The sequence below is a fragment of the Juglans microcarpa x Juglans regia genome, chromosome 3D (assembly GCF_004785595.1).
Source record: "Juglans microcarpa x Juglans regia isolate MS1-56 chromosome 3D, Jm3101_v1.0, whole genome shotgun sequence".
Lineage (NCBI taxonomy): Eukaryota > Viridiplantae > Streptophyta > Magnoliopsida > Fagales > Juglandaceae > Juglans > Juglans microcarpa x Juglans regia.
Genome location: NC_054598.1, coordinates 19,402,358 through 19,474,446, shown reverse-complemented (window position 1 = coordinate 19,474,446; position 72,089 = coordinate 19,402,358). Strand labels below are relative to the sequence as shown.

Genomic DNA, 72,089 nt, shown 5'->3' with positions numbered 1-72,089 from the left:
AATGGGTAATCTGTCCTAAGCAATAGTTACACGATACTTAAGCCTCAGAGTTGCCTTAGAGCCGTGTGACTTGTATGGATGAGAATGAGGATTAGTATGGGCTAAGATGCATGGAGATAGTGATGAGTGTACTGTCTAAGGAAGGGATGCGTGACTTAGTTGGTCTGAGTCATGCATCAAGATGAGTTCAATAAGGAGAATAAGACGAATGTCTTAGTGTCTTAATCCTAAGGTGAATCATGGGTTTACTTTAGTGAATGAGCACTCGAGGCAAGACGTTGAGTTGGAAGATGCGGTGACCACAATGGGTCCCCGAAGGTTTTAACGTAGTAAAGGGCACGTAAGTGCATGAGATAGAAGGAGAGTGTTCCAAGTATAACGTAGTTCTATTTATAGTTAAGTTGCTTATGCACTAGATAGAGAATGACGTTAAGGTTATGTATGCATGTAGGTTGCCAGCTGACACGTGCATGAATGGACTGCATGGTGTGAAAGTAGCATGGAGTCCAGGTAAGTATTACGTTCATGCCCTTCTGGAGTTTTCTAGAAATCACGAAAAGAAAACAAAAAGCTTTCTCTTTAAGGAAATGTTCACGAAAGAAGATGCCATGCTTTCAAACGTATAAGTACGTACGACCCCTCCATGAAAGCCCCTTTTTATGCACCCAAAGTTATTAATTATACGCATGCGAATGGATGACTATAAGATGTATCTATTGTACGTATTTTCAAAGAAAATGAACTGATGTAAATGCACGAAAGATGAGCTTGAGCCGACGCCTTCGTGGATCCTACAGACCGACGTCGTCGAGAGCGCCGTAAGAGGTGATGCTTGCAGACGCCGCGAAGGCCGACGTTCAAGGTGATGCTTACGGATGCCGTGAAAGGCGAAGTTTGAGCCCGTGCTTTATGTTTTATGGACGGTGCGAACCGATACTTTTGTGAATGCCACGAGGTGATGCTCGTGGACGTCATGAAAGAGGACGTTCGAGCCCATGCTCACGAAATGATGTTTTCTCACGAAAAGAAATGTTTTCTCATGTTAAATGAAAGAAAAAACTGAATGAAAGCTCCAGCTCTTCAGAGCTGGCATGAATGAATGAATGAAAGAATGAATGAAAGCATGAAATGTATGAAGATACGTAACGGCCACATGAATGAATGAAAGCGTACCAATGAATGGGCAGATTGCAATGCCAGGTAAGTAATACTGGTAGTGCACCCAGTGCTGCCCCCTATGAAAAGGGATTCCTAACCTATGGCCACGGGCAGAATCCAGGTCAAAGGGCCGCTAACCCTAACACAAGGGGCGTAACAGTGTGTACCGGCCTATGAAAGTGAAAAGAAAGAATGTATGTATGTACGTATGAACGCATGCACGAACGCACTTTAAGAAATGAAGGCACTGACGGGTGACACGTTTTACGAAAAGAAAGGAAAACCCCGTCCAGTGACGCTTTCAAATGAAAGCACGTATGCACACATGCATGTATGTATAGTATGTATGAATGATGAATGCATGAATGAAAACCTACGTTGTTATATTTTAACTGCATGAAGTAATGCTTACGAGTCTTCGACTCATTTTAGTTTTTTATGCATGTCCCTCCCCCCACAGGGAAGGAAATGAAGTACGCTTCAGGACAGACACGGCCCATGGGGAAGAGCACGGAAGTCTAGGCACGAGGTTTAAATGTAAGAGATGCATTTTTATTATTAAAATTGATGTTTTCAGCTGTAAACCTCTTTTATTGCAAAATCACATTTTTATTTTATAAACGTAGAGTCTTGCACCCTGGGAAGAAGCAAAAAGTTTTAAATCGGACAGTAATTCACGTCGTCCTTTCTCAAAATATTTTATAAAAAGACCCACCACAAGGACGGGCGTTACAGATTTTTACAACAAGAAGGCCTTGAGAGTTTTCAAGTCAATAATCTGCAGAACAAATAAACTACAAAAATTTGTCCTCAGTTTTCTTATTTGTTTTGTGCTAAGCAGTGAAGAGCTCCAAGCGCTGAGAGATAGGTAGAAGATGTGCTCAACCACGTTAGGTGTGGGCGTGAAGCTCAGCTTGGGCAGGAGATGTACTCGACTGCATTAGTTGTAAGCATGTAGCTCGACTTGGGTGAGAGATATACTCGACCGTGTTTGGTGCAAGCGCAAAGCTTGACTTGGGCTGGATAGGTACTCGACCGCATTAGGTGTGAGCATATAGCTCAACTTGGGCGGGAGATGTACTCGTGGCGAGCGTGGAGCTCGGCTTTGGTGGGAGATGTAGTCGACCACGTTAATGGTGAGCATGGAGCTTGGCTTCGAGTTTGTTTGTGTGAACGTTTGCCTGATTGGTTGCATAAGACTGTTTATTGCCAGTAAAGAGAGTTCATTTTAGTGATCGTTTTTGCTATTATTGGTAGTAGTGGACTTTTTGCCCTTTGTGTAAATTGCCGTTTGATGTTCCCATTTTGGGGTTAATGTTAGAGTTTGTTTGTAATAGCCTGCACTTAAGTGGTCAGGAAGCTCGTCGACTCCTTGGGTCCATCTTAGGTGGTTGCCTAGCCCGTCGACTCATTCCTGAAGGAAACTCGCGCCAGGCCATTGTGGAGCTCAGAGCTTGTTCCTGAAGGTATCCAGCTGGCGGCAATTGGGGCGATAGCGTTGTCACTCGACATTTTTCTAGAGAAGGCGTTGTGCGAGGGTCACATAGTATTTTTGACCTACGCGCCCATTTTTCTCACCACGAGTCTTTGGACTTGTCTTTGGTGGTCGAGGGGCGTGTGGTCTTTCGACCTGCGCGCCAGCTTTCCTCACCGCGAGCCTTTGGACTCATATTTGGTGGTCAAAGGTCGCGAGTCTTTTGACCTACGTATCCATTTTCCTCACTGCGAGTCTTTGGTGGTCGAGGGTCGTAGGGTCTTTTGACCTGCGTGCCCTTTTTGATGGTCTAGGGTTGCAGAGTCTTTTGACCTGCGTACCCTTTTTGATGATCGAGAGTCATGGGATCTTTTGACCTGCGCGCGATTTTTAATGGTAAAGGGTCGCGGGGTCTTTTGGCATGCGCGCCCTTTTTGATGATCGAGGGTCGTGTGGTCTTTTGACCTACGCGTCCGTTTTCCTTACCGCGAGTCTAGGGTCTTAACTTTGGTGATGGGATGCTCGACTGCACTGTTGTGGTGGGAGGCTAAGTTCGACTACGCTGTTATGGCGTGAGGCGGAGTTCGCTCTTCTTGAGAGGTTTTCACCAAAAACCAAATAGGTAAGTGTAATACAAATTACAAGTTTGAGGTTTGTAAACCTAAGCCATTTTACTAGAGCGTGATGAAGGTCTGGGGTGCCTGTGATACTGAGCGGTCTATTATGATGCAAACATATTAAGAAGCTTGTGCAATGCCAGAGAAGGGCTTCTTAGTTGGTGTTCCACACCACGCGAGCAATTTCCCATGAAGTATATTCCCAGAGCGTGTGGCCACTGGGATTCTTGTGAAACCCTGAAGAGTTTTGTGGGGGAAAACTAGGCCGGGTTAGCCGTTGCTTTCAACTCTTCCTTGTTTGAGGTTGTTTCTGCTGAATGATTTTTGCATGGAGGACTTGCCTGCCTTTGACCACTTTTGTAGCGATGTAGATTGTCTGTCCCTAGGTAATTTTCTGTTTGTTCACTCTCTTGGAGGCTCGTACAATTTTGAGTCAAGTAGCCTAATTTTTTTTTATTCGACTATCGAACTGTATCGTCTAGGGAAATTCACCATTCACATATCCTTCGAATTAATTTCCTTGGGATCTTGCTGAATACGGTCGACTAACTTTTATGGTCACTTTTGAGGTGGGATTGGTGGGCCCTTGGGGCATGACTGTTGATCAAGTCTAGTTGCACTTACAATGGGCCTCATGTCCGTGCGTGCCTTCCAGTGGCTTACTGGGTGAATGCCCGCCAACCTCATGATCTGGTTGCTTGTTGCATGGATGTCATGCATTGTATTGCGGTTTGAAAAGCAGCTATTGCAAGCAAAGCTTATGTGCAAACTCCTACTGGCGAGTAACATATGTATGTACGGTGCTACGCCGCGAGAGTTTTTTTATTGGTTGCAGGTGCTTGCATAGGGAGGTGCTGGGCTGACAGTGGCCGCGTCTGACCTGCTGGGTTGGTGTGTTCTTGGCTCTCAGTTTGTTCAGGTTGTTTATGGCCATTGGTGTCCTCTTGTATTAATTCTGTCCACGTCCATTGTTATGTAGGTGCATGTTGTGACGTGGTTACTAAGTTGGTGGTGGTCTCTTATGCTACCGTGTGAGGCTTAAGTTGGTGGTCGTGACGTAGTGACCAAGTCGGTGGTGGTCTCTTATGCTGCCATGTGAAGCTCAAGTTGGTGGTCGTCACTTGGTGATCAAGTTTCTGGTGGTCTCTTGCCTGGTGTTGTGGGCTCATTGCTCGCCCAAGGATGGCTGCCCGTGGTGGATCATTACTAGCCACAAGTTTTCCGCCATTCCCCTTGTGTTGCTTGCTACAGGGAGTGGCGAGTTACTGCCCGATGTGAGACTGGTGAGATGTTTGTTGCCATGAAGGTGGTGAGTTGCGGTGAGCAAGCGTTCAACGTGTTGCTCGAGTAGGCTTGTGGTGGTCCGTTGCCCACCATAGGGGTGGCAAGCTGGATACGTTCAGTGTTCACTGCCACAAAGCTTCTTGCCCGCCTGGGGTAGTGGTGAGCATTCCCGTTGTGTGAGGCTCCTACTGACGTGCACCCTTTATGTTCATTATACACAATGGGGTTGAGTTTGCCAGATTCTTGGTCGAGGAGTGCCATTGAGGTGGTACAAAACACCGACAATCTAGATGGCTGGCACTAGTGGCTTCACTAGGTCGTGGGCGAGGAAGTTCTCCTTGGGCAAGAAAATTCTTCGTGGTCCAATGGTGTCTTCGCGGTGGCAGGTGATTGTCTTCCAGCGGTGTCTTCATGGTGGTAGGCTGTGGTATTCCAGTGATGTCTTCAAGGTGGCTGGCAATCTCCTGTATGTAGCGAACAAGCTTTAACGGGTGTAGGGCTAGGCGAGGTGTGCCATGGTAGCGAGGAGTGCGACGGTGTGGTAAACAATGTCGTTGGCGGTTTTTTAGCACCCTATTGGTGGGCTCTTCACCTTTGACGTTACCAGTACACTTACAGGGGCTAGTGGCGTGGAGTGAACTTGGCACAGGCTTGATCGTTGGGTGCGATGTGTTCAAGCACTATGTGGGGCTAGGGACGCCATGGTGTCCGCGAAAAAAGTTGGCAGGTCGAAGCCGTGCATGTTGATCACCTTGCGATGCCGTGGGGGTGCATACAGCCGAGCTGAGGTTCATGGCAGGAGGCGTACTTGCAGCAGTGGAGAGGCATTGAGCAACTCCCGTGTCGAACGTTGGTGGTGGTGGCGAGGAACGACCGTAAACAAAGCCTCCACAGTCGGGGACCATATCGTCGGTGACATAAAGCACCGGTAGCTATGTGGTGGCCGCCGGCAGCTTCACTTAGCTCACAGATTGCTAGCGGGGACTTTCCAGGTTGTTTCTGAGCTTGCAGCAACGAGAAGCAAGAGGGAAAGCTCCCATCTCTTCCATCTGGTTCTTTGACTAGGCGGCTAACCTTGCCCGTCACAGGGCAGAGGAGGTGTTGGGCCCTTTGTGACAAACCGATCATTTTTCTCTTGATTGGTCACAAGTCTCTTCTATGTGTTTTAAACCTCAAAGTGGTGTTTTAAATTTAGCATATGATTTTTAAATGGAGCCAAGTATTTTAAAGCCTTCGAAACATTTTAAATGTCCAAAATTATTTTTAAGAGGGGTATTTTTGGTATTATTGAACTAAACTTAATTTTCAAGTAAGCCTCTTTATATTGTGAAGTCTTGAAAATAATATAGTTTTAGCAAATTATTTTATTCAAGTGATTTTAGTTCTTTATGAATATTATTGAATATTCATTATTTTAGATTACGTTAAAAACTCTACTTATTTAGATGAAGTTATTTCTCTTAAAAATGTTTAGTAAACTTCATCATTTTATTTTATGATGAAAGATTAAATTTTTAGAATTTAAAGTTGATTTTTAGATTAGTCTTATTGTATTTCTAGTTTAATTCATATTTTTAGTTAGTTTATTTTCAGTGTTTAAATCTTCACCGTTAGATCAATTTGGAGACTCCTAGATGAAGGGATGAGATTAAAACCCCAAAGAAAACCCTAATCCCCCTCACCTTTTCCCTTCCCTCTCTCTCTTCCCCTCTTTCCAGCCGATGCCTCCCTCCTCCCTAATTCACTCTCACCCACTCGGCTTCCCAACCGCTGCAGCCAGCCCAAACCGTCGTCTCTCGTCGATGACATCACCCCCACCACCGTACACGGCCAAGCCAGCCACGGACCACCCATGTCCACCTCCTGCCGCCACCACGAAGGCCCACCAAACCCCAAACAACCCGTGTTTTAAGGTCATGGCAGTGACCACTATGCCTCAACTGGCCCTTCATCACATGTGCGTAGCCGCCACTATAACAGTCCGCTAGAAATTCAAGAGTGTAATTTCTATAGGATTTAGGAACCTCGTGAAAATATTGTAATTTTTCGTGATTCGATCAATCACGTAGGTTTTAATCTGTTAGCATAGTCAGAGCTATCACTCACTATGGTGCCAGAAGCGTAATTTTATTTATTTGAGGTAGTTAGAAATTTGAATTTGAAATATGGTTTGCGCCATTAGACTCAGTTGATTATTTAGGATTTTACAGCGCAATAATCTTATTTTCAATTTTCAAATGATACGCTTGTTCAAAAATACGTTTTGCTTATTTCGAAACACTTCAGGGTAGAATTTTAATAAACGAATTGCACAGTTAGATTTATATGAATATTTAGGATTTTACAGTATAAAGTTTATTTTTCACTTTCCCGGAGTGAATAGTAACCTCAATAATAGCATCCAGTGCAGTGTTTTCAGAATCACAGTATCAAATGTCCAAATTAGGTTAGAGAAGTTTTATTTGGACACTTGGAAAGACTTTAGCCACTTGGCAAATTGTATTAGACACTTGACAATATGAGGAACTATTAGATGGATTTGTGAAGGAAATCAAAGTGTGAAATCATGCTACCTAAACAAAACCCTATTTTCCATCTGATCAACCAAATTGTGCCAAACCAAAGAGGGTTTCAAATGTAGTGAAACCCTAAAATCTTGATTCAAACTGAAACCCTAAACGGTTTCCCCAAACCCTAAAGTTGGCCCCCAAACTATTTTTTATCCGATTTCTAGTATTGTGTTTAATCATTTGATTAAATCACTTTCACATGCTATTAATTCACCAAATTCTTGTTATGAAATCATTATCCAACCTATTAAACCTTGGAATTTGATTGGGCCAAGAAAAAAATTGGATTTGGGCTTGTTAGCATTCCGAACCCTAACCAAACCCCCTTTAAACCCTAAATTAAAGCCTACTTTTTTAAAGCTCACGAATTTGGTCACCTTGGTTAAACTTCTTGAGGAAGTTTCCTCCCCCACATGGCAGGCTATCCTCTACCCTTGACAGCATCCAAATGGTGCCTTGATGTGAGAGGGAAGTCCACCTCACCACCCTCTATACCTCACGACAATAGCAACTGTCCTTCTCCCTCACTATTCTTCACTTTTTGTGACATAGGCACCTCCAATCAAAGGGTCATTCAAGCCCATACCTCCCCCCTCTAGAAGTTTAGAATTGTGACCTTTCATTTCATTTCGTCACTTTTACACCCCGTTCTTAGAGAGAAACCCAAAAGAGTTCTCTCGGATAGATTCTTGAGTAATTTTGTGTGGTGATTTTCGACCCATTGTAAGTATTTTCTCGCTATGACTGTTATATCTCAGATTTTTGCCAAGTCTTCATTCATATTTTTATTAACAATTTATGTATACTTATTGGGCCATGTAAGGGGATAGAGGATGCCTAGGGATATTTTTATATTTTTAGATATTGGAGCATTAGGCATGGAAGCCCACAAAAGAAAAAAAAAACAAAAAAAAAAGAAGAAAAGGCCCATAGGAATTCGGCCCATTAAGGACTTTGATTTTGGAAGTCTCAAGTTCACCCTCTAGGCAAGGAGATGGCGTCACTTGGCTTCAAGGAGTTTTTGGTCATTTTAGAAAAAGCACCCCTCATTTGGAACTTCGGAAAAATGCAAGGATGACACTCATGAAGCATGCATTGGAATTCTAGAAGAAAAAGTAAAAAAAGTAAGGGAGCATTAGATTTCTAGAAGAGCTGGCCAAGTGTCATTCATGCAAATGGAAGGTGAAGAGTTTTGTCTTAGGAAAGTGTAAAATCTTGCTTAGGAAGAGAAGAATCTACACGCCTATGAGGATTCTAGAAGAATCTTGTGAAGGGCACACTTGAGGTGGACGGCTAGGGTAAAAGGGGATTTGTGCATTTTGCCACCCACACTGACCAATCACACAATATCCAAGACATTGGTAGAAGGAAGATCTTCTTGGGAAGAGATGAGCTTTTTGGCCAACCCACCCATACACCTACACCATTCCACTTGGCATGAGTTTGAAGTTCCAAGATAGATTGCATAGGGAAGTGAAACCTAGGGAAGAAGCACATAGGTTAGCACATTGGTGCCACTTGGCAAACATGCTTGAAGGTTTCTAGAAGAAGCTAAGGAGATAGAGGAGAATGTAGGGTTCGACACACACCTAGGGCACACACTCATTTCACCTACCCACATGCCACATGTCTCACATGCACACCTCACATCAAGGTACTTTGAACATGGACATGAAAATGGAAGAAGGGGGAGAGAGAGAAAAGGGTTTCAGACTAAGAGCCACACGCCACCCACAAGATTTTTGTGAATTCTAAGGAGTTGTGCACGCCACTCACCCTCCCAAGCACCTCCACCTCACACCACTTGTCCTTAGTGAGGAGTTTTGATAAGTGTTATTTTTATGTAATTTTTATCACTCTTTTATTTATGAAAAATGTCATTTAGCCTTCAATACTATTAATTTTATTTTATTTCTATATATTTTTATTTATTTTCTTAGATTTGAAGGAATGTGAAGATTTAGTGCAAAATAAGAGCATTTTGGTACAAAGAAAAGACTAAAAATCCAGACCGATGAAAGGCAGCGAGATCTGAAGAGAGCCGATGAGATTTGGGCGAAGAACCTTGTCTCATGGGTAGCAAAGAGATTCCTTTCGCCCAAATGCGAGAAGACTTAACTCTCGGTAGGCGAGGAGACCCAAGGGCAATCAGTTTGGGCGATGAAAGTTAAGCCTAAATGACTACGACCAGTCTAAACGACCAACTTAAAAAACCAACTTAAACGATATCATGGGCAACAATTAGAAAAGGCAAGAATCTTGGTAGGGAGTATTTCTACTCGATAGGCGAGGAGAGGGCTGTGTGGTCTTTTTGACCTCCACGCCCGTTCATTTGTGACCTCTACGCCAATTATATTCAGCGCACATGGCATATACTCGGTGGGATAATTCCTCCTGACCGGGATCAATATGTTGCTGACCACCAAATGCGAGTTCCAAAATCAATCTATTAGCAACCAAATCTTCCTGAACTCCGCAATTCAAGCCGCATATCACTGAATCTTCTAATTTAGATAATCCCGTTATTCTTGGGATAATTTCCTTTTATGTTAACATCTATTTTTAGAAATTATTTTCCAGATTTTTAGGTTAGATTGTACCCACAGTTATCTTGTTTCCAAATTTGAATTTCGACATCTATTTAATCTCAACTTGTGGGATGAATAGGAGGTTCAAGTTCTGAATCAGAGTTGAGAGTTTTTATATTTTAGTGTCTGAGTCTGAGTTTAGAGTTCCCAGTTTTTATTCTTGAAGTGTTCTTTCGAGAAGGCGGAACTGGAGGGCAGATGCGAGATCCAAATGCTTCATCAACCGATTTCAACAAAGAACACCATTTTTATTCTTTTTCTTTTTAGTTTCATTATGAGCTAATTTTATTTTATAGAACTTTGATGCAGCCTAGCATTGAACACACAGTTTATATTCCAAGTTATTTTATTTCTAATATTTTCATGATTAAGTATTTATTCCTTATTCTTAATGCTTACAATTTTGTAACTAGCTATTGTTCAATCTTTTGGATTGCAATGAGACCGAGATGTGATTTGTGATTAAAGTTCTAGGATTAAAATTCGTTAGTTGAGCGAAAGCAGAGATGCTTTACCGCGACTAGTGTGATTTTCAAGAAAATTTCAAAAAACTTAATGAGGCTCCAATTAGTTAAATTCACATAGAGATATGGAGTTATTAGTTGAAGATATTTTTGGTGTTGTTCGAGAGAAAATATTGAATAGTTAAGGGATTTTTATCATCAACTTGAGATGATTGAAATTTTATAACAAGGAAGAATGAGTTGTATGAGATTTGCTAGGTGAAGTCAAATGCTCTAGATCTATTCTTATTATTTTTAAAATCTTAATTTTAATGTTCTTTTCTTCAGTTTAATTTAGATAAACCATTCTTCAAATTTTGGTTTTCTAAATAGTAATTAATTTAGTTAATTTCAATACTCAATAGCATAATTATTCCATGTGGGTTCAATAACCATTTTCTTTAAAATACTTTACTATTTATTACGGTTATGTGCACGTGCAGATATATTTTTATGCAAACAAGTTCCAAGAAGATTTTGCATGGGGAAGACAAATGTGAGATGTTCTAAAGGTTTACATTGAAGCACCAAGAGACATTCGGATCTCTAAGCCAAACGCCCACTCAAGTTTATTTTCTTACGTTATGCCATTGTCATTCATGCATTAGTAGAGGAAAGGTCCTAGAAGGGGACGGAATAGACAATGCACGAAAATTACCCTTGTTCCTCTAGGGTTTCGGCCATCACATTGCCACATGTCATGTTTTGAGTTCTTGAAAAACATAAGGAAGTGGGAGAGTCACCTAGGGAACATGCATAGGAGAAAGAAGCTTCTACCTTAGGGAAGAGTAAAGAAAAGACACGTGGAAAAAGGAAAAGACACATGGGAAGAGGGAAGGGCGCATGGGGAACACACACCCACATCCTGCACACCACTTGCCACTTGGCAAGCATGCATAAGTCTACAAGGCTCAAGCCTAGGGTTAAGATTTATCAAATGGTAATTTTGCCCTAGAGGTACATTGAATCTGGACCATATGGAGGAGCATGCCCAAGGAGCCTCTTAGGATTTCGAATTTTGACAAGGAACCACGCCACTTGGTAAGATTATTCTTTTCAATAATACTTTTGTGTTCTCTATAGCCTAACCTAAGGCACAACTTGTCCCACATGCATTAGCAAAGGCACCACTTGTCCCACATGCATCATCAAATGCACCACTCATCCCATATGCATCAGCAAAGGCACCATTTGTCCTACATGCATCAGCAAAGGCACCACTTATCCCACGTGCATCAGCAAAGGCACCACTTGTCCTACATGCATCAGCAAAGGCATCACTTGTCCCACATGCATAAGCTATGCCACGTTTCCAACATGCAAACCCTCCATATGCCACTTGTACAACATGCAATAGCAAAAAATCTAATGCCATCCACTTGGCAATAAAGCTGAAGTAAGAAAAAAGGAAGTTTGGGCTATTTTTAGTATAAAAACACCCATTTATCTTTTGATTTGAGGGTTTACACAAAATTCTCATACTATTCTCTTCTTTTGCTCTCTATTCAAGTACACACCCAAAGTTCTAGCTACACTACATTCGAATCAAGAGCCTAACACACTACAATGATGAAAATCGAGAGCTATTGGTTAGAACAGTGCAAACCGAGCTTCCTCTTCAAGATTTTCGACTTGGTGAGTAATTTTTCTCTGTATATTTTCTTAATAGATGTTAGAAGGTTATGTTAGTGTTCTATTGGAACCTTTTTCTAAAGAGAAAGAAGTCAATTTATAGTGTCTTTGGTGACCATGGGTCTCGAATGACAAAAAGGCATTTGGTGTTGTTACACGAGTTTAAGCTTGACAAAAAGTTGGATTTTTATCATTTCCATGGTGTTTATAATTATTGTATAAGCTTGAACTAATGTTGTTGGTTGGATGAAGTTCTTGTACAGAATTTGAGGTATTAGGGTTTATAATGTCATCTAGAGTCAACAATACATGTCTTGGTTAGTGTCTTGATGATTGAATATGGATCTAAAGTCGGCCTCCTAATAATCAAATTTTTATGGATAATGTGATACTTAAGGACTTAGAATAGGCTTGGAAATGATTTGCTTGGTTTTGATCTATGAGGAAATCAAGATGTAAGAATTTCATAAGTTCAAAATTGTCAAAATGCATGTCTCGAGTTTTCTCTCTAAAGGTATGTCGGTTTATGTGGAGTCGATATCCTAGGATGTGATCTTGATCATAACCATGTTTAGGAAAACTTTAGACACTTTGATGTTTTAAGAGTCACAAGTACAACGGAAGCAAGATACCTTAAATAATGTCTTGGTTCTTAAGGTTTGATGACCCAAAACATGTGTTGGATGGTGATCTCTCTTAGATCTGGTCATATGTCGAGTGAAAAGGATGAAGACACTTTGGAGTTTTGTCCTAGAGCTAGATCAAATATTTAATTTCGGGTAAAGTGATTTCAAGTGTGACATTAGGCCAAGTGCAGTGAATGATTTTAGGTTTCTTCTAATGACATGCTTTCTATGGTAAGATGATTGAGAAAACATATTTTTGAGGTCGAAAATGGGTCTAGGATGGATACTAAATGAAGTTGTTAAGCTTGGAGAAATTAGGTATTTGAAGGCGATGTTGAAGGTTTAGAACTTATTGCTCAATATTTTAGGGTCAAGGGGTTAAAAATGAAACTCTTGTTAGATTTTATAAGTTCATGTTTCAATTAAAGATCTCTCTAATGTTAATACGCTACTATTTCAGCCCATGAAGATTATACTCTTTGTAAGTAAGGAAAAGTTTGTAAGTAGACCCTCAACTTACGTCGGTTAATATTTTTATATGATTGTGTAAACTTTGCATCTTGGTTGCTATTGTATATACTTGTTATTCCATGAGTAAATGTATATGGTGTTTCGGTTTTGCTTAAGGTTATGTTGGTATTTCATGTATCATGATGATTCGGTTATAGCATAGTTATATGTTTCAGATCTTTGTGTTATTATCCTAATTTTATGCTTTGATTCGTTTTGCTATGTTTCTAATTCAATGTGCTTCAAGATTGGAACGTGTTAGAGTGAAATTCTCCATGATTATATGCTTATATGTTTCGGCCAAGGCATGTTCTTTTAAGTTCATGCATTTGTTTTTATGTGTTCTATGCTATCATGTCATGATTTGAACATGTTACACTTGATTATCTCATGCGCAAGATCTCAAGTGTCTCATGCCAAGTGTAAGAAGGTGTATGTCTTAAATCTCATATCACATGCATTTGGGAATAAAAGGTTTTTCAAAGAAAAGTATTTGTAAATATTTTATCATGACCCCAAAAGCTAGGAAGGGGGAATGTCCTAGTGGAACTCCTTTGTCCACTCTGGAGTGCTTAATAATAGAGTGGTAACCCTTGGGTTGACAAAGAACCGTCGGCGTGCCTTGAATGGATCTTTTTGGAAAGGATGCCGGAGCGAGGTAGCACCTAACGCTAGTGGGTGCCATGACTAAGGCAAGTAACTTGACGAAGTACTGTCATGTTATTATGATATGAATATGATTAAGACGTATTCACCATAGTGTATGGACTGTTGGTGGTGCGGTAACTAGTAGGAACACACGATGCATAAGGGAGCCGTGATGTGTCCACGTGTTATAAGAATAAGGCAATGAGCCTATATGATATGAATCACATGATATGAATCATGTGATATGATATGATATGCTCTGGATCACGAGATTAACAAGATATGAAATGATGACAAAAGAATGTTTTTTCGAAAAGTCCAAAGGATCTCTGTTTCATGTCTTTCTTAAAAATGTGAAGTTGCATATGTCAAGTACATGTCCATGCATTCATCTCATGGTTTACCATTGTATGCTTATGTTATCTATTGTATGTTGTTTGTTTACTTATTGAGATTTCTTAAAATCTCACCGTGATTGTTTCCACTACCATTCCCAACCCGGAATGGTAGAATCTTTAGCACGACCTAGAGTAGCGAGTAAGGATGATGATGAAGGATAAGGATGAGCTTAATCCAGAGGAAAGAACGAATTTAGTCATGACCTACTTGGAGATAGTTGAGTTTATAAAGATGCTTTAATGATTCATTTTTTAAGGCCTTTTTAGACAATACTTGTTATATTAAAGTGTAAACAAAGAATGTGATACTCTATTGCTAAGAAGTGTGTTTTAAAGCAATGAATGAAGAAGTTGGGATATTAGTTTATTTTGGTACAACATTTAAATGACTAAGTCCACTGCGATATATTGCGTACTGCTAGTATACATAGGCGCATTGCATCTTATCTGTTATGTACGAGGGATATGTAACCTTGTGTTGCATGTCTCGGCATTTCAGTTACCGTCAAATCCCAAGCAAGGGCTGGGGGCACCTCCTCGCACGTGTGTAGCTGCCACCACGAGACTATGCCGGGCAGTAAGCAACGCGATGTCTCAGCCCTGATGCATGGTCTAATTCCTTCTCTTTTCCCTCGATAGTTTATTTATTGTGAAGATGGATGTTGTTGTGGACTGTGCTGTTATTTGTGAAGTGTGTTTTGTGTTGTGAAGTGTGGGATGGTTGCGTAGTTGTGGAGTAGTTTGTGATATGACCGTGTAGTTTGAAGTGATGGGGTGTTGCATCATGTGATGTAGTTGGTGATGTGGCAGTCTGCTATGAAGTGATGGGACTAGGTGTGGAGTTGTGATGTGATGGTGTTGTGTGCAGTGATGTGATCACTACGTAGTTTGCATAATGGTAAGATTCCATGTGAGGTGACGTGAAGGGGATGTGTAGTTGTGAATGGGTTGCAAGAAGTGTCGTGTTGGTTGGGAATTATGTAAAGTGATTGGATGCGGTGTAACCATGACGTGGTCGTATGTCATGTGGGATGAGTGAAGTGTAGGGACAAACTAAGTAGTTGGATGGGTTGTATGAAGTGTCATGTTGTATGGGTTTGAGTTGGAGGTTAGTATTAGAGTATGGAGCTTGTTTACACAAGCGGGCATTAGTGGATTATATGTTGATCTTAGGTGATAAAAGGGATAGGGCACATGTGTAAAATGGTTGGACACATGTGCCAAGCAGATTTACCATATGTAATGGATAATCTGTCTTAAGCATGAGTACACGTTATTTAAGCCTCAAGATTGGCTTAACGTTGTGTATTATGTATGGTTACGATTACGGTGAAGTGTTGGTTAGGTTGTACATGAATGAAGGAAGGAATGTATGTGTTGGATAAGGTTGAGATGTGTAACTGGGTTGGTCCAAGTTATGCATCAAGTAGATGGTTTGGTAGAAAGAGCATGATGAAGGTGACTGTGTATCTTAGTCTTTAAGGTGAATCAATGAGATTCACCTTGAAGGATAAAAATGTGAAGTATGAGGCTCTGTGTTTGAAACATGACCTCAAGTGAGTCACAAGTTATGACTCTGAGATTGAGGAAACGTCATAAAAGAAAGTGTAAAAGATAGACTTAGATGATAGAGTGTGTCTAAGTGAAGGAAGTCCTAGTGAAGAGAAGTTTATATATTTTCTAAGTTTAGTTACTTATGCACTTGAGAAGGGAATAACGTTAAAGTTATGTATGCATGTAGGTTGCCATCTGGTATGCATATGAATGGACTACATGAAATGAAAATAGCATGGAGTCCAGGTAAAAATTATATTCATACTTTTATAGAGTTTTTTAAATGATATGAAATGAAAATGAAATGTTTTCTTTATGATGCTTTATGAAGTGAAATGAATGTGTTTTATGAAAATATGTTATGTATATGAATGTTTAAAGGTATATGTATATATGGCCTTCCTTGGAAGCCCCTATTTATGTACCCAAAAGTAATAGGTTTATGCGTGTGAATGAATGTTATATGTAGTAGCTATTGATCTTATTTACATGAAATGAAATGTTGAGGTTTATGCTTGATGATTTGAATGATATTTTAAATGACGCGATGAAAATGTTTTTAAATGACTCTATGAACTGGTATTTAAATGAGGTTATGAAATTGATTTTTAAATGATGATATGAAAGGATGTTTAAAGAATGCTATGAAATGATGTTTATTGATGATGTTTACGCTTATACTTTTAAATAATGTTTATGAAATGAAATGGACTATTGAATGAAAAGAAATGAAAAGGAAATGACTGAAATGACTGAATGTTTTAATGTATGAAAATACTTAACGGTCATGACTGAATGAATGATGGTACCAAAGGACTGGTCAGATTGCAATGTTAAGTAAATAGTACTGGTAGTGCACTCAGTACGACCCCTAACTAAAAGGGATTCCCAGCTTGTGGCCACGGGTGGAATTTGGGGCCAAAAGACCGCTAACCCCAACACACAGGGCGTAACAGTGTGTACTAGCCAGAGGAAAAGTGAAAAGAGTTAAGTCGAATGTTGTGTAATCATTTAGCTCTTTGTGAAGGATGTACAAGGTGTGAGAAATATTTTAAGAAATAAAAATATTTTCAAGGAAAAACTCCACTTTGTAATGTTCTCAAATGAAATAAATGTTTTACGTAAAATATGTAGATGAATGTGAATGCATGACTGAAAACCTATATTAGTATAGTTTTACAGTATGAAATAATACTTACTGAGTATTCGACTCACTTTATTTTTATGTATGTCCCTCCCCCTCTCAAGGATAAAATGAGGACGTAACGTCAGGACAAACATGGCCCGAAGTGTGACCGAAGCCTAGGCATTTTTATGCAATGTATGAAAGTAAGTTTTGTAAAAGGACTTTTAAGTTTAACTTAGGCTGCGTTTGGATGTTGAGTTCAGTTCAGTTCTTTTTTAATAATAATGAGTTGAGCAGTGGATGGAATTATGTGGGACCTATCCAAACTGAGTTTAAAGGGTTTTTGGATGTTAAGATGAGTTTAGTATTTTTTATGGGAAGTTGAAAAAGGTTGTGGGTCCCACATATAAAGATGTGTTAAGTTAAAAAATATTGTGGGTCCCATGTATAAGGAGGTTTTGAGTTGAGATGAGTTTACAAATTTGAGAGCTGTGTATTTGGATATTAGACTCAGTTTAAAATTAGACTAAACTCAGCTGAGTTTTGCCAGCTGAGTCTTGCAACCAAACACAACCTTAATGATTTTCACTGCAAAACTCTCATATTTATAGAGTAGATTTTAGTTTTAAACTTAGAATCTTTTATATCCTGGGAAAGAAAGGAAAAAAGTTTTGAAAGGGTCAGTAATTCCCGTATCTTTTTCTTAAAAACTATTTTCTAAAGTACAACCACAAAGACGGGTGTTACAGGGTGATATCGAAGCAAAACCCAGGTTATGAAAAATTCTATAAACTTTTCAAAACAAAAGAGAGAATATTTTTTTATGAAAACTTTTGAAAGAGAACTGAAAGTGAAGGAAAAACCTAGACTGAAGTCTTCCCAAGACTCGTCTTGCAGTGAGTATATGCAAGGTATATGTTTTAATATTATGATATTTTAAAGTATGACATAGTCAATGCATGCATGTCAGAATGGCACCTACTAGGAGAGGTTATGTTAAGTGCATGAGATAAAGGAAGTGATAAAGAATGAAGGTAGTTAGAGGAGAAGGAATGAATGATGGAATGCTAGGACTGCATAGAAGTAGTTACATGTTTAGGCGAAGAATAGATTAGAAACGATAGGTAGACTGCGATAGTTATCAAGTGCATAGATAACCACGAGTTAAGTTCGAAACAAGATGGAGGATGAGATGGTAGCTTCAAGCTTTTCAGTGAGGATTGTAGTATGGAAGGTACAAGTGATATGCGACCAACATGATTAAAGAATTAAAGACTGCAAGTATGTCAATGGAGAATTGAGCAGACGTGAGGATGAAGATGCTACGCAAGGAGTAATTGAATCAGTGAATGTGCATGGAGACATGAAGATGAAGTGGGGACCAGCATCAGTGGGTTCGTATTGAGTGTGAGCAAATTCCGAGGATGAAACTTTTTGAAGGAGGGGAGATTGTGACGACTCGATCTTTTTTCTCTTGATTCGTCCCGAGTCTCTTCTATGTGTTTTAAATCTCGAAGTGGTGTTTTAAATTTAGTAGATGATTTTTAAACGGAGCCCAGTGTTTTAAAGCCTTTGAAAAATTTTAAATGTCCAAAATTATTTTTAAGAGGGCTATTTTTGGTATTATTTAACCAAGCCTAATTTTCAAGTAAGGCTCTTTATATTGTTAAGCACCAAAAATAATATAGTTTTAGCAAGTTATTTTATTTAAATGATTTTAGTTCTTTAAGAATATTATTGAATATTCATTATTTCAGATTATATTAAAAATTCTAACTATTTAGATGAAGCTATTTCTCTTAAAAATGTTTAGCAAACTTCATCATTTTATTTTATGATAAAAGATTAAATTTTTAGAATTTAAAGTTGATTTTTAAATTAGTCTTATTGTATTTTTATTTTAATTCCCATTTTGAGTTAGTTTATTTTTAGTGTTTAAATCTCCACCGTTAGATCAACCTAGGAACTCTTAGATGAAGGGTTGTGATTAAAACCCCAAGGGAAACCCTAATCCCCCTCAATTTTTCCCTCCCCTCTCTCTCCTCCCCTCCCTCCAGCTGACACCTCCCTCTTCCCCAATTCCCTTTCTCCCTCTCGGCTTCCCAGCTGCTGCGGCTAGCCAAAACTGCCGCCGCTCGTCAATGGCATCGCCTCCACCACCGTACACAGCCAAGCCAGCCACGAACCACCCATCTCCACCTCCTACCTCCACCAAACCCTAGCCACACCAAACAACCAATATTTTAAGGTCACGGCAGTGACCACTGTGCCTCAACCGACCCCTCCTAGCACGTGCGTAGCCGCCGCCACGAGACCATGCCGGGTAGTAAGCGACGCGATGTCTTAGCTCTGACTCATGGTGGTCTAATTCCTTCTATTTTCCCTCGATAGTTTATTTATTGTGAAGAGAGATGTTGTTCTGGATTATACTGTTATTTGTGAAGTGTGTTTTATGTTGTGAAGTGTGAAGTTGTGTAGTGTGAAGTGATAAGGTTGTTATGCAGTGTGGAATGATGTTGTGAAGTGTTAGATGGTTACGTAGTTGTGGAGTAGTTTGTGATGTAACCATGTAGTTTGAAGTGATGGGGTGTTGCATTGTGTGATGTAGTTGGTGATGTGGCAATCTGCTATGAAGTGACGAGACTAGGTGTGGAGTTGTGATGTGATGGTGTTGTGCACAATGATGTGATTACTAAGCAATTTGAGTAATGGTCGGATGCCATATGAGGTGAAGAGATCACGGTGTAGTTTGGAAGTGGTTGTGAGCTATGTGACGTGAAGGGGATATGTAGTTGTGAATAGGTTGCATGAAGTGTCGTGTTGGTTGTGAAATGTATAAAGTGATTGGATGTGGTGTAATCATGACGTGGTTGTATGTCATGTGGGACGAGTGAAGTGTCGGTACAAGGTAAGTAGTTGGATGGGTTGTATGAAGTGTCATGTTGTATGGGTTTGAGTTGGAGGTTAGTATCAGAGCATGAAACTTGTTTACACAAGCGGGTATTAGTGGATTATATGTTGATCATAGATGATAAAAGGGGTATGGCACATGTGTAAAATGGTTGGACACATGCGCTGGACATATTTACCATATGTAATGGATAATATGTCTTAAGTATGAGTACACGATGTTTAAGCCTCAAGATTGGCTTAAAGTTGTGTATTATGCATGGTTACGATTACGGTGAAGTGTTGGTTAGGTTATACATAAATGAAGGAAGAAATGTATGTGTTGGCTAAGGTTGAGATGTGTAAATGTGTTGGTTCAAGTTATGCATCGAAGTGGATGGTTTGGTAGGAAGAGTATGATGAAGGTGACTGTGTATCTTAGTCTTTAACGTGAATCAAGGAGGTTCACCTTAAAGGATAAGAACGTGAAGTAGGAGGCTCTGTGTTTGAAACGTGACCTCAAGTGAGTCACAAGTTACGACCTTGAGATTGAGGAAACGTGATAAAGGAAAGTATAAAAGACTTAGATGATAGAGTGTGTCTAAGTGAAGGAAGTCCTAGTGAAAAGAAGTTTATATATTTTCTAAGTTTAGTTACTTATACACTTGAAAAGGAAATGCCATTAAGGTTATGTATGCATGTAGTTTGCCATCTGACATGCACATGAATGAAATGCATGAAATGAAAATAGTATGGAGTCCAGGTAAGTATTATGTTCATACTTTTATTGTTTTGTTTAAATGATATGAAATGAAAATGAAATGTTTTCTTTATGATGCTTATGAAATGAGATGAATGATGTTTTATGAAAATTTGCTATGTATGAATGTTTAAATGTATATGTATATATGGCCTTCCTTGGAAGCCCTGTTTATGCACCCAAAAGTAATAGTTATATGCGTGTGAATGAATGTTATATGTAGTAGCTATTGACCTTATTTTCACGAAATGAAATGTTGAGGTTTATGCTTGATGCTTTGAATGATGTTTTAAATGATGCGATGAAGGTGTTTTTAAATGACTCTATGAAGTGGTATTTAAATGAGGCTATGCAATTGATTTTTAAATGATGTTGTGAAATGATGTTTAAAGAATGCAATGAAACGATGTTTACTAATAATGTTTACGCTTATGCTTTTTAATGATATTTATGAAATGAATTGGACTGTTGAATGAAAAGAAATGAAAATGAAAGGAATGAAAGGAATGAATGAAAAGGAAAGTGTAACTACCAGTTAGAAATTCAATAGTGGAATTTCTTTAGGTTTTAGGAACTATAAGTTTTCACAAATTGATCAATCATATAGGTTTTAGTCTGTCGGCATGCGATATGGTTTACGCCGTTAGACTCAGTTGGTTATTTGGGATTTTGTGGCGCAATAATCTCATTTTCAATTTTCGAACGAAAATCTTGTTCGAAAATGCGTTATGTTTATGTCGAGGCACTTCGAAGTGAATTTGAACAAACTAGTTACACAGTTAGTTTAGTATGTATATTTAGAATTTTGCAGTGCAAAGTTTATTCTTCACTTTCCCGAAGTGAATAGTAACCTCAATAGTAGCACCTAGGTGAAAGAAGTTTTATTTGTACACTTGGTAAAATCTTAGCCATACTTGGTGAATAGTATTGGACACTTGTCACCAAGAGGAACCATGAGATGGATTGTGAATGAATCAAGGTGTGAGATCAAGCCACCTAAGCCAAACCCTATTTGATCTAATTTCTAGCATTGTATTTAATCACTTGATTAAATCACTTCCAAATGCTATTAGATTCTCAAATTTATGTTATGACTTCATTATCCACCTTTTTAAACCTTAAAAAATTGATTAGACCAAGAAAAATTAGATTTGGGCTTGATGTCATCTCAAACTCTAACCAAACCCTTTCTAAACCCCAAACGAAGCCCATTTGTTTAAGGCCCATTAATGTCCACGAATTTTGGCCACTTGGAAAAGCTTCTTGAGGAAGTCTTCCCTCACCTATGGAAGACTAATCTCTACTCATAGCATGCCCAAAGTCGTTTATGATGTGAAGGCCAAAGGCCACCTCACCACCACCCTTCTCTTGGATATTTCTTTGGCTAAAAACTACTCACTATTCTTGCATTTTTGTGACATAACCACCATACCTCAAAGTGTCAAAAAAGGTCATACCTCCCTTTTCAAAAGTACTTATGGCGTGCAGGTCACTACTTCTCTCAACCACTTTCACTCACATTCTTGGAAAGGAACCCTTAGAAGCTCTCTCGAGCAGATTCTAGTGGCTTTTGCGTGCCCTTTTTGAAACCCTTGTAAGTCTTGTCCCACAATTATTCCTTCATCAAAGTTGTTCTTCTTTGAATCTAGACTTATTATTTTAACAAGTTTTGATAGAGTGTTGTGTTTTAACAATTTAGATAGAGTGTTGTGTTTTTGAGTTTTTGACCAAACTAATGGGCGACTCTTGGTCCAAACTTTTATGTAGTGTTGTTGACATGTATATATGAGTGTTTGTTGCATGATTAATGCTTTTGAAGAAAGATTTTATCATATCTAGAAACTTAGAAATTGGAATAGGAAAAACAATTTATGTTTTAAGAAAATTTGAGTTTTTTGTGGTTTAGTCTTACTCCAATAGCTTTGATACTTTTAGTTGATGAACCTAGTAAACCTCTTATCTACACGTTAGGATGTTAGTTTGAAGCTTTTTGACGTTGGTTTCAAATATGTGATTTTTTATGCAAAAGATTATATGGTTGGGTCAAATGTTTGCTTTTTTAGTTAGATCCATGTTTTGAGTTATTTTCAGGCATGTGATTTTAAGTTTAATGCTTGGGTATACTTTAGGAAATAATTTTAAACCATGTGATGTTTTGGTTTGAAGACCTCACCATAGAATGCCTTGCAACAAGTATTTGATCAAAGCTAGTAGAGAAAGAAATTCTGTTTTTGGACTAAGTATGGAGCTAAGTACTTCAAGTGATGTTTTGTAATTTGTAGTGACTTTTATGTGTTGATTCAAAGCATGTTAGTTGTCAGGTTTGTGTTATGAGCATGTTAGAAAGTTTGGATCTTTTTACTAAAGAGTTTTGTGATTATGTGAAGTATAATTTTTTTGAATGTTTTAAGCATGTTTTTAAACTTAGGATATGAAGGTCCTTGTTGCAATATTTCGGTTTGATCATGAGTTTTGGAATTCAATAAAATTGCAACAAAAATCAAAGAGAATTGGCATTTGAAAGTTTCGGCCCTAGCATGTTTGTCATAGTTGTGTTGGGTTTTAAATTTCTTGAAGTTGATATTTGAATTTAGGGCAAAATTTACATGGGGAATGTAAATTTTGGTGATTTTTGGAGTTAGGATGTGAAATCCATAAGTCATGAGTAAAATGGTCATTTTTCCACATGTAGGGATAAAATAGTCATTTTACTCTAAGTTAGCATTTTTTCATATTTCTATTTATTAGTGATTAAGTTTCTAACATTTAGAACTCATACTGACAATTTCTCATATTTCGTGTTTTACCTCGTAAAACGTGACGATCACTATAAGTTAGCTCTTAACTTACAATCAGATTACTGCGTATTTATGACGGGTAATGGAACTACAGTCTATGTATGTATGTTATCATATATGTCAGACTATGCCATGTCCCTTCATGATTATTTGTTACACAATTTATTTTGTCACGTATTTCTATCTATTACAAATATATCATGTTACGTAATACTATCTGTTACACGTATGTCATGTCATGAAATGTTGTACATTACATGTTATGTCATGCTATAAAATATTGTATATTGCATATTATGTCATGTTACAAAATATTGTACGTTATATGTTATGCCATGCTATGAAATGTTATCTGTTACATGCTACGAAATATTTTTAGTCTCATTGTACGTCATGTCTTTCATCTCACGTTTATGTCATGTTACATTACATCAGGGCTTCTGTCCTTTTGTTTCATGTCACGTTTCATTTCGAGTACAATTTGTATATCTTGGGAACAACGTTTCAACTCATGTCAAATCTGTTTACATCTATCACAACCCTAAGTACTAGGATGATGTAATATCTTAGTGGAACTCTATTGTTCATGCTGGAGTATTTAAATTAGTGTAAAATCCCCTAGGTTGACAAATAAGTTCAACAAGTTACGAATGAGGCCTAATTAACTGGTCACTGGAGCGCAGCAGGCATTAATATCGATGGTGCCACCCACATTTCAATTTCATTTTTATACGTACTCGTGCGGGTGCAGATACCTGACATGAGATATGTACAGTATGTGTGTCCATAACAGGTACAGATACTTGTGAACTGGCACGTACAATACGTGTGTCCACAACAAGGGCAGATACTTGTGTGTAGCACCCACATTTCGCTTTTAGATATCACGTTTAATAAGACAAGATTACACCGATCACCAAAGCCTCAAGTACTTATTCAGTCAACAAAATTTGAATACGAAGCAAAGAATGTGGTTAGAAACTATTAGCGGTTACTAGTGTGAAATTAAGTATCACCCTGACAAAGCTAATATAGTGGCGGATGTGTTGAGTCGAAAGACGCAAGAGGATAATTCCACAAGCCCTACCTTGGAAGTAGAGTCCCTACTGCACAGCATGAGAAGGTTGTTAATCAAGAATCTTCCTGCCGAAGTATCTCTGACCACAGTATAAGAAACTGTACCGATGGAATGGGAAGAGGTGAAAAAGCGTCATATGGAGGATTCCAAATGGGCAGAAATTAGACATAATGTAGAAAAAAAAGGAAGGACCAGAAGGTTTCACCCTCAAAGATGATGGGTTGTTATACTACAAGAATCAGAAGGCTATTCTAGCTGATCAGGAGATCAAGGATAAGTTACTAAGGGAAGCGCATCAGACACCACACATAGCTCACCTAGGGAGCACAAAGATGTATCAAGATTTCAAGCAACATTTTTGGTGGGAAGGATTAAAGAAGGATGTAGCAGAGTATGTTAATAGATGCTCGATTTGTAGAACAGTCAAGGCATAGCATCAAAGACCCGCTGGAGATTTACAGCTACTTCCAATCCCATAATGGAAATGGGAGGACATATCCATGGATTTTATGATTGAATTACCAAGAACTTCAAAGGGAAATAACTATATTTGGGTCGTGATTGATCACTTAACGAAAAGTGCTCACTTTTTGACAATGACAAATACCAATCCCATGGTGAAGTTAACTCGGCTATTTGTATCCGAAATAGTGCGACTACATGGAGTACCAAAAACGATTGTATCTAATAGGGATACATGTTTTACTTCTCGTTTTTGGCAAAGCCTTCAACACGGTCTAGACAATTCCGGCCCTAGAGGACATGTTAAGAGCTTGTGTTTTGCAAGAAAATGATGATTGGGAGAAGCTCTTGCCATTAATAGAGTTTGCCTACAATAATAGTTTCCAGGGCACCATTCAGATGGCACCCTATGAGGCGTTATACGAAAGGAAATGCAGATCTCCCTTATACTAGGATGAAGTAGAAGAATTCAAGATTTATGGTGTGAAAATTTTTCAAGAGATGAAGGATCAAATCCGTCAAATAAGGGAAAGGATGAAGGTTGCCCAAGATAGGCAGAAGAACTATGGCGAACATCGAAGAAGGACCCTCGAGTTCAAAGTTGGCAACTGGGTTTATCTCAAAGTATCGCCCATGAAAGGAGTCTCTCGATTTGGAAAAAAATGGAAGTTAAGTCCAAGATACGTGGGACCATATGAGATTCTGGAGAAAGTAGGGGCAGTCGCTTATAGACTGGATCTTCCGGCTGAATTCCAAGGAATCCACAATGTGTTCCATGTATCTTCCTTTAAAAAGAGTTTTGGAAAGCAGTTATCAACCGTTATAGACACAAGGGATATTTCGCTCCAACCCAACCTAACATTCAGATCACTGATTGGAAGGATAAGGAACTGCGAAATCGTAAAATTCCTTTGGTTAAGGTTTTGTGGCAGAATCATGATGTTGAGGAATCCACACGGGAAAAAGAAGTTGACATGAGAAGCAAATACCCCTATCTGTTTGGCGTACGATTTTGTCTGGCATTGCACCATGGCATTCGAATTCATCCATTCATGCATAGCATATGTTGTCATTTCACCCGTATGATCCGCATCATTTCTCGTCATTTTCGGTTACGCCATGGCCAGAAATGGTAGGACCATCCATCAAACGTATATGACTTGCAGTCGACTTTGAAGGCCGGGAGCTAAGCAGCGACGGAGACGATTAGACCGTATGGCTGACGTATTTTGGGCCCAGTAGGAGAGGCTGGAGTACCATAGGACTCACATCCTCGACCATGAGGGGAGAGGTCATTTCCATCTGAGGAAAGCACAATGGCATAAGGAGCGTCAACCTTATGACCCCCCGTCTGCTGGATGGGAGAGACTAGGGCCAGTTGGCTTAGACGCCATATGAGATCGACTTTCTCAGTTGCACTAGATCAGCCTGAGTCGAGCCAGTAGCAGAGCAGCGTTAGTTCGAGCAAGAGCCGCTACTTCCTAACCCCACTCCCCTCAACACATTTCATACTTCTGACTCTTCCCCGAGTCACGTTCGTTTTCGTGAGGAATGAGACTCTTGGCTTGAGGGCGAGGAGTATAGGCAGTGAAGATGCCACGAAGAGAGAGTTAACACCTTTTACGAATTAGATGAGGATGAGTACTTTTATAACAGCCAAGATGAGACATCAGAGGATGGCAACGAGAGGGCCCCATCAAGCCCTGGGTAGTAGCACGATTAGTGAGTCACACTTAACTTTTGCGTATTGTATTTTTTGTTTTGGCCCCGATTTCGAGGACAAAATCTTGTTTTAAGGGGGGAGGATGTAACACCCCGCTTAATTAACCATTAGATTAGCCCTTAAGCATTCTAGATTAGGCTTTTAATTTTGGGTTATTACTTACATTAAGGTTGATAGTGAGGTTAGCCTTAATCTCGACACTTAGTACCATTAAGCTAAGGATTAGAAAAACAAGTCTATTAGTGAATTTAGTGTGGCTTTTAGGACTTTAGAGCATTCATGGGTCTAGCCCAAGAAGCCTTGAAAACAAGCCTAAAGGGAATTCAAGACTTGGTAGCTAGCCTTGGCCCAAGCTTAAGGAAGGAATAAGGCCTTTGGGCCAAACTTGGTGTAGAATAGACCCATGGCCCAATTAGGCTAAGTCAAACATTTTCAAGTCCATCTTAATGGATCTGGAGGTTTTTTTTCAACCCTAAAAATTTGGAAATGAGACCCCTCTCATTCAATGGCTTTGATAATTTTATTTGATGAACGTACTAAACCTTTTATCTACACATTAGGATGTTAGTTTGATGCTTTTTGACTTCGGTTTCAAAGATGTGAATTTTTATGAAAGAGATTATATAGTTGGGTCAAATGTTTGATGTTTTTAGTTAGATCCATGTCTTGAGTTATTTTTAACCATGTGATTTTAAATTTAATGCTTGGGTCTACTTTATGACATATTTTTAAACTATGTAATGTTTTGGTTTGAAGACCTCACCATAGAATGCCTTACATTAAGTGTTTGATCAAATCTAGTTGAGAAAGAAATTCTATTTTTGGACTAAGTATGAAGCCAAGTACTTCAAGCGATGTTTTGTAATTTGTGGTGACTTTTATGTGTTGATTCAATATTAATTATTAGGTTTTTTTTATGAGCATGTTAGAAGAAAGTTTGGATTTTTGGAGTTCTCAGAAATGTTTTTGAAATTGGTCGAACCTTGAGATTCAAGAGTTGTATTTCAATTAAAAGGTTTGGACAATTTTAGTAAAGAGTTTTGTGATTATGTGAAATATAATTTTGTTGGATGTTTTAAGTATGTTTTTAAACAAAGGATATGAGGATCATTGTGCAATATTTCGGTTTGATCATGAGTTTTGGAATTGGATAAAATTGCAACAAAAATCAAAGAGAATTAGCCTTTGAAAGTTTCGGCCCTAGCATGTTTCTTATAGTTGTGTTGGGTTTTAAATTTTTCGAAATTGATATTTGAGTCTATGACAAAATTTACATGGAGAATGTAAATTTTGGTATTTTTGGAGTTAGGATGTGAAATCCATAAGTCAGGAGTAAAATTGTCATTTTTCCACATGTAAGGGTAAAATAATCATTTTACTCTAAGTTAGCATTTCTTCATGTTTCTATTTGTTAGTGATTAAGTTTCTAACATTTAGAACTCCTACTTACAGTTTCTCGTTTTCCTACTTTACCTCATAAAACGCAACAATCATAGTAAGTTAACTCTTAACTTACTATCAGATTACTATGTATATATGATGGGTAATGGAACTATAGTCTATGTATGTATGTTATCATATATGTCATACTATGCCATGTCACTTCATGATTATTTGTTACATAATTTATTCTGTCACGTATTTCTATCTATTACAAATATATCATGTTACGTAATGCTATCTGTTATACGTATGTCATGTCATAAAATATTGTACGTTACATGTTATGCCATGTTATGAAATGTTGTATGTTACATGTTATGCCACGTTACAAAATGTTGTACATTACATGTTATGTTTTGCCATGAAATGTTGTTTGTTACATGCTAAGAAATGTTTTATGTCTCATTGTACGCCATGTCTTTAATCTTATGTTTATGTCATGTTATGTTACTTCAGGGCTTCGGTCATTTCATTTCATGTCACGTTTCGTTTCGAGTACAATTTGTGTATCTTGGGAACAACGTTTCATGTCATGTCAAGTCTGTTTACATCTATCACGACCTTAAGTTCTAGGATGAGGTAATATTCTAGTGGAACTCCCTTGTTCACATTGAAGTGTTTAAATTAGTGTGAAATTCCCTAGGTTGACTAAGTAAGGTCAACAAGTTGCGAATGTGGCCAAATTACCTGGTCACTAGAGTGCAGTAGGCACTAACGCCGATGGTGCCATCCACATTTCAATTTCATTTTTATACATATTAGTGCTGGTGCATATACCTGACACGAGATATGTACAGTATGTGTTCATAGTAGGTGCAGATACCTGTGAACTAACACGTACAATACGTGTGCCCACAACAAGTGCATATACTTGTGAACTGACATGTATCTTTCCGCACTCATAGCTGGTGCAAATACATGTGTTGTGATGCTGTAATCAGTAGAGACACATGGCTCAAGGAGACCTGTATAGCACCCACATTTCACTTTTAATTATCACATTTAATAGACAAGATTACTCTATTATGGTAATCCCACGAGACAAGATGTAACACCCCGCTTAATTAACTATTAGATTAACCCTTAAGCATTCTAGATTAGACTTTTAATTTTGGGTTATTACTTACATTAAGATTGATAGTGAGGTTAGTCTTAATCTTGGCACTTAGTACCATTAAGTTAAGTATTAGAGAAGCAAGCCCATTAGTGAATTTAGTATGACTTTTAGGACCTTAGAGCATTCATGGGCCTAGCCCAAGAAGCCTTGAAACCAAGTCCATAGGGAATTCAAGACTTGGTAGCTAGCCTTAGTCCAAACTTAAGGAAGGTATAAAGCCTTTGGGCCAAACTTGGTGTAGAATAGACTCATGGCCCAATTAGGCCAAGTCAAACCTTTTCAAACTCATCTGAATGGATTTTGAAGTTTATTTTCAACCTTAAGAATCTGGAAATGAGGCCTCTCTCATTCAAGCCCAAGAGCCCATAAGTCATGAACCCACACGCTTGGCCCTTTTAAACCTGCAAGGCCCAAAGCCATGTCTGAATTTATTTCACTATTCAACTTGAAAGCCAATACACCATACCATTGGTTTCCTTAAGCCCAAATCATACCCTAAGTACCAAAATTAAGTTTTGAAAGTTGGCTAAGACCATTAACCATCATACTTGAAGTTAGTGAACTTTAAGCCATGCTTTGGAACTTAATTTTGTTTAATCTTTTCTTAACCTTCTAATTTGAATTTTTTTTAATTGATTATTTGATTTCATCATAATTATACCTTACTAATACCCTAGCTAAACATCCCCACACATCATTAAGGAAAATAACATATCAAACCCCAAACTTTGCATCAATCGGCTATGTGTACTGTCCATTGAATACTTGGACTGTTTTGCCCTTAGGCCTAATGTTTTTGTGGCTTGACCTCATGGGCAATATGATCCTTAAACACCTCATGAGACTCCTTAAAACCTAGTTTGAGCCTTGGACAAAATTGGTTACACAAGCCAATTCAATTGACCAAACTGATTGCACCTTAGTCTAGTTTGAGTGGGAACCGGTTGGGTTGGAATTTAACCAACCATCTGTCCTGGTTGAGCCACCACCCTATGCCACCTCCTTCACCACCCAATCCCCAAGAGGTCTCATGACCATCATGAAGAAATTAACTCAGTTTTTCCCACTCAAAACCCTCCAAAATCGAAGTCAAGAATCTGCCAAATAAAACCACCTGAACCGGCCGGTTTGCAAGGGTGGTTTTGAGTGACTTTTTGTCATCTAAATCATGCCCCAAGTCCTGGAAACCTCTACAGGACCAATGTAGCTACAATGAAGAGGAAATCATGGTGGTTTCAAGCCATTATTTCCCCTGCACTATGTGACATAAGCCCTGGAAAGCAAGCTGTAAAATTTCCTGACTAGTGCATCGCCTACTTCACCCAATCACCAAGCATCCAAGCCAACATCTCCTCCCCCCTTAAACCCTATAAATACCTCCCTCACTTTCTCATTTCCTCCACACCTCAGCTTCAAGCTTCCTCTTGAGTCTTGAGAACACTTCTCTCCCTAAGAGATCAAAAGAGTGAAATCGAGTGAGCTTTGGTAAGTTCTTGAGTGTTCTTGAGCAAGGTTGTCTTGAGTGCTTGGAAGACTACACAATTCGTAAGTTTTCTTACTCTTGATCTTAGTTATCATGTCAAGCTTTGTTTTCAAGTATTGGTATGAAATTTGGTTGAGTTTTGATAAGGTTATCATGCTTAGTTCAAAATCGGGTCATTAAAGGGTGATTTTAATGATTAAATGATTTTAATTGAAAATTTAGTTATGAAATGTTTTATGCATGATTTGAAATGATTTATTACTGTTTTAGAATGATTATGAAAGGTTTGATTTGTGATTAAAATTATGCCATGATAGGTTTTAAATCTATCTTATTTTGATCGTCAAGTATGAATCGGTTTTGAATAAATTGGAGATTTAGGATATCTTAGCCTTGATTAAGTGTTGGGATGAACTTGATTATTCAAGGATTAGCCTTTATTATGTCATTACATATGTTAGTGATAATTTGTGATAAAGAAAATCTCATATGCATGTATTTATAGGAATCAATAGTTGAAAACACACTTAGGCATCAACTAGAGTGCATTGGGTTGTGATTGTTTGAGCAAGTTTCACTTTGATTTTTTAAAATCAAACTGAATAGATGATTTTAGAATGCCAAAAATATAACGTTCATAAATTTTGGTTAAATTTGGAGTTCGTTTACAATTAATGAAAATTTAGGGCCTTAATAGCAATTTTTTAGGGTCTAGGGGTATTTTTGTAAATATTTATTTTAAAAACCTTCAATTTTGAACCTCAACCATAGAAGTATTAATCCTAACTTAGCACGTACTTATTTTCAGCCGCTATGACAATTTTTCTAGAAGTTTGTAAGTTGGCATCTAACTTACACATTGATAGATTATTTATAAATTATTGATAAATGTTTCATTTATACTTCAATTGTCATTTTGAGTATAAAATATCATGTTATACATTCAGTTCATGTTTCAAGTACATGTTCAGCTGATGCTTTATGTTCACGCTCAGTTTAGGTTTCAATTCACGTTAAGTTCATATTCAGTTTCAGTGCAAGTTCAGTTTATGTTCACGTTCATGTTTAAGTTTATGTCGAAATCAGTTCACGTTAAGTTCATGTCATGCCAAGTTTAGTTTCAGCTCAGTCTATGCTCAAGTTCAAGTCATGTCAGTTCATACCATGTTATATGTCGGGTTACGTCATGCTTATTTATGATTATGATTATGATTATGGATTCAGGTCTTTACTGCCATGCCTGCATTTGTAAACTGTATGATAAGTTATCTGTTAATTTGCTGAGATTTGTAATTAAATCTCACTGTGGTAGTCTCAACTACTATTCCCCCAGAATGGTAGATCGTGTACTAGAATCAGGAGGCGCTTCAGAGATGATCGACTAGAGACGATTGATTAAACATTGACAACATGATGTGGAGGTCATAGCCTTAGTACTCCCATTTATCATTAGTATTATGGCACCCTTAACTGAGTTGTGTGAGCTACTCAATGGATTAGTCTGTTAGTTGCTTTAGTTCCTACTTGTACTTAAGGAGCTCGGTCTCCGGTACTCTTATGATTACAGACCTTTTGGACTCATGATGTAATCAAAAAGGTCTACCATTTTAATGTTTATGGATTATGTTTTAAATATTTGGGATATCTTTAGTTTGATGCATATTGTTGTTTAAGAAAAAAAATTATCCGTTGAGAATATTATATATTGCTAGATGCATGTTAGAAACATTGCATCTTTATCTGTTATGAACGGGAGCAGGTAACCTTGTGTTGTATGTCCCGGTGCTTCAGATATCCGTTCGATTCCAAGCGAAATCTGGGGGCATCATAGACTGGACTGAAATTGATGAATATTTTAATATATGAAAATACTTAATGACCATGACTGAATAAATGATGGTACCAAAAGACTGGACAAATTGCAATATCGGGTAAGTAGTACTGGTAGTGCACCCAGTGCTACCCCCTGACTGAAAGGGATTTCCAACCTGTCGCCAAGGGTAGAATACTGATCCAAAAGACCGCTAATCCCACACGGGGCGTAATAGTGTGTACCGGCTAAAGGAAAAGTGAAAAGAACTAAGTCGAATATTGTGTAATCATTTAGCTCTTTATGAAGGACGTACAAGGTGTCAAACGTTTTTAGAAATGAAAACGTTTTCAAAGAAAAACCCCACCCTGTAATGTTTTCAAATGAAATGAATGTTTTACGTAAAGTATGTAGATGAATGTGAATGCATGACTGAAAATCTATGTTAGTATAGTTTTACAATATGAAGTAATACTTACTGAGTATTCAACTCACTTTGTTTTTATGTATGTCTCTCCCCCTCTAAAGGATAAAATGAGGACGAAGCATCATGACAGACATGGCCCAAGGAAAGTATGACAGAAGCCTAGGCGGTTTTATGTAATGTATGAAAGTTTTGTAAAAGGACTTTTAAGTTTAACTTAATGATTTCCACTACATAACTCTCTCTTATATTTATATAGTAGATTTTAGTTTTAAACTTAGAGTCTTTTATATCTTGGGAAAAAAAGGAAAAAGTTTTAAAAGGGTTAGTAATTCCCGTCATTTAAAAAAAAAAAAAAAAACTATTTTCAAAAGTCCCACCACAAGGATGAACATTACACCCTCGTGCCTGCGGGTTAAGGCCACTAGGTGCACAGTGGTGTGTACCCGTCATGCCCATTATGCATGGCACTCATAGTGGCTGCCTTACACGCACAATGCGTGTCACGTGCACAGTTCACACCCCACATGCTCAGCTTGTGTCCTATGGCACAATACAAACCATGCATCTCGCATATGCTCATGTAGTCTTTTCCTTCTTTTTTTGCAGGTGTTAGTAAAATAAAAAATAAAAGGTAAAAAGTGGAAAAACTTATCTGAACTTTTGTAGATGATCCCATGAGTCGGAGAATATCCTTCTCCTAATTCCGGTATAGAGAATTAGTTGATCCTATAGACATCGACAACTGTTAATGCATAAATTTACACGACAGACCGGATTGGAGGAAATAATTATTTCTAGCCCACGATGATGATTCGGGTTTTGATACAATGCATTTCACATTCATCCTTAAAATAAATAATAAATAAGCAAATAAGAATAAACAGAGAGAGACACAAAGATTTACGCTATTTGATGTAATGCCTACGTCCACGAGGTATTTGGAGGCAGAATTTACTAGTACTATAATGAGTGATTTTACAATCTTTTATGGCTTTACAAATCTCTCAATACAATGGAGAAATTTTTCTAGAGGTTGAAGACAATGTCTCCCTTGAGAGAAGATCCTTTTGAGTCGTTGTGTGTTGCGGAGTTTGTACGTATGAAGCTTCTGTAGATTTGTGGAGATCTCATCGAGATCTCCTCCTTATACATAGATCTATTTCCTTGGAGCGAGTTAACTTGCCTTATGAACTTGAGTCTGAGTCTCTTTCCTTTTAGGAGTCTAAGGCTGTGTTTGGAAGATGAACCCAACTCAACTCATCTCAAACAAATAATTGATGGGATCCACTACTTTTTTAATTTTTCATAAAAAAGTTAAACTCATCTCAATCTATTTTATACATTTCAATCCAAAAAGTTAAACTTATCTAAACCTAAAAAAGTTAAACCAATGTCAATGGGATCCACAAAATACTACTATTCACAACTCATCTAAACATCCAAACGAAGCCTAAGTCAACTTGTCTTATTTCTTCTTAGTTTCATCCCTAAGTTAAAATTTTAACTTTATTTATCTCAATATTTTGAATACCGTATTGGTGACCGTTTCGGTCGAGGCATTAAACAAGATATTTTAGTACCAGTATCGTTTTGGAATAGTCTATAGATGAATAAGTTAAAGTAAAGGCTGAAATATCAGATAGTACGGGCCGAAATTCTGATCGGTACGAAACTATACCCTTCTCTGTACCTGTTACGCCACAGAAACAGTATATTTCAGCTGTACTGGCCAGTACATGACGAAATTCAAAACTTTGCTTTATCTCTTTTCTTATTTTTAGTGACAAGCTGGATCAAGTCAATTCTATCCCAATAGTTATGAACTTAGCTAATGGGAGGCATGCATTCAACATAGGGGTGCTACCTGTTCTGCAAGAGGCGGGGGCGGTGCGGAAGCGGGGCGGGGCCCCGCTGCCCACCCCTAATTCAACATTAGTTTTTTTTTTCTTTAAAAAAAAGAATCAGTCTTTTATTTACTTTATGTTAACCTGACTAAAAAAAATGCATTCCTTTGTTTATTTCATGATATACATGAAAAAAATATTTCTTTTAATTAGAAAAGTAAATCTAAGCCAAATGAAGTTACCTTTCGCTGGGAAGCGGCATCAGGAAAGTGAAATGTTACATGAAAAAACTCATGGGGTATAATTTCGTGGTTTTTAAGATAACCTGTTTGGATTGAGAGATGAGATGATTTATGAATAATAATGAAATTTGAGAGTTAAAATTTGTGAATAATAGTGAATAATAGTGAGGATCTCAATTCATCTCTCAAACCGGCTTTATAAGTCTTATTTAGATGATGAGGTAATTTTAAATGATTTAAATTTATTTATAAATAATAATATTTTATAAGTCTTATTTAGATGTGTTTAAATATAAATGATTGAGATATGTATTTGAATGTATGAAATAGATTGAGATGTATTTAACTTTTTATGAAAAGTTGAAAAAGTGATGGTCATCAATGATCTATCTGTTTGAGATGGGTTGAGGTGATCTTGACATCCAAACATAGCTAGTAGCAAGAGCCCCCATCCCATCATATCTCATTTCATTTTATCTCATCTCAATATCTAAACATCACAAATCATTACAAATACTTTTCAATTCAAAATCTTCAACTTTTTCATATAATCATTACCAAATCATTACAATTTTTTCAAACTTTCAAATAAAACATAAAAAATAATTTAACTTTTTTAAATTTCAAAATAAAAATAATATTAAGAATTATATTCTAACAATATTTTAATAGAAAATGATAGTATAACTACCATGTATAACCACAAAATGTGCCTACTCATATATTTTTATTTTTTCTTATTGGTTAAGAGATTGACTATTAGTGAATTTACATAATTTTTTTTAAAGGTTAAGGATATTTAAATAAAGAAAAAAAATCATTTATATTAGTATGGACATTTGGTGGACACATTTAATAGACACCCTAGCATTATCCTATTTTAATTTTAAAATATTTTTATTTAATCTTTTCTCTCTTATTTTTCAAAATTTCAATAAATATTTTAATTCAAATTATTTTATTACTATTTATAAATTATTTTATTTAGATATGTGATATATCTTATCTCACTGTCCAATCGAAGCCATAGAGAAATTGCGCATCTAAGCTTATACGTAGTGGTATAACGAGTCTGGTTCGGTTCTATTTTGGATATATTTTAGAACCGAATCGATATATATCGGTTTTGAGATTTGAAAAACCGATATCGCACCGGTTACACCCCTAAATAGATACTTTTGATTTTATCGATTCCGGTCCGATTTTTTGATATATTATAAACTACTAATACTATAAACTATGATGATAATATATTAGTTATTTATATAGAATTTTAAATTTTAATGTTATATTAATTAGTAATTTATCTTATAATATAAAATTATTTTATATATAATTTTGATCATATTATATATGATACAAAAAATCATATAAAAAATTAAAAAATATACATATGAGAAAAATCAAAACCAGACTGATTTCCGCCTATTTTAAAAAAGAGTGGGGCTACTCTGCCGCCCCACTCTTACCGCTGGGCTTACCACCTAGCATTAATTTTTTTTTTCCTTTTTTTTTTCACATTTTTTAATACATTTAAATATTTTTAAAAAATAAAAAAATACACCAATATACTTAAAAACACTTCTTTAATTACTAAGTAAAAAAAAAAATTTTTGCCAAGTAGTCAAAAGGAATAGTCAAATTGGAGTGACAGACTAGTGTTTTCTTTTTTAAAAAAATAGAATCAGTAACCGTATGAACCCAACTTGATATGGGACCAAATCCACCGTTGGTCCGATCCGATTTACGGGTTGACCCTTTTTTTTTGGGACCATTTTCCATCGTTAATAACTTAATTGGACACCATCTCTGTATCCGTACTTTATTCGGGAGGGGAGTGGACTAGGCCCGGCTGTATGTTTTGCGAGAGAGGATGAATAAAGGAGTCGGCGGCGGCGGCGGCGGCGGCTTGGGAAGTGCTGCCGTCGGTGCTGGAAGCGGACCCACGGCGGCTGCAGCGGCAGCGGCAGCTCAGAAGCAGAAGTCGTTGCTACAAAGAGTCGAAACCGACATCGGCAACATCGTCGACAACTTCAGCCACCTCGTCAATGTCTCCCGGGTAATCTTTTTTATTTTTTTTAAGTAAATACATACTAAATCTGTCTATACCATGACTGTTTCTTGCGAATTTCTGCCCAAATTCCTTCTTATTTGGTCTGACATAAGTGGAGGGATGATAAATCTGTCCTCAGCGGAATGAGGATAAGGAAGCAGAAGTGGCCACGTTAAGGTAATTGGAAACTGGATAAATCATTTCCACGAAACCAGTATTTTGGCTCTTAGAACAATACATTGTTCCAATATCTTCCAAAGGGCGGTGCAGCTCCGTAATGCACCACCCTGACATTGCCCTTGGTCTAACCTGCCTTCAAGACTGAGTAATGGTTGTCTCCCCCAAATGGAAATCCTAGTCCTATGAGCCAGCCCTTTTCTGCCTTGACCTGGTCTCCTCCTAGTTCTTGGTAGCTTGGGTTTCTCCAAATAACTCAAAATATGTCATTTTTCTTTGTAATCTCACTGGGGTTTGCAGCAATGGAAGTACTATTTTGGAAACAAAGAGATATTCTAGTTTTAAGATTTCTAAAGGAACTGCTAGGATGATGTTTAATGTCTCAAGAAGCGTGTGTTCAACCTTTAATGCTTTTGATGGCGGCCCCACAGATTTATCTCAGTAATTTCCCAGGGAAGGGTGGTTGTGGAATACAAGCCTGAGGATAAGTTAGATTGTTAAAAAACCTTGGACACTTTGTCAGCAACAAAAAGGAATAAAAAAGTAAGGATTTCGTGCTCAAAGATATCTTGCCTATGTCCACCTTATGGTAATATCAACTAAGAAAGTTCCTCGTCATTCTTCACCTTGGGACAATAGATTGTGTCCTTCATTTCTATTAATACAAGACAAGGCTTCTGATATGTGTGGAACAGTCGTTCAAACATTAAAAATGAAGGACTCCACCCATCTTCATAAAGCATCTAAGTTTCTTGTTTAATGCTTCTTTGTTTGGAAGCATGTCTAGAGTAGAAGGTACAAGCTATACAGTAGTATAGTTAACTATAGTGGTGATTCTCACCACTGGAGACCTAGGAAGGGGATGGGGGTAGTTTAGTTCAAACTTTTCATATAACCTTCCCATCAGATGTGTTGTTGGTTACTAAGCACTTGAGAAGATTCAGACTATCATTTACTGATTTCTAAAACTATGCATGAAGAATGGGATACAAATTGACCGAATCAGCATCTCTTTCTTTCAATAATGCCTTCGCTAGCAAAATCACATGACCTGAAACTTAGGGAAAGATCTCAACTGTCGTTGTTTTCTAACATGGATCATATTCGAAGTATGTGATGAACACTTTTTAGCTAGGACATTGTTTCCATTGTAGTTTGGCTTGCATCCTTTTCCCCAACCTCACCAGGGACATTAAAACATAAAAATTAAATGAGTTGAATACTTGATAAAATTGATACATCACACCACCAATAAGGCAGAAATAAGTTTTTTTTTTTTTTTAAAGAAGCATTCACACATTTTAAGAAGACACTCAAATGTATCACCAACCTTTTTCCTTTAATCTCTTAAGCGGCGAGCACACACTTATGCCATGTTTAATCTCAAGGATCACGGTTTCGTTCTTGTGGCCACAGGTGGAACATCCTTTAAGATATGGATATCACTTGATAACTTGGGTGTTCCAGTGCCAATCCCTGTGGACCATACAAGATGGCTGCCTCTACCTCTTCTTAATCTCTGATATCACCGTTCATCAATCATAAGGCCAAGAAACCGATTTAAGTCATTTGTATAAATTCCAAACAATCACATTAGCTTCCTTTCCTTTCCTTTCCTTTCCTCTCTATCTTTGCCTTTGCTTTTTCAACATGTCATATAATTTTTTTTTTTGATAAGTAAAAATATTGTATATATCAAAAGGAGAAACCAAGTACACTGAATGTATACAAGAAAACACCTTGCCCAAAATGACCCAACAAGCCCCTAATTCCCCAAAAAGCCCATAAAAAAACAACCCAAAGTACATCAGACCCGACCCCAATCCTTGTTTCCCGTATAACTAAAACTCTACCCGAACACCAACCCCAACACCTTGATTCCCGTATTCACAATACCCTCCCTTTAGACTTCCCTCTAGTTGAACTACCACCCTTAGCGTCGTAGTTGATTGTCGAAAAGAGACGCTGTAACTCCTTGCTTTTCTTGAAGCTTGATTTGGTTTCAAGTGTGCGGCATGCCTCGATCGTAGTAATTAGTTCGTTAAATTGGTCTTCACATCCTCCATGTGAAATTCCCACGAACTGCTGAATCTCGTTAACTTTCGGCAGAATCCAATCCGCTATTGGAGGAAGATAGACTAGGGGAGCCACAATATCCCCATCAACCTGCACTCCCGACTCTAGACATTCCTCTACACAAGGCACCAACGTCAAACCCATTGGTTCTCCAGTAACTCCATTGGTTCTCTCCAATGGTATCGGAGTCTCCATTGGAGATTCTGGGGTGACAACAAGTCCCTTTACCTCTGGGGTGATAGCGGAACCTACATCTCCTTCAGACCTCGGCAGTACACATTTTTCCTTCAACTCTGACGAGGGAGCCATAGTTTCTTCAGGGACCAAGGGTATAATACCGACTATCAATCTATCTTGTGTTACACGAGGCGAATGACATTCCATTACTGATGTCTCTACGCCAATACCCGATGTAGACCCCATTTCAAATAACCCAGATTTCCTTTTGACCTGCCATACTCTCCTGGATTTGGTTATAGGGACAGGTGCCGAATCCAATCTTCGTTTTCCTTTTTCTAAGTTTAAAGGATTCGGGCCTATCATGTTTCTTACCATCCTGTTGCCTCCAGCTGAAAGCCGATCTATTTTCGTAGACAAGAAAGTTATCACTGTCTTCAACTCGACAAGTTGGGTTTCCATCTCCTTTAGAGAATTGTGCATCTCGACAAGTTGGTCTTGAGGCGTGATTGAAAGACCCCCCACACTTTGAACCCCCGAAGCATGTCCCGTCTTTAGAGTTGCCGCATAGGATTGCCTCTCCACAGAGGATGTACTTGGGTCTTTCTCCATGTTCTCCCTCCCTGCCACACCACATTGTCCTTCCAAGCCGTCACTCCCTCTCTTGCCGAAGGAAAAATGACGCAGCACCTCTCCCATCCTTCTCCAACCACTGCCCCCCTCTTCAGGAATGAAAATAAAATTCTTCCTCCCCCCACCACCATACTTCTCCACCGCCATATACTGTTCGCGAGCATTTGAGCAGCGATGCGCTGTGAAACTGCGTCGACCTTCCCGGACAGTGGAGAAAAAATCTTGTTTCTTATCCTGAGTACATGCTTCTATGGCCTTGACCAGCCACTGCACTGTTGTCGAATCCAGAACCAACTTAGATATCACCCTTCGACTCCTTTCAGTAATGGCCAACATGCTTCCCTCCTTTACCAATGTACAGGATTTAGATTCTATGGCCAACTCCATAGAAGAACCCATACTGACCCACTCCCCTTCTTCAACAACCATTCATCATCTCAGAGAAGCACTGCGAAGTTGTGGACTCCAGGTCGTGCTCACTGCAAGCACTGCAGAGTTGTTTCCAGCTGCAAATCATGCTCATAGAAGATGTCGGAGCACTTGCCGGAGCCTTCAGGGTCGATGGCACGACCAAATGGAGCCTTCGGGAGGATCGTCGGAGTACTCTGAGAGGCAAATCTAAGACGCCGGAGGTTGAACTGACGCCAGACGGCCCTCAGCGAAGTCGCCGAGGTCCGTCGGCTTTATCTGTGCCGAAGGTGCGGTGTGTCTCGCCGGCGAAGGGTGGGTGGCGGCAGATCTGGTTCCTTGGGGTTTTTGCGCCTCGTATTGTTTTCTCTCTCCTCTGGACCGACGCCGGACGGCCCTCAGGGAAGTCGTCGGGGCCGGTCGGCTTTGTCTATGACGACGGTGAGAGGTCATTCGCCGGCAAGGGTGGCGGCGGCTTCCTTAGGGTTTTATGTATGAGAGAGTTTTCCTTACGTACGGAGAGAGTTTTCACGTTTCCAGGACGCTATTCCTAGACACCTAACATGTCATATAATTATAACATTTCTTTTTTTCAAATGGTATTGGATGCATTAAAAGGGCTACTTAGGGTGGCTACATAACATCATAATACATGCATAATCTTAGAGAAACATTGCATTTTCATTTGAAGAAATAAAGGTATGATCATATCTAATTACCTTGTTTTCATAGCTTGCACAATATCACCACTTATTTTGCAGCCTAGTATCTATTAATATCAAACCTTTTTACTCTTGCTAACACATAAAATCCCTTTCATACATGCTTTTGTAGATATGGACAGATCTGATTTCCTTGATTTTAACTTGTGTTTTCAAAGAAAAAAATTCCTTTATTCATGAATAAGAACTTGGTATCAAGTTGACAGTGATGGCCTAACTTCTATGGATGTTAAGGTCCTTGAAAAGTCTCCTATGGTTGCTGTTTCACCCCTTAGAAACTTTCTACAACCACCTTAGTATTCCGTCTCCTGATCGAATAGTGTTAGGTGTCAAATGTAAAGAGCATGCATATGTCATTGTTTAAATGGCTAAAAAGACTACTATGCTAGGGCTGATGGAAATTTATTTTTGTAGTCCCTCTAAAGCCTCTGTTCAGGTCTGCTTTTGGGCCTAAGATCTTTTCTTGGTCCTAAAAGTGAGATCTTAGGCCTCAAATTGCTAAGTGTTCGTGTGCATGAGTGTGTGTGTTTAGGTTGCATAATTAGCCTCGTGATTTCAGTCTAGAGAAAACTTTCTTGGTATTCGATTTAAGGGTTGTGCAAGGTGTTATAACCTCTAGGGATACTTTAGTATTTGAGAGGTGGTGCTATCAAATTGTTAAAGCAGTGAAAATCCTTCTAGGGAAGGGAAGTTCTTTGTACCTTCCTTTTAGGAGGCCACGAATAACAATCTTTTTCATTGATGGAGCATTTGAAGGAGTAAGGCAGGTATGGTTACCTTCTTTATATGGACAGCTTCCTTAGTGCTGCATGTGCAGAAAAAAGTGGAGAAACAGTGGGTCACTCGCTACTTCATTGTGATGTTGCCAAGGCATTGTGGGATGATTTTTTCAACATGGTTGGACTTGCAGCGGTTATGATCTTGCCAACTGGAGAGGTCTTTATGGCATCCCGCAAATTACAGCAATATGGAAGATGGTTCTCATATGTCTACTATGGTGTATTTGGAGGGAATGGAATGACCGAAAATTTGAAGATAAGGAACGCTCTCTGGAAGAACCTAGAAGTCTCTTTTTCAATACTTTGTTTCTCTGGGCAATAGCTATAGACTTCAATGGGCTCAATTTTCATGGTTTCCTTGTTTCTATTTCTAGATCCTGACTAGGTGTTTTCTCTTGTATACAGCCTGTGTATTTGGGCTATGCCTATTCCTATGATAGCATTAATAAATTCCGTTTACTTATAAAGGCAACTGCTTTTGTTTGCGGGAAATCGAAGTATAGAAATTTTTTATGTCCCTAAGCTCTTATTCTAATTATTAGGAACTTACCTATCGGAAAAGACCCTAAAAAAGCTGATGACAAAATTCAGGATGAAGAATGTTTCTCATAAAAATAGAAAAGAAAAGAAAAACAGTTGTTAGGAACTTAAAAATATTTCTTGGATTGCTTAACTAGGAATCTTGAATAAAGAGAAGAAACAGAGCTTTCATGAGTTCTTTGAGGCAGTCTGGCCTCTTTTATAGAACACCCTACAAATTCTGAATAATATTGACCAATGAATTGTATTGATTAAAAGAAGAGCTACATTTTTGGTCTATTGAAAACCAAGTGTAATAAACTTTTTTTTTTATTATTATTTTTTTATAGGTATACGGTAGTATTAATAAGGATAGGCATAGCCCAAGTACATAAGAAGATATACAAGAGATAAGACCTATCTAGGTCGCTATAGAAGAAAGAAAATCATGTATATTTAGGCCATTAAAATCTACAGCTATAGCCCAAAGAAATAAGGTGTGAAAAAATAAAGCTCGAAGCTCCTCTAATGTCCGCTCATTACGCTCTCACCATATGCACCACATAATGTAGGTAGAGATCATCTTCCACAGCTTTGATTTGTGGAGCACCACCCGGCATCACCCAACTGGCTAATAACTCAACTACTTTGGCAGGCATCACTCAATTTAACCCTATTCGACTGAACACTTCGCTCCACGACTCTCGCTATCTCACAATTTAGCAGGAGATGATCCACTGTCTCGGCAATTTTCTTGCTCGTACAGCACCAATCTAAGATAATTACCCGACGCTTATGCAGATTATCGGTAGTCGAAATCTTACCCAGGGCCGTTGTCCAAGAGAAGAAGAGTGCTTTGGGAGGCGATTTATTCGTCCACAAACTTTTCCATGGGAAATGAGTATTTGGTAGAAGTGTAAGGGACTTATAAAATGAGCAAATTGAGAAAGTACTCTAACCTGCAGGTGTCCACCATAACTTATCTTCTCCCAATCCATTCAGCTTCATAGAATACACTAAGCTAAAGAAAGCCTCAAAACTGTCTATTTCCCAATCTTGGGCTGCTCTACTAAAAGTGACATTCCATTGGATTTGGTCCCCTGAACGAACCATGAGGTCCGCCACCGAAGCTTCCTGATCACATGCCACTCGGAAAACGGATGGGAAAGAGTCCTTTAGAGCCACCTCTCCACACCAAATGTCCCTCCAAAATTTTATATGAGTACCCTCCCCCACCATCAATTTTGTATGGCAAGTAAAGACCCCCCACCCTCTTCTTATTTGCTTCCAAACCCCCACACCATAGGACCCATTCCCTCTCTAGTACACCAACCCCCCCCCCCCCCCCCCAAAAAAAAAAAAAAAAATAGATTGCCATGTTTGCAATCCACCACTACTTTCCAAAGAGCTTCTGGTTCCATATTGTATCTCCAAAGCCATTTCTCAAGAAGTGCTCGATTAAACATTCTCAAGTTTTTTATCCCCAACCCACTTGAAGGAATTGGCTTACATACCTTGTCCTAGCTGGCTAGGTGAAACTTGAAATCATCCCCCATCCCACTCCATAAGAAATCACGATAGAGTTTTTAGATCCGTGCCACCACGATAGAGGCGATTTATTCGTCCACAAACTTTTCCATGGGAAATGAGTATTTGGTAGAAGTGTAAGGGACTTATAAAATGAGCAAATTGAGAAAGTACTCTAACCTGCAGGTGTCCACCATAACTTATCTTCTCCCAATCCATTCAGCTTCATAGAATACACTAAGCTAAAGAAAGCCTCAAAACTGTCTATTTCCCAATCTTGGGCTGCTCTACTAAAAGTGACATTCCATTGGATTTGGTCCCCTGAACGAACCATGAGGTCCGCCACCGAAGCTTCCTGATCACATGCCACTCGGAAAACGGATGGGAAAGAGTCCTTTAGAGCCACCTCTCCACACCAAATGTCCCTCCAAAATTTTATATGAGTACCCTCCCCCACCATCAATTTTGTATGGCAAGTAAAGACCTCCCACCCTCTTCTTATTTGCTTCCAAACCCCCACACCATAGGACCCATTCCCCTCTCTAGTACACCAACCCCCCCCCCCCCCCCCCCCCCCCCCCCCAAAAAAAAAAAAAAATAGATTGCCATGTTTGCAATCCACCACTACTTTCCAAAGAGCTTCTGGTTCCATATTGTATCTCCAAAGCCATTTCTCAAGAAGTGCTCGATTAAACATTCTCAAGTTTTTTATCCCCAACCCACTTGACGGAATTGGCCTACATACCTTGTCCTAGCTGGCTAGGTGAAACTTGAAATCATCCCCCATCCCACTCCATAAGAAATCACGATAGAGTTTTTAGATCCGTGCCACCACGCAAGCTGGAATTGGAAATATAGACATAAAGTAAGTTGGTAAGTTAGAGAGGGTACTTTTGATAAGAGTCACCCGGCCTCCTTTCGACAAATATAATCTCTTCCACCCTGCTAATCTTCGTTCTATTTTCTCAATAATTGTGTCCCAAATAGAAAAAGCCTGTGATGCGGCCCCCAACGGTAATCCCAAGTATGTCATAGGAAAAGAAGCGACCTTACACCCGGGTGTAGTAGCCAATTGCCGAGTATTACTAACGTTCCCAATTGGCACTAATTCTGATTTATCAAAATTCACTCGTAAACCTGACACTTCGAAGCAAAGAAGAAGTGCCTTCAGTGCCCTAAGTTGGTCTTGCTCTACCTTGCAGATAATAAGAGTGTCATCTGTAAATAGTAAGTGTGAAACCGAGATAAGGCTCTTGTTCAGATCACCCGCTGAAAATCTAGCCATAAAACCGTTTCTAACCACAGCCGATAGCATCCTACTCAGTGCCTCCATGATGACAACAAATAGAAGAGGGGACAGGGGATCTCCTTGTCTTAGGCCTGGAGAGCTGTTAAAGAAACCCTCTAGGTTGCCATTGATCAGAACTGAGAATCTTGCCGTTGAAATACACCATCTGATCCACATACACCATTTCTCCCCAAAGCCACATCTCTTTAATAAATAAAGGAGGAAGTCCCAGTTTACATGATCATATGCATTTTCCATATCTAGCTTACAGATAATCCCTGGATTACCAGACTTTAATCTACTATCCAAATATTCATTGACTATTAGGACTGAATCTAGGAGTTGGCGACCCCTTACAAAAGCATTTTGTGGCTTTGAGATTATCTTACCTTTGACCACTCCTAGCCTGTTTGCAAGCACCTTGGAAATGATTTTGTAAACCCCGACTAATGGGCCTAAAGTCCTTCACTTCCGATGCTCCTGTCTTTTTCGGGATCAACGCAATAAAAGTAACATTCAAACTTTTCTTGAACTTTCTAGCCAAGAATAACTCCTGGAACACATTCATAATATCCTCCTTCACTACCTCCCAACATGTTTGGAAGAAGCCAATCGAAAATCTGTCTGGACCTAGTGCTTTATCTTTCACCATTTTTCTGACCACATCATATACCTTCTCTTCCTCAAAAGCTCTTTCCAACAAAGACGCTGACTGTGGCTCAATAGAATCAAAACCAAGTCCATCTAATTTTGGCCTCCAACCTCACCTTCTGTAAATAAATGTTCAAAGAAACTCACCACATGCTCCCGAATCATAAGGGGCCTCTGTGCATGCTCTACCATTGATTTTCAGCATCTCAATGGTATTATTTCTCCTATGAGAATTAGCCACTCAATGAAAGAATTTTGTGCTTCGATCCCCTTCTTTCAACCAAAGTATTCTTGACTTTTGTCGCCAAGAGATCTCCTCTACAGATAATACTCTTTCCAACTCTGAGGCCAGCTCTGTCTTACGTGAGACTTCCTCTGAGATGAGGAAGACTCTATCTTCAGTAATCCTCTCAAGATTCTTAGTTCTCCCATCATGGTTTTCTTTTTGTTCCCCTATGTCACCAAATGTTTGAGAATTCCAAAGCTTTAAATCATTCTTTAAAGCTTTTAGGTTGCCTGCTAGATTATGAGAAGGAGTAGCATGAAACTGATATGATGACCACCAAAGCCTTACCCTGTCTACGAAGCCTTCACTTTTAAGCCACATGTTTTCGAATTTAAAATAGCAACGAGCTCTTTGAATACTGCCTCCATCTAGCAAAATGGGAAAATGATCCGAGCAGAGACGCGACAGTCTCTTCTTACATACCTCTAGATAATGACTTTCCCAATCCGGCGATATTAGGAATTTGTCCAGCCGAGACCATGTCTGACTATTAGACCAGGTAAAGGGACCACCTATTAATGGGAGATCCACCAGGTTCAAGTCAAAAATGCACTCTGAAAAATCTATCATGGCTGGACGTATACGACTGTTTCTAGATCTCTCACTAGGGAACCTTATTACGTTAAAATCACCACCCATGCACCAAGGGAGGTCCCACCAGCTGTATATTCTAGCGAGTTCTTCCCACAAATGCCTTCTGTTGTTGTCAACATTCGGTCCATATATATGCAAACGCCTACAAGAAATTATCCTCTACCATTTTAAAGGAACATGCCACTGTGTATTCTCCTAAAAACTCCTCTATTTTCTTCACCACTCTTTTATCCTACATCATAAGGATACCACCTGATGCCCCATTCGAAGCCAGATAAACCCAATCTGCATACGAGCAACTCCATACATTTCTCACTAGTTTTTTGGTCACCCATTTCAACTTAGTTTCTTGTAAATAAACAATATCCGCCTTCCATTCCTGAAGCAAGTTTTTTATGCGAAGTTACTTATTACCCTCATTCAGCCCACGCACATTCCATGATACAATTTTCGGCTTCATAAAGAAATGGCAGTACCCTTCTCTTTGGACCTATCTCGGCTTGATCTACCCTCACTCAAAGACCAATTAAGGTCTGATTTGGATTCACAATCCATCTCAACTCATCTCACTACTATTTACTACTATTCATCAACTTTAACTCACAACTCTCACTACTATTCATAACTCATCTCAATTCATCTTTGAATCCAAACGAGGTCTAAGTCTTTTAAGCTCCCTCTGTTTCTTGGATCCAGCTTTCTTGGACTGAGAATGACCCACCTCAATGACTGTGAGAAGGGCCATAAACTGCTCTTCGTAACCCACACACTCCATTCCCAGCACATGTTGAATGTCCTTTACCTTTTTGAGCACCCAATAAGAGATCTCAAACTCATTTGGTAACAAATAGTTCAGTGGGAATGGCTCCCTATCCCCACCATCTCCCTCCCCTCCAAACAGGTTACATCCTTCCCATTCAACCACAATACCCACATTGGTCTCCACATTATCAGAGGGGTGGGTAATCGCTTGTGTTTCAGGAACCAAAAACATATCTTCACTAACCTCTGTAAGCCTCTATTGTAGCCTCGCGAGATTGTCCTCCATGCAATCCAAACTCCTCTCGTCCCCCCACCTTCTGATAATACCTCATTAAGCTCGAACACAATAGATGACACCACCATCTGGGAAGGTGTTGGTTCCATGTTAAGGATCGGGAATTTCTGTGTGCAGGACTTAGGGAAGAAAATTTTTGGTGTCATTACTTTACCTTCTTCCTCTATGCGCGACAATAGGATGTGCTCCACCACCATTGCCGCGTTCACTGCTGTGGTGATGGAAAGCATCCCAGAATGCTTCGGCGCTCTAGTCTGTGCCGTCCCCCTGGCTGGGAAGCCATCCGTGAAGTCTTCGTTCACACCAGAGGGTACCAGCGTGTGAGAATGTCTCTTTGCTTGTACCACCTCACTTTGCTCGGCATAGATGCTATCGGAATCCAACTTAGGTGTTCCTGGCATACTAGTTGCGACCATCAGAACCACCTCCGACAGCGTGGTCTGGGTCTCGCCTGTTGATGGGCGTGCCTCACCAGCACCCCGTCTTCTCTAAACGTGACCGGGGCCAGCCCTTGTTTTGGCCCACAGGTTGAGGCCCATTACGTAGGCCCAAGTCCAACTTGGCCTTTCCTCTACCCACTGGAGCTTTATTGAATGTAAGGGTTTCCTCGGGCCTATTATTTGGCCCATATGAGGCCATGCCTTTTACTCTTTTTTCTTCAGCCAATGCACTATCTAACCAACCCAAGCCCAGTCCCAAGCCCATCCTCTCCTGCAGAAAATCAATTTGCTTTTTCATTTCTAGCAGAGCAGAGTACACGCCATCCTCTTTCAAGCCGACAACGCAGCTGCCACTACCATATTGCCTTTGCACAGCACCTCCTTTCAAACTGATAGGCATGTTAGTCCTTCCCTCCTTTTGTTGGAGGACCTCTCTGTACGACCGCCTGTTGGGTTGGTTCACTACCATCTCCATCGATGGCACCTGGACTGCCCCTCCTCTGTTGCTACCCACATAGCCACCCTCTTTACCAGCCTCCCTCAGTGCATCCACCATCTTCCTACATCTCTTGTCGTCTCTCTCCTCTGGAATGAAGATGAAATTTCTTCTACCACCACCTCCATACTTCAGTAGAGCCATGTAACCACCGCGTGAGTTAGAGCATCTCTGCACAATGAACCCTCTGTCTCCCTCACGATGAGTCATATAGAACTCTTTTCCTCCTCCCCTCAAATAGTCCTCTTAAGGCTTTGGCAAACCAGAATGTCGTGGACCTCCCCAGCCTTATTTCCTTCACAACTCTCCAGCTCCTCTTAGTGATGAGCAAATATTTTCCATCCCTTGTGAACTCAAAAGCTTTTGCTTCTATAACTATTTGGTTCTGGAATCCCATTTTACAGTTCTAGTCAAATAGTAACCTCGCCGTTAAATGCCCCCAGCCACCATTGAAAACGTGATGCATACGGAGAGAAAATAGAGAGAAACCAATGTTTAGAATATGTAATAAGTGTAATAAACTTGCTAATATTTCCCAGTTGATAATTTAGTTTGAATAACATCACTCAATCAATATCAATTTTTACTTATCAATCAATAACATCACTGTTGACAACAACTACTGCTCTAACTTCACAACTCCTAGGAAAAGTAACTTTCCACAGAGTGCATGATTTCAGCATGGGTCGAATCTTATCTACTTGTTTCCTAGCCTGCTCAATTTCAATACTTACTTTGCCACCTAGGAAAAACGTTCATACCATTACTATCAAACTCTTCTTATTCAGGCTAAGGTTTAAACATTCCTTTCAATACATGCTTTTCCGAATGAGATCAAATCTGGTTTTTCTTTATTGAACACTTGAATTTCCAAACTTTGTTTGTGGGGACAAATTCATAATATACTAACTGGTGTCCATAACACAATAAACAATAATTGACAGCATAGTTGTGAAATATATTCTAAGTTGGGACATTAAAGTTTCGGGTATGACATTACTATTTTGACTGCTGGTTGCAGCACTGTAAGTACTCAATCCAAGGCATCTTGCAAAGATGACACAACATGAGCGTACCTGAAGATTGTGTTTGTGATCTTATCACATTTATGCTGAGATAGTGTGCATTCACATATAGAAGTAGGGTCAATAAACAGATAGGTTTGCTAAGGAAAAAGCAGTTTATAGCTAGCATACTGCCAAAGTCCATCAGATCTACTAACAATGAACAGCAATCGGAAGAAGCCTAACAATGAAGTTGATTGAATCAAAACAATGAACACTTGTAACATTGCTCTATGAGCAGAAAAGAACACGGAAATTAATAGAAAGCTTCTCATTGGTAAAACGAAAAGAAGTCTCATCTGTTCTAGATAGGTCAACGCCTAAACACATCATTTGAAATACCAATGACTTCATTGCTCTGATTGAGCAAACGTACTTACAACGTCAATGATTCAAAATTCTTTGCAGTTGGTTTGAAGTGTTTTTGGGTACTTTGTGTTGTTCCCACCTGTTTTAGAAGGGAAGAGTTCCTAGAATTTGCTGAAATGTAATATTGGGAAGGGGAAGTCTGGGCCTCAAAGCCTTAAACTGTGGAAAGCCATTCCATGGCAACATTACCCGAGGTGTACTTGCGGGAAGCTTCTTGCCTATGGCCTGTGCACCCTTGCGATTAGCCGGGACTTTGTTTTCAGACAGCTGGTGCCAACAAAATAAACAAGGAATGTGAAAATGAAATATATTGGTATATACATAAAATAAGGGGTCATTGATCTTGTAATGGATTATTTCCTTTTTCTTTTTCATTTTTGTTAAAGATATCAGCTATGTTTTTTATGTTTTTCTATTTTGGTAAAGGGAAGTTTTACTAAAGCTGGCTTTGTTTTGATACAACCTTTGCTTACTGTAGGTGAATGATCCACCCGTAAGAAATTCACAAGAAGCCTTCATGATGGAGATGCGTGCAGCTAGAATGGTAAGAGTAGTTGCTCCTCTCTCTCTCTCTCTTCTCTATCTGAGAGGTGTGAATGTGACATGTACTTGTCGCAGGAATCTCATTTATCTATATCTAGATTGCGAGCTCGTGAAGGTTTGGATTGTCAAGGAATTTTGGAGAGTTATCTGTAACGGAAAATTTTGCCCATGTGCTTGGCCTAGAGTAAAATATGACCTCAGTAAAATCTGTGGTGCTATCCTTTGAAATTTCTTAGACCATATAAGTTCCCGACTTTTGTGCTTGTTTCTTGCAAAAACTGATGCTGTTGATTGTGGATTGAGAAGTTAGAACTTTGAATGTACTTGGCTGGGGCTTGGCTGGGGTCTCTCTGGCCTCATCAGTATGACCCTAAACTAATGCAATCTTTCTAAACCTTCAGTTTATTATTGCTTACATACATTCTATTATAGGTTCAAGCAGCTGACTCCCTGCTTAAGTTGGTGTCAGAGCTTAAGCAAACAGCAATCTTTTCAGGATTTGCATCACTTAATGACCATGTGGAGCAAAGAACAGTTGAGTTTAACCAACATGCAGAGAAGACAGATCGGATGTTGGCTAGAATTGGAGAGGAGGCAGCTGCCAGCCTTAAGGAGCTTGAAGCGCATTATTATTCTTCTGCGGAGAGGGCGAGTCAATTGCAAAATGGGGATTTACGATGAACAGCACAAGAGCAGCTGCTGCTCGTTTCTTTCAAGATTCCCACCCACTCCCATTTCTTAGTTCACCCCTTTTTTGGTGGGGCGTGGGGTTGTCGGACCTGTTTGACGGATTTAAACTCTCATGAGGGTCTATAGCAATATTTCCATTCAAACACTAACTACAACTTCAAGTTTCTGTTATAGGTTAACTGCATGGTCTGGATCATTTATAAGTTCCATTGTAAATGTTTTTATGCCACCAGTGATTAAATTGTCAATGAATCCAACGGGGGTATGAATGTATGATTTAGAACAGGTTAGCATCCGTATGTGTTTCTTTGGGTCACACAATGAGCACATGCGAACTCTGCAATATTACACTAAAAAACGCCAAATTATAGCAGAGAATGAGCATCCCTTGGAACAGCCCAATTGTTAAGGCTGGTCACCTGGGTTCTGGACTGGGTACTCGGGTATATCTGGCCTGGAACCAGGGTTTCAAACCCGGGCCAGAAACTCCGGCCCGGATTAACCCGGGCTATAACCCTGGGTGAATCCGGAGTGGAAATCCGGAAATTCGGGTACTGGTTGTACCTGATTTTTTTTTAAAGCCTAAATTTAGTTAAAACTTTCTCAAGAAAAACTAGTGTTGAAAAGCATAACGTTTTTATATAAAATCTTATATTTTATTACAATTTCTTTTAAAAAAATGATGTTGAAAAGCATAATTTCTTTATAAATAAAAACCTATATTTTATTAAATTTTTTTCAAGAATTCATGATGAAAAACATGATACTAATGCCTTGAACAAGGTTCATAATAATAAAATTAAATATATCAAAATAGAAAACTAAATGTATGTAAAAAATAACTAAACCTAGAAACTAATTACGTTTTTAACTCAATGTATCTAAAAAAAAAAAAAAAAAATCAATATTAATCATTTAAAATGCATGGAACACACAATACAATTCACTACATATTACATTATTTGGTAGTTATATATTATGTAACAAAACACAAAATTACAAGATATGAATTACAAAATGAGTAGCATAGTTTTCCAAAGTGATGCTTGAAGTGATCATTTCTGTCACTGATAAACCAACAAAAGCCCAAGCATACTGAGTAGATAGGTTGCCAATGCTGAGCACCACCCCACCCGCCTTTACAAACAAAACAGAGGGCCAGTTATTCTACATCAAGCACGATAACGAAATTACATAACAATTGTAACTGATGATGCCATTGAACCAATACTCATGTCCAACTGACATAAGCTCCTGTAGTTAACTAAGACAAATATATTATGTTCCAGGGGTTTTCAAAAATCCATAGAACAAAGTTGTGCTCCATTGAAGTAGGTAGAAGCATACCATCCTCTATTTCTAGCATGCTAAATAGAACCCCCAAACAAATGTAGAATGTCTGCTTGGGTTTTGTGAGAAGAGAAGAATAATGTAGACACTATAATTGAAGCAGTCAAGAATCAAATGGAGGAGACTTATATAAAGGAGGTTTCTTATTTGAGTACCCAACTGAGTACACCACTACAACAACTGAGAACCCAACAAGAAAATGAAGCGTTAAACAAATAAAAGGAAAACAACCACCACTGCCTACTAGACATACAAAGTAATAACCATGATTAAAGCTGCTTTAGATTAAGAAGGTATGGTAACACTAAAAACTGCACAAATATTAATGCGCCTATAATTCCTCCAATAGTCAGTGTTGTATCTGCCCATCAAATCAAACACATTCATTATCCAAGCAAGAGTTTAAACTTTGTTTCCTTTTTTCAACAAAGAATTCAAACTTTTAACTTTTCAGCATCATATCTCTGCTAAAATTTTTAAAAAACATTGATGTCTAGTTATATTTGTAACTCATCCAAACAAACCAACCAAAAAACCATGAGCAAAACAGACCCAGGTTAACTACTTAGGCAAAGGTGGAACCAAATAAGAAAATACAATCTTAGAGCTAATATTAAAGCAGATTTCAGGTTTTTTTTTTCTCTTGGAAAAAAATCGTTGAACCCTTAGTCTACACATAAGTATAGTAAACAAAAAAAAAAAAAAAAATGAAAATGATTGAACTTTCGATATAAATAGGCTCAAATATAACAGATTATAGATCTGAACTTGAATAAAGAAGAAAAATCTAGCACTGAATACACTAAAAAAATGCTAGAAACAAGTCAGGTGTGTGGTGTTGGCAAAATAAACCAGCTGTTGAGTAGATTTACTCTCTTAAAATATACTTTTTTGTTTGAAATGCAAATCTCCACAAAATAATGCAGGAATTTGATTTTTTAAGAACATCAAAGTCATATACGACATCTTCACGAGTAAAACAATAAACTATAGAATGTCGTGCTGGATGATGCATTCAAATCTACAGATGTCCACGAGTCGTATACCAGATCTCCACGAGTCAAAAGCTACGGAAGAAAGATGCAATAGATCTAACCTGAACATAATAGCATCAGTCCAAGGGTATCTTGTCCTAGCATCGTCATACCAATAATTAAATAAAAATCTAATCAAACCAATGTAAATGCAATAACACTTAAAACATGCAAAATATTTGAAAAAAATGAGTCTATGCTTTAACGTTTCCCACATAACGCTTAATGTTTTCTCACAACCCATTTCAAAGTCGAGTAATGAAATTTGAGAATAAAATAGACCCAAATCGAAATAAAATACAGAGAAGAAACCTTGGATTCTTGACGTCGACGACAGAGCGAAAAAAGTGATGAAAAGTTGAATGTAATGGTCTTTCTGTATTAAGAACCCAGTAATATACAATAACAAAACAATAAGGCAATAAATTGAGAACCCAGAAAGAACATAAGATAAAAACCAAGAAATCGACTTTTGATTCCCTGAGAGAGATTTTCGAGTAATCTCCAAACTCCTTACAAACAATGAAATTCACTTTGTAATTTTTCCAGTCCCCTTCCATTTACAAGAGTTTGTTATTTATACTAAGGCTACACAATAAAATGCAGCCATTTAATACAATTAATCAATTGAAAGCAACAGCTATTTACAATTGCCAAAATGCCCCATATCATTAAACGCAACGCACCACTTCAAGTAGCCGTTTCACCTCTTCAGGCTTAAATGCAACGCATTATTTCAATCTTCAAATAACCATTAATCTTCAAATAGCCGTTAAGCCCACAATTCCTCATACTTGCTACTGCTTCCTATTGCTTCTTCAGAAACTTACCCACGACAAATTCTTCTATAAACCTTTCTAAAAGAGAGCCATTACATTCCCCCTCCCTTAAGACTCTTGTCTACAAGACGTTATTAGAATTTTTTTTTTTCTTTTAGAGAACCTTACCCACTAGGTGTGGATAAAGGCCTCTTAGGTTCCATAAAGATTCCCAAGAACTATCCCCAACAGGAGCTCCCAGCCACTTGATAAGGACCTCAGTAATAGACTGATTACCTTGTTTCCTCATCCTTCTTTCTAAAATTAATTCAGGCTTTGGCTAAATCTATCTAGCTGCATCTGTTGGGGGAAGAGTTGGCAGTGGAGTAATGCCTTGACCCAGCTTTTTTCAACATGACACATGGAACACAGGATGTATGGAAGAAGAAGATGGCAACTGTAACTTATAAGCAACAGATCCTATCTTTTCCAAAACCTGAAAAGGTCCATAAAAGCGAGGAGCAAGTTTTATATTATGCCTCAAAGAAACTGACTTTTGTCTGTAGGGCTGTAATCTCAAAAACACCTAGTCAAAAACTTGAAAACTCCTCTCAGACCTTCTCTTGTCAGCATAAAACTTCATTCTATGTTGAGCCTTATGGATGTTTTCCTTCAACAAAGATAAAATCTGCTCCCTAAACTTCAATTGGATATCCACATATTGATTATGAGTAGTACCAGGCACATAAGACAACAACTTAGGTGAGGGATATCCATAAAGAGCTTCAAATGGAGTAATACCTGTAGAAGAGTGAGTTGTAGTGTTATAACACCACTCAACTATAGACAACCACGTAGACCATTCTTTAGGCTTCTGTCCAGCATAGCATCTCAAATAAGTTTCCAAGCTTTTATTCAATGCCTCAGTTTGTCTATCTGATTGTGGATGGTAGGCTGAGCTAAAATCTAATAAAGTACCCTGTAAAAGAAACAATTGCCTCCAAAAGGAGTTGGTAAAAACTAGATCTCTATCCGAAACTATGGATTTAGGCAATCTATGAAGTTTAAAAACACCAGAAAAAAAACTTGTGCAACCTTAGTGGCTGTGTAAGGATGTGATAAAAGAAAGAAATGAGCAAACTTTGTTAACCTGTCAATAACAACAAACACCACAGAATAGTCGTTGGATGATGGCAACCCTTCCACAAAATCCATAGAGATATCATGCCAAGGAAGATCTGGAACAGGTAATGGTTGTTGTAAGCCAGGATATTGCACATTTTCATGTTTATTAACTTGACAGATTTCATACTTTTGCACCAGTTTCTTAATATATTGCCTCATGCCTTCCCAAAAAAAATCCAACCTAACCTTTTTAAGAGTTCTATGATAGCCTACGTGGTCTGCCTGTGGGTTATTATGAATGAATCGTAAAATTCTTGCCTGGAAAGGTGAAGATGGTATCACAACCAACCTTCCCTTCCTTAACAATAACCCTTGCTGCAAAGAATAGTGTTTAGGACCCTCTTGCCCTTGCTGTAACTTAGATAGAATCTCAGAAGCTTTGGGAGCATTTTTGAATTCCTCTATCCACAAAGGGGTAGGGAAATATATTAGAGCAACCGTGGCTAATTCTTCTTCATTTCTTTTAGAAAGTGCATCAGCTACAAAATTTTCCTTGCCCTTCTTATAAACAACTGTAAAATCATACCCAATCAACTTGGAGATCCATTTTTGTTGTGCCTCAGTTCCCACCTTTTGTTCAATCAAATACTTTAAAGCCTGTTGGTCAGTCTTCACCTTAAAAGTATGGCCAAGCAAGTAAGGCCTCCATTGAGTCACTGCAGAGACAAGAGCTAACAACTCTTTTTCATAAGTGGAAAGCAATAAGGCTTTACCTTTCAAGGCCTTGCTGTAGAAGGCAATTGGGTGGCCCTTTTGCATAAGGATAGCTCCCATCACAATGCCTGAAGCATCACATTCAATAATGAATGTTTTTGAAAAGTCTGGTAAATTTAAAACTGGAGGATTGCTAACAACCTTTTTCAAAGCTTCAAAGGCAACTGTAGCAGCTTCATCCCAATGAAATGAGTTCTTTTTTAACAAGGAGGTCAAAGGGGTTGCAATGGATCCATAAGGTCTTATGAATTTTTTGTAGTAGCCTGTAAGGCCCAAAAACCCTTTTAAGGATTTCAAAGTTTTGGGGCTAGGCCACTGCACCATGGCTAAAGTCTTGGAAGGATCTGCTTGAACCCCCTTCCCTGAAATGATGTGGCCCAAGCATTTGATTTCAGAAGCCCCAAATTTACATTTTGACATCTTAGCATACAAGGTATGTTGCTCCAATACTTGCAAAACAGATTTCAAATGATGAACATGCTCTTCTATATTTCTACTACAGATTAGTATGTCATCGAAGAAAACTAGTACAAATCTCCTGAAAAAAGGCTTGAATATGTCATTCATAAGCCCTTGGAAAGTTACTGGTGCATTGGTAAGCCCAAAGGGCATTACCAAGAACTCATAGTGTCTTTCATGAGTTCTAAAAGTTGTTTTGGGAATGTCTTGCTCTCTCACTCTGATTTGATGATATCTAGCCCTCAAATCCAACTTAGAAAACACTTGTGCATCAAAGAGTTCATCTAACAACTCATCAATGACAAGTATTGGAAACTTATCTTTGATGGTTACTTGATTGAGTGCATGATAATCAATGCACATCCTCCAAGTGCCATTAGCTTTTTTAACTAGTAAAATAGGTGATGAAAAATGACTTTGGCTGGGTTTCACCACCGCAGAAGCCAATAATTCTTGAATAATCTTCTCAATTTCTGCCTTCTAGTAATGGGGATACCTATATGGCCTAATAGAAACAAGGTTTGCCCTTCTTTAAGATTAATATGATGGTTAAAAGCCCTATTAGGTGGTAAGCCAACAGGTTCAGAAAAAACCCTTGGATATGCATTCAATAACTCAGTAATGACCCCAGGAGTGAACTCAGGTGCTGTCTTCTGATCTACACCCACTAGTTGTAAGAACTAGGGGTGTAACCGGTCTGGTCCGGTCTGGTTTTGGATAAAATTTAGGATCAAACCGGTATGTACTGATTTTTGTATTTTTCAAAACCGATTACGCACCGGTTATCTTCCTAAATCGGTATATCCAGTTTTACCGGTTTCCGGTCCGGTCTGATTCGATTTTTCGGTTTTTTAAAATGTAAGTTTGTCATTAAAAAATAAAAATCTGTTAATAAAAAAGAACTGCTTTAAAAAATCTATTCTAAAAATCTGTTCCTATTACAAAATCTGTTTTAGTAAAAAAATTAGTATTAGTTATAAACTTATATATTAGTATAGCTATATAATATATTAGACTATATAATAGTATTAATATTATACTATTAGTATAGTTATATATTAGTATTAGTCATAAGCTTATATATTAGTATAGCTATATAATATATTAGACTATATATAATATAATTTAATATATATATTTTATATTTAAAGCATATGATCAATTAAATTTTCATCTTCAAGATTAAACTTTTATTTTATAAATTATAATAACATTATCTTATATATAATTATATTAATAACATATAATAAAAAAAATTACAAATGTTCATATTTAAGATTAACATTTTATGTTATAATTTATAAATTATAATATGAAATTATTTGATATATGATATAATTATATATATTATATATAAAAATTTCACATATAATTATATATTATATATAAAACTTATATATACAATATTACTTTTTATATTTTTTCCCTCAATCGGTCCGGTTCGGTCCGGTCCCGAAAATCGTAGAACCGGAACTGGACCGGTTCCGGCCGGTTTGCATAATTCAAGAACCGGTTCTGGACCGGACCGGTTCAAAACTGGTCCAACCAGTCCAGATCGGTTTTTTGTTTTAAACTTACACCCCTACTAAGAACCACCCTTGGCCATTTACCAAATCAGGTTTAAGCCATTTGTCTCCCATCAGCACATCAACAGTGCCAGTACTAATTCCCTGCAACACTACATTATCCTTTCCTAACTTAAAGCTCATTGACATCTTAGTAAAGTCCCAGTGAATAGACCCCAGAGTTTTGAGCCATTGCACCCCAAGAACAATGTCATAGCCCCTAATGACAGCACATGAAATGGAACAGAAAATTTAGACGCTTGTATTCTGATTACTTCTTCACCTTTTCCTCGACTTCGTACTTTAGTCCCATCAGCAACCCTTACCTGCAAGCTTGAATCCCTTTCAATCCTCAACTCAGCCTTCTGAACTACTTGTGGATTCAAGAAGTTATGAGTACTTCCTGAGTCCACTAAAATTTCAACAGCACAGGCACCAATTCTCCCATGCAATCTCATTGCATTGCTGGTAGAACAGCCTGAGATGGCATTAATAGACACCTCAACACCTCCCTCCCCCTCTTCTTGAACTATAGCATGTCCATCTTTATCTCCTCAACACAACTCATCCTCATTCACCCTATAGGGGTCTGAAACCTCTTGATCAACTTGCAAAAGGTAAACATTGGGATTTTTACATTTATGAGTGGGATTTCACTTCTCATCACAGTGATAACAAAGTCCCCTCCTCCTTTTCTCATCCATCTGAGAAGAGAAAACCTTTTTGACTGGTATAGGACTTCTCTGCACTATGGTACTATCCACACCCTTTTCTTGTTGTATCTTGCTTCCACTCAACCCATTATTTTTTCAGGATTTCCTAGATGCCCATAAGTACTCTTCTTGAATCTTTGCAAGACCAAAGGCTACATTCAAATTGATAGGATTGAGCATTCGAACAGGCAATCGAATCTCATCTTTCAATCCACTCATAAAACAGCTTAATTTGAGCCTATCTGACAGTCCCTTGAGCCTATTGGATAAAGACTCAAACTATGCCTTGTAACTAGACATAGTGGAAGTTTGCTTAAGACGAGTCAAATCTTCCATGGGATCATCATAAGCTGTAGGCCCAAACCTAATCAGGAGGGCCTTTACAAATGAATCCCAACTATTGAGAATGCCACCATCCACAACACCTTGATACCACATGAGGGCCTCACCCTCCATGTGATAAGAGGCCATAAGAAGCCTCTGATTCAAAGAAATCTGGTGGAACTCAAAATATTGAGTTGCCTTAAACACCCAAGCAGAAGAATTGGTTCCCTTAAAGTGAGGAAAATCCAATTTGACTCCCGAGGCAAAGAACCCCTTTCATTAAAATTTATGGGCAACCCATAGGTTATTTCATTAGGACTTACACCTCCCAAAGAACCAGAATTACGCTGGTGAGATTCAATTAAAGATTGCAGCATATCTGTTTACTGGTCTAACCTGCCTGTAATCCCAGAAATTGCAGCATGATGTTCCTCTAGTTGCTTACGCATTCCTTCTTGCTGCCTTAAAGACTCTTCTTGCTGTGCCTTCATTGCTGCCCTAGCTATTGCCCTTGTACTATCCGTCATGAGAGGACTGCCCAGCTGATACCACTTGCAATGGTCTTTTTGGATTAAGAACCCAGTAATATACAATAACAAAACAATAAGGCAATAAATCGAGAACCCAGAAAGAACACAAGATCAAAACCAAGAAATCGACTTTTGATTCCTTGAGAGAGATTTCCGAGTAATCTCCAAACTCCTTACAAACAATGAAATTTACTTCGTAATTTTTCCAGTCCCCTTCCATTTACAAGAGTCTATTATTTATACTAAGGCTACACAGTAAAACGCAGCCGTTTAATACAATTAATCAACTAAAAGCAATGGCTATTTACAATTGCCAAAACGCCCCGTATCATTAAACGCAACGCATTGCTTCAAGTAGCCGTTTCACTTCTTCAGGCATAAACGCAACGCACCATTTCAATCTTCAAATAACCGTTAATCTTCAAATAGCCGTTAAGCTCACAATTCCTCATACTAGCTACTGCTTCCTATTGCTTCTTCAGAAACTTACCGACAAATTCTTCTATAAACCTTTCTAAAAGAGAGCCATTACATTGAAGATGATGGCCACGAGGAAATAGAGCTTCGATCGGCAGAGAAAGAGTGACAGGCAGCTAGGGTTTCAGAATGAGAGAGAGAGAGAGAGAAAGAGAGAGAGAGAGAGATGAATGATGGGATCATGGGGATTAACGATGTCGCTTTGGTTTATAAAAACAACGTCTTTTTGATATTGGCGGTCTATTTTTAAAAAAAATAGGCATCCGAACTTGGTGTACCTGGGTTTCTTTATGCGGGCACCGGCCCGAGTTTGTTCTAGGCCGAACTTGGTTATCTGGGTTCCACATAGGGCCGGAAAAAATTTCGCCCAGACGAATAGGGCCTATAATGTACGTTGAGAAGCAATATGTCAACAAACATGTCATTTAAAATATATTAAAAAATATAAGAAAAAGAATGTTATCGTATCTAATATACTTTTTTTTTTTCTAATGTTAGATATAATTTTAGGGTGTGCAAGTTTAGTATATTTATTTTGAAAAAACAATGAAATTCACTATTAAATTTTTTTTTTCCATGTAGTAGGTCTTAGATTTAATGACCATTTTTTTAAAAAAGAGTACGCGAGTTTTGCATACCTTAAGACTGTAAAAATAATTTCTCTATTATAATATAAGACCCAAATGAGTCAAGGATAGTACTCTAATTGAAGATTTGGTGTTGCACTAACCATGTACCCCTCTTCCAACAATGGCACACTACGTCATGAACCCGAATAGATACGGCTGATAGAATGAAGAAAGGGTGGTGCTAGACCACCGAGAGAACCCTACCGAAATTTTTGTAACGAGGAGTATAATTTTTATTTTTTTTTGGATTTTTTAAAACTTTTTTTAAACCTTTTTAAACGTTAAAAAACCTTTACAAACTCATTTAAAAATACTTATTTAACAATTAAGTAAAAAGAAAGGTAATCAATATATTTTTTTGGGTAGCCACTCTCGGTGAGAGTGGCATTTCCCATGACGAAATAGGGGGCTATTTTATATTGAAATTTATATTGAAATAGAAGTGTTGGTAAAATAGAATAAAAAATGGGAGGTAGGAGCTCAAACAATTTTAAAGAAAGTTTCCAGGCCAGGGATGTCACATGCTCTCGAAAAGATTGATCACTCTTTTATATCGAAAGAAATACAGTCGCAATAAAATTTTATAAAAATAAATTTATAAAATGACGTGATTTAAAATTATTTTATAATAAAAATAATTTTACAATTTGACATACCACATCAAATTATCTATAAACATTAATTTTTTATGACTAAAATATTTCTTTTATATATGTCATTCCAAACCTACGAGCATTGATTTGATCATCTGTTATTGGAATTCATTGCACAAGAATTAATTGTGAATACTGACTTTTCAAAATCCTAAAGGCACTGATTTGATGAAACAGCAAACGTAATTTGTTCTAATTGGAATAATTAATTGCAGTGTAGATTTTCAAAATCCCAGCTGCATTTATTTCAATAGAGATGACTGTATTTCTTCCAATTTAAAATAATAAATTGCATATATATTTTTTTAAATTATTAATTGCAAATGAATTAGTGAGGTGGCGCATTTGGAAACTAAATATAAGCAAAATTAAGGACTTGCTATATATGAATATTATTATATTGGTAACAAATAATTTCCAAACTTTCTAGGATTCGTTTATTAATTCTCTACTAGTTAATTAACTCCATGCCAAAAGTTAATTAATTAAACTAAAAAAGTTTTGTAACTACCCCCAAGACGAGTACTCTCAAGAAGGGAATCATTTGTTTAGATGATTATTCTCAATGTACGCGCCTACGTATGTACAAAAAAAATAGATATTTGTGGCTATTATTTTGCGACAAAAAAAATTATTAGCGATGAAAACAGATTTATTTTAGCTGGAAATAATCATTTCGTTAGAAATAACTAGCCGTAACAAGTCATTTTTCATGTAGCATGTATTCATTCCACTATTTTAAGTGAGATGTTGTAAGCTGTCTTCAGTATTAATAAAGATCTGTTTCATTTCACACAAAAAAAAAAAAAAAAAAGAAAAACAGTTTTTTATTTTTTTATTTTGGGTACATGCAAAGTTATATATATATATATATATATATATATATATATATAAAAACTTCACTCTTATATATATATATATATATATATATATATATATATATATAAACTTCACTCTCTTTAAATTTTTCTTTTAAGAATAATCATCTTAAATTCTTGATATTAAAGGGTAAAATCATTTTTAGAGCCTCTAATAGACTCCTAAGTGATGTAGATATGTAATCTCGATAATTCGACTTAGATTGTATGACAACTAAGGGATTCGGTTTATAAGAATTATGCTTTGCTTGATGTGTATGAGTGAGTTTGAGAATTCTCATCTAACATTCATATAAAAGAAATCTAGACTTTTTTTCCCCTTACGAATGTGATTAATTGCATGATATTTAGAATGACTTCGTAAGCATGCATTAATTGCATTGATTCCATGTCATAGTTGATTAAATTCATCATTTTCTTTAAAGGTTATGTTATAGCTAGCATGTTTAGGACCAAGTTCTCTAACTGAAAATATTTCTTATAATGTTAGAAACTTGTCAATTCAAACCCTATGACAACTAGACAAATGACACTGCAAAAAAACTTAAGTTACGATGATTTTATGCTAAGTAGATTATAATTCCTCCCTCGTGTTTGAATGTGGCAGACCCTATTGTATGAGAGTTCTGCCATATCATACATTTCATATTCTATGTAACATACCCAGAGGCCCAGAAGTATAATTATCTCAAGAATTAGACATGAGTTGTAAGACGAGCACAAAACCCAATTACTTGAAGGAAATCCGCTCCTCTTAAGCAATGTTTGAAACACAAACTCACTTCAACCCATCTCAAACTAATCATTGATTAGATCCATTACTTTTTCAACTTTTTATAAAAAAAGTTAAACACATCTCAACCTACTTAACTCATGCATTTAAACACATCTCAATAGGACCCGGCCTACAAAATACTACTATTCAATGATCAACTCAGATTATCTGAGATCATCTATCTAATAAACCTTATCCAACTTCAACAAATATTAATGAAATGTATTTTTTAGTTATTTATCATGATCTTTAAGACATGAATGGTTCTTAATTTTAACCCGAACTACACTCTTAATTACCGCTCTCCTAGAACGTGAGACACGCATAGTTATGATTTTGTATGGTGTAACTGAAAAGTGTTGGACTTCATGTCATCCCTAACGCCAAATAGAGAGAAATTAATGAAAAGCTTTGATATCTATATTGTCAATATAGACAGCCAGGAATCTATGCGTTTGTCATGGGTCCCTTGAAATCAGCATCCTTTTAACTGAAAAGGTGTCTCTCCCCACACGTTAAAGATGGGGAATAAACCTATATCAGAGAATCCTACGTTCTTAAACAAGGGTTTAGTTTTGTATAGGGTCTCTTGGCAAGCACACTCGAAAGGTCAACCATTTGATCACCATCGTTGACCCAGACAGATCCATATGAATTATTAACCTGACTATCATAGACACGTACTGATTATCGTCATAAAGGTACAACAAAAAACCGCTAAAATACATAAATACTACGATTGCCGTACAAGATAGTTATAAGTTCACTCTCAACTTTGACTGCATTTATTATCATCTATGTGGAGTGTGAGGGAGGCCATTTCTAGTGTCGGACCAAACCACACAGGCCCAACCCACCAGGCACTGATGAGTCTCGGGATAGCCCGACAGTAGGAAATCGGTATGAAAGGATAGGATGGACTGGACCCAAAGAGCGAGGTCGACCCAGAAGGCCCATAAAAGAGTAATGATTATCACACATGAAATGCGGACCACTCAGTTAGAAGGCCTGACATCTCTACTAGCCAACAAGCCGTGTACGTAGGGACATGCATGGCCACTGCCCCAGGTTACCTATAAGCCCCGCTCATTTCTTCTTATGTAAACTTCTCTATTTCTTACGTAAGGTTCCTCCTTTCTGACGTAAGCAAATTCCGATGACGGGATTATGCAACAGTCTGTCATTTTTTCTGGCGACTGCGAGCATCGTCATGTGTGCCGAACCATGAAGGCGTGCCTCTCGAGATATTAGGTGACTTGTAAGGTACGCCCAATGTTTTAAATGTACTGGAAATATTTATATGAGATATTTCCAGTATCGTTGAGTTAAACTTATTTTTAAATGAGACAATTATAATATTTTGAAGAGCTCCAAAATATTATAATTTTCAGAGATCATTTTAATATTAATTATTAAAATGATTCCAGTTATTTGAAATATTATTAGGAATTAAATTATTTTGAAAGCTTTAATTAAATTAAATGGTTTCATCCTTTTAAATATATTAAATGAGACTTCATCATTTTATTAATGATGAAGAAATATTATTTTATAAACTAAAGTTAGTTTAAACTAATATTTACCTTAATTCCTCTGAGTGCTTTTAATTAAGTTAACGTTTACGCATTTTCAAATCAGTATTTTAATATCTCAACGTTCGATCATTTTGAGGACCCCCAAGATGAAGGGACTGGATTATAAATCCAGACCCCCCCTCTCTCTTTTCCCTCACTTTTCCCCAGCCCTCTCTCTCTCTTCCCTCTTCCCTCTCCCCAGCGTACGTGATACATGGCTTCTCCCCTTCCGCCCAAAGCTTCCTTCCTCCAGCCCGGCGCCACCGTGCGCCGTCCATTCTCATAGCCGGCACCGTCACACTCCTCTCCCTCTGGCGAGTCCATCCACGGTAGCCCCTCCCTCTCACACTCTCTCCTCCTCTCTGCTGGACGTGCAAAGCCCGAATGGGCTTGATGCACGTAGTGCCGCCGTGCGCCGTCCTACGACGCCACCGCTCCCACGGCAACTTCTCCTCCTGCTGGCCATCATCCTCCACCGAAGCCAGCCCCTGATGCGCAGCCCTCCCTCTCCTTCCATAGCAAGAACTTGAAATGGGTCTCTAACCCATTTCCTCACCGTGCGCCGCCGTGCACAGGTCCCACGGCCACTAGTCACCACCATGGACCTCCCCTTACCTGCCCCTTCCTCCTCCCTTGGACTCGAGGCCCATAGCCTCTCCTCCATGCACGGACACTCCTCACGCACGCACGGCTTTGCACTCCTCCACTGTCGTGCACCGCCACCCATGGTGGGTAACCACCCTCTCCGGCACCCTCAGGCCACCATCAATCTATATCAACTACCCATGGCCCCGATCTGTCACCCATGCACGCACACTCTCTCTCACTCTCCCACGGCCTCTCACCCACTGTGCGGCCAAATCGCCTCCGTGAGCCACCGTGGCGCCACCTCGACGCCACAACGAGATCCACCGCATTTCCCTTAGCCAAGCCCTAGGTCCAAACCACCATTTTACATGGTGGGTAATCACTGCACGTGATGGACAGTCACTGCATGTGGCTGACTGCCACTGTACACGGTTAGGTACGATGTGTACAGTCCTTTATAGCCACCAACACAAGGCCTTCACGAGCCCTTCCAAGACCACACTTAGCTATCCAAACGTCTAAACAGTCAACGTACGTGGGTTAGCCGCCACGTACGACCTCTCCAACGTCATCGGCTGTGACGATCAGCGAGCAACGCACAGGTTATCCCGTCGATGGTATAACTCTCTATCCCTTTTAATTATGTTAGATGTTAATTAGTGGACTAGGTTGTGGACTGTGCTGTTAGTATTCGGGGAATGACTGTGCAGTATGGAGGTGTGATGTACTGTGAAGTGTTGGGCATTTTGTGAAGTGTTGTGGACTATGCTGTGTAATGCAGTTGTGGAGTTGTGCCGTAATTATGGCGTGGTTGTGCTGTGCAGTGTTGTTGTGGGGCATGTGCTGTATGGATGGCGTGGCATTGTGTGGAATGGGAAGAGTACACGCTGAGTGCACTCTGTGTATGGTGTATTGTGAGATAAGGAGAATATATGTAAAATATACCCTCATGGCATATTGTGGAATGGGAATAGTACACGTTGAGTGTACTTTGTGTGTGGTGTAGTGTGAGATAAAGAGATTGTATGTAGAAATATACTCTCCTGGCATATTGTGGATTGGGAAGAGTACACGTAAAGTGTACTCTGTATGGCATGGTGTGTGAATGGAGTACACGTGAAGTGTACTCCATATGGTGGAGTAATGCATCATGTGGCGGATATGCCATAATGGTGATGTGGCGTGATGTGTATGAAGGGAGTACATGTGGAATGTATTCCATATGGTGGAGTAATGCACCATGTGGCGGATATGCCATAATGGTGATGTGGCGTGATGTGTATGAAGGGAGTACATGTGGAATGTACTCCATATGGTAGAGTAATGCACCATGTGGCGGATATGCCATAATGGTGATGTGGCGTGGTGTGTATGAAGGGAGTACATGTGGAATGTACTCCATATGATGGAGTAATGTACCATGTGGCGGATATGCCATAATGGTGATATGGCGTGATGGTATGAAGGGAGTACTTGTGGAATGTACTCAATATGGTAGATTGATGCACCATATGGCGAGTATGTCATAAGGGTGATGTGGCGTAGTGCATGTAAATGGAGTATGTGAAGGGAGTTGTACTCCATGTGGTAGAGTGATGCACCATAAGGCGGGTATGCCATAGTGGTGATGTGGCATATGTGAAGGGAGTATACGTGGAGTGTACTCCATGAGGCAGCGACACTCCGTGTGGCGTGTCGTAGAGATAAGGATGGTTGTACAGTTGATGGGCGTAGAATGTGGTGAATAGTGTCGGGAATTGTGGAACAATGTCCCGAAGTAGTTATGGCGTAGCCTGTAGTCTGAGGTGACAAATGTCACTGCAATTGACTTACGACTGAAAGTATGCGTGAAGTAGCAGAACAAGTGTAAGAGTACGCAGCGAAAGCATGATTGGGCAACGTCACGAAGTGACGTGGTTATTGACAGTCATGCTTATGATGGATAAGGAGTTAGCTTTGGAATGATGTAACAGGAACGTGACGAGATGTCATGATGTGACAGGAGTACGTGAGGAACCGTACTCGTGATGAGTTAGAAATTGGCTTAGAAGTGACGTAACAGGATGTCAGGTGACGTGACAAGGTCACTGTATAGCTTGAGAGTAGTCTCGAGCTATTTGACGTGACGCAAGGCGTAGTTGTGAACGGAGTCTTGTCGAGTTAAGTATTGGGATGAACTGTAAGAAGAGACGGATAGCATGAAGAGTCATGCTAGCCGAGTTAAGAGAATGTTGGTATCGGAATATGACCCTTATCCCTACGAGCAGGTGATCGACATGTTATATGTTGATCTTAGGTGATAAAGGGGTAAGGTACATGTGTAATCTGGTTAGACACATGTGCCGGACGGATTCACCATATGAAATGGGTAATCTGTCCTGAGCACAGTTACACAGTGCTTAAGCATCAGAGTTGGCTTAGAGCTGTGTGGTTTGTATGGATGGGAATGAGGATTAGTATGGGCTAAGGTGCATGAAGATAGTGACGAGTGTACTGTCAAAGGAAGGGGTGCGTGACTTAGTTGGTCTGAGTCATGTGTCAGAACGTGGTTAATGAGAAGAATGAGACAGAGGTCTTAGTGTCTTAATCCTAAGGTGAATCATGGGTTCACTTTAGTGAATGAGCACTCGAGGCAAGACATTGAGTTGGAAGATGCAGTGACCGCAATGGGTCCCCGAAGGTTTTAACATAGAAAATGGCACGTAAGTGCACGGGATAGAAGGAGAGTGTTTCAAGTATAGTGTAGTTCTCTTTCTAGTTCAGTTGCTTATGCATTAGATAGAGAATGACGTTAAGGTGATGTATGCATGTAGGTTGCCAGCTGACACGCACATAAATGGACTGCATGGTATGAAAGTAGCATGGAGTCCAGGTAAGTATTACGTTCATGCCCTTATGGAGTTTTCTAGAAATTACGAAATGAAAATGAAAAGCTCTTCTCTTTAGGAAAATGTTTACGAAAGAAGATGTCATGCTTTCAAACGTATAAGTACGTACGGCCCCACCATGAAAGCCCTTTTTTACGCACCCAAAGTTATTAATTGTACGCATGCGAATGGATGACTATAAGATATATCTATTGTACGTATTTTCAAAGAAACGAACTGATGAAAATGCACGAAAGACGAGCTTGAGCCGACGCCTTCGTGGATCCTACGGACCGATGCCGTCGCGAGCGCTGCGAGGTGAAGCTCACAGACGCCGCGAGGCCGACGTTTAAGGTGATGCTTATGGATGCCGCGGAAAGCGAAGTTTGAGCCCGTGCTTTATGTTTTATGGACGGTCCGAACTGACACTTTTGTGAATGCCGTGAGGTGATGCTCATGGACGTCATGAAAGAGGATGTTCGAGCCCATGCTCACGAAATGATGTTTTCTCATGAAAAGAAATGTTTTCTCATGTTAAATGAAAGAAAGAACTGAATGAAAGCTCCAGCTCTTTAGAGCTGGCATGAATGAATGAATGAAAGAATGAAATGAAAGCATGAAATGTATGAAGATATGTAACGGCCACATGAATGAATGAAAGGGTACCAATAAATGGGCAGATTGCAATGCCGGGTAAGTAGTACTGGTAGTGCACCTAGTGCTACTCCCTATGAAAAGGGATTCCTAACTTGTGGCCACGGGCGGAATCCAGGTCAAAGGGCCGCTAACCCTAACACACGGGGCGTAACAGTGTGTACCGGCCTATGAAAGTGAAAAGAAATAATGTATGTATGTACGTATGTATGCATGCACAAACGCACTTTAAGAAATGAAGGCACTGACGGGTGACACGTTTTACGAAAAGAAAGGAAAACCCCGTCCAGTGACGTTTTCAAATGAACGCACGTATACACGCATGCATGTATGTATAGTATGTACGAATGATGAATGCATGAATGAAAACCTACATTATTATATTTTAACTGCATGAAGTAATGCTTACGAGTCTTCGACTCATTTTAGTTTTTATGCATGTCCCTCTCCCACAGGGAAGGAAATGAGGCACGGGACGGACACGGCCCATGGGGAAGAGCACGGAAGTCTAGGCACGAGGCTTAAATGTAAGAGAGGCCTTTTATTATTAAAATTGATGTTTTCCGCTGTAAACCTCTTTTATTGTAAAAGCATATTTTTATTTTATAAACGTAGAGTCTTGCACCCTGGGAAGAAGCAAAAAGTTTTAAATCGGATGGTAATTCCCGTCGTCCTTTCTCAAAATATTTTATAAAAAGACCCACCACAAGGACGAGCGTTACATTACCGACAGATGGGCATGCATGGGGAGTGGGAGCACCAGATCAAGACCATGCTGCATTAATGAAGGGCGAGATGAACACGCACCACCTGGGGACAGATCTGTTGGAGTGGCCATGATCAAGGATGGTAGGTCTATTGCATGGCAGGAAGATGGGTAGATAGCACAACTTGGCTATGGCGTGGTAGAGCAATGATCGACCCGACAAGGGACCACCACCAGCAAGTATATATACCCACCCCTAGGGGTTTGGGGCTCTCAAATTATTCTCCTTCTAAATTCCCTAGACACGGGTACTGACTTAGGCATTGAAGGTGTTTCTCACCAACTTGAGCCCTTACTTTTTGCATTCTTGTAGGCTCCAAATGGGAGGGAATTGTGGAGTTGCTTGAGCTACGAAACATGACATCAACAGTGGCGCCGTCTGTGGGATATGTCCTATGGAAGCATGTCCTTCGTATGCCGGCAACGACGTGTTCCCATACCACATGGAGAGAAGAAAACCAATCCGAAACCATGGAGGTAAGACTCACCGAAAAGGAAGACACAATAAAGAAGCTGATGGAGGAGGTAGGAGGTCTCCGACAAGAAAACTCCACGTTACAAAGAGCTAATGAAGAACTGGTGGGAGGAACAAAACCCAGCCATAATGAGCACGCCAAGTCACGGTGCACCCCAAAGATCGCTATAGCCGAAGAAGAGAGATGCAGGATACACCTTAAGCTCTGAGAGCTCGGGGATAAGCACGCAGAAATGGCATGGCAAATGGACGCGTCATCCTCTGGAGACCAGTTGCTCAATAGCATGGACCTGCTGTACAGCGTAGAGGTCATGGTCGTTCCTCTTCTGCCCAAGTTCAAAATCCCCTAGATGGAAGCATATGATAGGTCCAAGGATCCGTTGGAACACTTAGGGATGTTCAAGGCCTACATGACCCTTCACGGGTTCGTAGGAGAGATTACGTGCTAAGCCTTCCCACTGACACTAAAAAGGGCAGCGAGGGCTTGGTTCGGATCCCTACCACCGAGGTCTGTCGACATGGGAGGCATCCGACCAAAGAGGAGGCATTCAGTTGCCTACCTCTTGAAGCTAAAACAAAGTGATGACAAGAGCCTGAAGGCGTACCTCTCCTGATTCAATTGGAAGCGCATGACCACAGACAATCAAGATGGAATCCATTCATGATCGAGATAGCACGAAAGACCACCACGACCCTTAATGAATTAATGGACGGAGCCGATGATTTTATCAACACCGAGGACACACTCCAGGCTTTGAAAGCCCCTTGGAAAACTGAGTTAAAATAGACAGATAAGAAAGCCATGTGGTTGAATAGCAGAGCGAACCGTGAAAGGAACAAGAAGGGTGCGTAGGAAGTCAAGCGAAGGAACAAGGCACCAGCTAGGGCGCGTGGTGAACCACGTGTGCATACGAGTATGGTTGTGGAAGGCAAACGTGCCCGGAGCTCGCGGGAGGAACCTCAATGGGGTCGGGAGAACCACAAATACTGCACCTACCACCGAACAGACTAGCACGGGATCAAAGATTGCTATAAACTGAAACAGAGGATGGAAGAGCTGGGGAGTTTGTTGGACCAGTGACTCTAGGAAAACGAACGACCGATGCAACGAGTAAATGAGCAACCGAGGCCCCAGCAAAGTGAGAGCAAGATAAAGAGGGAATCCTCCACCCCCATGATGATGCCTTGGTTGTCATTGTGCAGGTCGCCAACTGCACAACGCGGAGAGTCTTGATTAACAACAGCAACTTAGCCGACATCCTATTCTGGCGTCAAGATGGGAACCGGCCTCAACCGATTGTGCTCAGCCATGATGCCGCTCAAGGGTTTCACAGGACCCATCATCCAACCAATAGGAGCCATCACCCTATCCATCTTGGTTGGGAAGGCCCCTAGAACTTTAGCCACGATGGGCAACTTCCTGGTGGTGAAGGCCCCTTCCTCGTACAACTCGATATTGGGTCGCTCGACCCTGAATAATCTAAAGGCAGTGACATCCATACATCACCTCAAGATGAAATTCCCTATAGACTCAAGGGTGGGCGAAAATTGAGGCAAATTGGTGCTGGCTTGAGAATGTTACCCGCAGGAGTTAAGGCACGAGGGGAAGGAAGTCAGGACAATCGAAGAAGCACGGGTGACTGTCGAACTGCCCCCACAACCGACCTTGGCAAATGGTACTAGGACGTCTAAGAAGAGTAGGCACTACGACAGGCAGAGCCCAATGAACCCTTAGAGCTTGTTTTCGTGGACCATTGGAGGACCGAGTGCACTGTACGAGTTCGGACCAAAATGGCTCCAAGTTGAGG

At 39.0% G+C, this 72,089-nt stretch overlaps 1 protein-coding gene and 2 long non-coding RNA genes across 3 annotated transcripts; 2 read left to right on the top strand and 1 right to left on the bottom strand.

Moving 5' to 3' along the window:
• Positions 1–36,537: 36,537 nt before the first annotated feature.
• On the top strand, positions 36,538–51,581 carry LOC121255867 (mediator of RNA polymerase II transcription subunit 22b-like). Its single transcript, XM_041156408.1, has 3 exons — positions 36,538–36,823; positions 50,559–50,624; positions 51,056–51,581. Exons 1-3 carry the CDS (start codon positions 36,638–36,640, stop codon positions 51,302–51,304), a joined length of 501 nt encoding a protein of 166 aa, XP_041012342.1. The 5' UTR covers positions 36,538–36,637; the 3' UTR covers positions 51,305–51,581.
• Positions 38,654–64,700, bottom strand: LOC121255868. The gene is made up of 3 exons (XR_005938870.1): positions 64,689–64,700; positions 47,866–47,874; positions 38,654–38,835 (listed from the first exon to the last, which is right to left on the bottom strand). It is a non-coding gene; the product is annotated as an uncharacterized LOC121255868 (long non-coding RNA).
• Positions 40,507–42,185, top strand: LOC121255869. The gene is made up of 3 exons (XR_005938871.1): positions 40,507–40,780; positions 41,805–41,812; positions 42,175–42,185. It is a non-coding gene; the product is annotated as an uncharacterized LOC121255869 (long non-coding RNA).
• Positions 64,701–72,089: the final 7,389 nt, after the last annotated feature.

Excerpts from the sequence above, each read along its gene's own strand:
- LOC121255867 (XM_041156408.1), top strand. The coding sequence starts at position 36,638 with ATGAATAAAGGAGTCGGCGGCGGCGGCGGCGGCGGCTTGGGAAGTGCT. Across the intron at positions 36,824-50,558 it reads ACCTCGTCAATGTCTCCCGG|GTGAATGATCCACCCGTAAG; the intron begins GTAATCTTTTTT and ends TGCTTACTGTAG. Across the intron at positions 50,625-51,055 it reads AGATGCGTGCAGCTAGAATG|GTTCAAGCAGCTGACTCCCT; the intron begins GTAAGAGTAGTT and ends ATTCTATTATAG.